This window comes from Lactuca virosa, chromosome 7 (genome assembly GCF_052849685.1).
Source record: "Lactuca virosa cultivar CGN04683 chromosome 7, Lactuca_virosa_CGN04683_v6, whole genome shotgun sequence".
Lineage (NCBI taxonomy): Eukaryota > Viridiplantae > Streptophyta > Magnoliopsida > Asterales > Asteraceae > Lactuca > Lactuca virosa.
In genome coordinates this window covers 123,108,563-123,180,651 of record NC_136432.1, presented here as the reverse complement: position 1 = coordinate 123,180,651, position 72,089 = coordinate 123,108,563, and positions in this window count along the sequence as shown.

Below are 72,089 nucleotides of genomic sequence, written 5' to 3'. Positions count from 1 at the left end.
GACCGGAGCTCTCCAGGGTGAGAAGCTTGGTCCGATGGATCCTTTGCTCAAAAAATTTTCTTAATTGACTGGATGACTTCTGAATTTTGGCGGGAGTCAACCTATAGGGTGAATTGGCAATTGATGTGGTTCCCGGTATGAGGTCGATTCGAAATTCGACCTGTCTCTCTAGGGTATTCCTGGAAGTTCTTCGGGAATTACATCCGGAAAATCGCATGCTATTGGAATACCTTGTATGCTTACTTCTTCCTTGGTCTTGTCCACAACAAGAGCGAGGAAAACGTAGTTCTTCTGGAGCAGGCACTTCTGTGCCTTGATGCACGAGATAGGACGAGGATTGGCGTTAGGTTTATCACCATGGATTATTAGAGTTTCGTGATTGGGAAGGTAAGGGCGAACGACTTTCTTGCGACACATAGTATTAGCACGGTGGGGGCTTAACCCAACCATGCCGATTATCACATCAAAACTCTTAATATTTACTGGCATTAAATTTTATTTGAAATGAATGGTTATTTAGTGTTAAGGTGTACCCTATATAAATATCGTAGGTTGATTCGGTTTTCCCATTAGTTATCTCCACCGTTAAGGTTTAGTTTAGCCTCTGGGGTTGTTGTTTTAGTAAGTGTTTGAATATGTTACTATCGAAGCTTCACTCAGCTTAACTATTAAATAAGAGGTAAGCGAAAGAGCTGTTAAGTGGGAACATACCAGTAACAACTGTCGGGTCTTGGTCTGCTTCGCCTTAACCCAAGGTTGGGACCATTCCTGATCCTTCTGTTCCTTGATTGTTAGCCTTGGAGCAATTGCGCCTGAAGTGACCGGTTCCTCCACCTCCATAGCAGGTGTGACTGGTCCCATCATTGGTGTTGTCGTTAAGGTTGTTGTGATTGTTGTTGTTTTCATTTGGCTGAGGATTCTGGCATGGATAAGTTCTACAGTATTTGGTGGTGTGATTCTTTCGGTTGCATTTCTTACAATGCAGCTCCCGGCAGGCTTCCTTATGATGGAAATTGCACTGGTTGCATTTTGGAAGGCTTCCAGCATATGGTCTCGTGGCTGTTGGTGTAGTAGGAGTCATGGTCGCATGAACAGCAACAACATGTTGCTTCTTTGAGAACCCTTGAGTGGGTTGTCCCTTTCTCTTACTTCCAGGATTTTGCTTCCTGCTCTTAAACTTGGAGTTTGGAGTGCCTTGATAAGCTGTCACTTGTTGGTTCCCATGCTCGTTCCTTCGGCTGGAGTTGTTACTGCTATTTCAACCCCCATTGGTGTTGTTTGCGTTGATTTGTGCCATAGCAGCGGTTACTGCCGCTGTTACAGCAGCTTGGAATGTAGTAGAGTCCATATGCAGGAGCGGTGTCTCGCGGGTGCGCTTGTTATTCATGCGGGATGGCATTTTCCTGCTGCATGTTGATAAGCCAGATCGTAAGTAATGATCGTCATTCCTGGTTATACTCTATAAATTTCGCGTCTCGTCGTATGATTCTCATTGTTTCCATCTACATCCCTATGATGTATTTACGGTAGTAGGTAATCACGGATTTGGCACGATCGTTACGTCTATCCTTAGAGTATATAGGTTGTTTTGGTTTCGAGATCCTTAAGTATCTAGCGGTTTTGAGGGTTCGACTGTGCATATAATTGAATTTATGTAGTAATCTGAAATAAAGATAGCACATAATTGTTCCATTGGTAAGTACCATCTTAGTACACGAAAGAGAGTCATATCGGATAGTAGGGGGGGGGGGGGGGAAGAAAAGGCTGATCCTAATTGTGGTGGAAAGTCTCTGGTGGTGGTGCTGATGAAGTGGATGCACCTTGGAGACGAGCTACTTGTTGCTCGGTATCTCGTAGTCGTACCTCCCAAACTAACTGTCTCGCTCGGGAGTCTCCGTTCACTACCTGTGTTTGTCTCTCATCTCTCTCAATAGCAAACTGCATTTGTTCCGTTCGATTTGGGGTGTCCTGAGCTTGGTTATCAATACCTCGGGTGCGTCGGACGACGACTGGGAGGGCCCGGTCAGCTGGTCCTCTATGACTAAGATCGAAGAGACCTCGGTTCCTACCGTAGTGTGGTCGTATCCCCTGCTGGTGACTCTATCTCCAAATATCGTGTGCCCAAGGGGGCATAGGGCCACCGGGGCCCACACGATAAGTTGGTACTCTGGCCCTACATGGAGGATTGATGACATCGGATTCTGCATCCGAGTCATCATCATCATTTCCCTCGGGCTCTTCCTCTTCGACGTCCACTATTGACTCGGCGGGTCCATCTGCAAGTTCTACTTCGTGTTCCTTCTCTGGTTCTTCCTCTGAGTCTCCTTCTGGGTCTGCCTCTGGGTCGAGCCACCCTGCTATTCCCTGACTAGGGAGATAGGGGTTTCCTGGCTAATAATACTCGTCTATAGTGTATTGCACGAAGGGGTATAAACACTAGAAACAAATAACATACCAATTACTCCTATAGTAGTTTAATTTTGTTTAGGTTTGGTTCTATAAGCTCTTTGGATAATTAAATGGTAAGTTTTTGATTCATTGTCCATCACGATTACTCCCGAACACATGTTGGTCGTATTTTGAATGAATGTAGTTGATCAGGCTACATTCACCCCCAATACGACTACATAACTGCCCGAGTTTAATAGCGACGTTCAAATCCTCCAAAGACTTTTACTGTTCTTGTTGTGTTATTATTCTAAAATCCACACAAAGGTATGTATTTTAAATTATTATGTTCAGAGTTGTTTAGTCCCATTGTATTTATAGTTGCATATCCTGTATGATTAGATATGCTAGTTCACTATAAACAATGCTCTGATACCAATCTGTCACACCCCCGAACTAGACGGCGGAAACGTCCGGGGGCTTGCGCGTGACTTCATCTTGAAATATCATTACAATGAATATAATTGAAACATAACATCATCATCATCACACATGTAATATAACAACATTCATTGTTTACATCGAGTATTGTATTTGAATATTACATGCCAAAATAGTAAGAGTATGATGAAACAAAATATAACACAATATCCATTAGTTTGTTTCGTTCATCCTGCTTCAACGGTTTCCTGAGAATACAAGTTATTTTGAAAAACGTCAACATATAATGTTGGTGAGTTCATAAGCATGTTTGTGAAAATGATTTGTATAACTTTGAAACCACCAGAAAAGACCGATTTCGTTTATGCTTTTTAAAATAAAATCAGAGTAATCCTTTTAAAAGGTGTTGCGGAATTTGTTCCCATAAAACATGATAATTATATTATCAAATCATTTATGAAGAAATGTATTTTATTCACTTTAAACATGTATGAAGAAATGTACTTTATCTACCCATGTTTTACCCAACATATTTGAAGATAAAATACATATACATTTTAAATCATTTTAAACATGTATAAAACATTCATTCAACATCCATCTCAAATAAACAAACAACATATAAATATATCCAAGAGACCGTATTTATATGTGTGGATTCCAAGGGTCATGGGTATAACCCAAATCCATGCCCATGGGTTTTATGATCCATGGTTCATGTGGCCCAACTCTTTATGTATCCATACATAAACTTGGTCCAACATGGATCGTAAGCCCAACACATATAAATATAACTAATTATCATAATTAGTCCCCATAGATTTAATTAGTCTCTTTTGATCACTAAATTAATTCCAAATTAATTCTTGATCAATACTAATTAAAACATATGATTTCATATTAATATATTATAACTTATAATATATTAATAAACCATAAATTACCTTCTCTCAAAAGTCCATCCTAACAAATTGTCCTGATGATATGCAACCCAAATGGACCATGCTACACTCGGGTCGAGTACATACCAATAATAGTTATGGGCTTAGACATCTAATCCAATAGTCTCCCACTTGGATAAGTCTAAAACTATTATTGCAAGCATGACTTCATAACCCGACTAGCAATCGTAGCTCTTAAAGCCGTTGTCGAACTCTGAACAAATCAATGACGCGTCCATTAGATAAGGGATCATATATTCCTTCATTCTAGATATCATATGGAATGAGACATGGATTATAATCATTCTCTTTGTCCATTTGTTGTTTCCCGATTTCTGATTTATGACGACTGACTGATTGAACAAATCAAATCAGTCCTGGCTTGGCCAAGCACTCACAAGTGTCATCATTAAATCATCGAGGGGCCCACAGATATCGCTTTTATCCCTTTAAGGGTAAAAGAAATGGATAAACTTCGACTCATATGGCTTGTTCTACTACTTGTTGAATCATACACAAAGGCACGTTTTATAACATCGAGTTACCAATGCGTTTTCGTGCAATCAATGTATAACCAACTCATAGTAACAACTCATATCTCTAGGTTTGAAGAATATAGGATATTATCGTCTCATGATCACTCGTGATAAAATCCATGAAGTGATTCAAATGAGCGTGGGTTGAATCCAATACTCAGAACTTATGAGTACTCATGAGTGTTGTAGCAACTCTTACCATGTCCAACATCTTAGACATCTACAAGCCAACTCATGACAATCTTGATTTAATACCTACTTCCAATGTATTAACGACTCTAGATGGTTTGAATAACTTAGTCATTCGGGCAGAATGACCTAGTTATTCTGGAAGTCAAAACATGAAAAGTGAAACATAAGAATAATACTAATCCTATATGGCCCCAAACTTTGAGAGTAAATAAAACACCTTTTATCTAAGTACCATATTGATTACTGATTATTCAATGTTCCTATTTTATCAACTTTATACTTGAATTTAAAAAACACTAGTTGTTCCATGCTCCCAGCATGTACACTATGTTTTTCTAAACACCAGTTATGACATACACAAAGTATGCACACTATGTTTGTTTACGATCCTTACTTTGTGAAATAGATCAATTGAACATAATTCCAATGATTCTCATTTCACACTCCCAAATCCTTATCGAAAAATGTATGAATTCCAAATTCCTGCCATTTACCGAAATCTGTTAGATTTTAAACTTATATGCACTGATCCTCTGTAATGATTATGCACAAAGTCACAAAGACTTGTCACCAGACATTACAAAGTATTCCAATGGATATCAACTCCATGGAAACGAAGTCTCATATTCAAACTACATTGCTTTGAACATCCTTCTTGCATTAAGTTTTCTAATCTTACATAGATTGAATAACTTCCACCTATGAGAATATTTCCATATTCCCATTTTGACTATCACTTCTGACCAAGAGTTGCCTCTTTTCAGAATATGTCAATATGGTCCTTCCAAAATTAACACTATACTTCCAATTGTCCATGAGCAACCAATCTTTGGTAAACCTTAGATTGTCCTCGACAATTGTTTAATCATCTTAGTCATATCCAATTCTAGACCTTTTCCCTTCTTAATGCCCCAGGCATTTGGAAAATTTAGAAAGGATAAATATTATAGCACATGTAATCGATCCTATACCCGAAGCATATGGGACACGATTCATGCTATAAAATTTTTATTTGCCATGTTCTCAAAATTTGACTATGAGGAGGGATGCCATAATCATAATCGAATTTTGAGAACGCAATATATAGAATTTTCTTATGTTGAACCATTCCAACATAAATTTCATATATATATATATATATATATATATATATATATATATATATATATATATATATATATATATATATATATATATATATATATATCATTGACTAAAGGTGATTAAAATCTCAATCTAAGCTTTTAGAATTGAAATGAAGTATATCCTCTCCCTTAATTATAGCAAAACAACTTTTCCAACCCCTACAACTTCAAGAATTGAAACTTTGTTTTCTATAATTAACATTGCTAACTTGCAATACTTATCATAATTATCATGCTCCCACTAACATGATGATTATTAGCATAACACTTATGCTCCCACTAGCTTTGACATGTATCAGAAAACAACTGGACTTCTAGAAGTCAATACTTTATTGACTTTCTTACTAAAGTTCAGATTTCTGATACGAGATTGCTTTGACAAGAAAATCATACACCTTTTCTTAGATAGCTCACATGTGTGTCTAAACAATTTCAAAACTATGAAAAGGGATGTCGTAATCATAGTCTCAATTGTTTAGACCTTTGCCATTTCTCATAAGTCCATGTTAGTGTGCCGGTTAACCACACACGCTCCACTAACGACTTTGAGAATGCAAAGATCACAATTGCTATCTACTTAAAATCTACTTAGTGAAAGCGTTTCCTCACCATCATTTTCATGAATCGGAGAGAAACCTTATGACACTTAGATTTTTTATGGTGTAAGTGTTCCTATCCATGTGAATTTGTCATAACCTTAATCACAAGAATATGGCAACACAATAGGTTACAAACCTCAAGTTGTGTGCTAGTGATTAACAATAGGTTTACTCTTGATTAGTTCTTGAAACTATTCAAGATCTTTAAGACTCCCACTGTCCTCTTGACATATAATATTCTTTTTGTCAAGAACCATTCCTTGACAAAACAAATATTCAAGAGTTAGTGCGGATACTTATCAAGTTAAACACTTCTCACAATTGGTCTTAGTTGGTCTTTGTCTTATCCAAAACATCACAACTTACCAATTTCAAATATACTAGAGTAAGAAAACATTTTACTCTACATTTTACAAGTGTTTTAAACCTTTCTTAAGATTATGTCACTCAGGTTACAATCGTAGAGTATGACTCTAAGATTTGATTTTGGAACGAAGTACGATTTATCTTTTGATTTAACCATTTCAGCAATTCATGATTCCTCTCCTTAATCAAACAAATGCACTAAGGTGTCCTTAGAGAATCAATTGTGATATGGTTTCCTAATCACTAATATAGTCATAAAACAAGATACTCAAGTACTCTCCCATCTCTTCAGATTGGAGAAACTTTTATCTTTCCGCCTTATTTGATTCTTCTCATCCGTTCTGCCATACATTGAAACTTTTCCAATGTTTCAGAATTACACTTAAACTTGTAAGCATAACCATATTTACTAAACTTTAGTAAATCATAACGAATAATCGTATTGACCTTTGTGGTGAACCTAATCAGCGCACAACCAAGTGTACCCAATCCTTTAGTCCTTCACTCGACTCACACATACATGTGAACAAGGTCTTAGTGTTAATTTCCCAAAGATGAAAATTCTCATTCATCACACAATACAACTTGCATGATTCCAAGTTTCTATCCAACTGCTACTTGGGTGATGAGAATCTTCCCTTATTTGGTAAATTATGACACTACCATAAATGAAAGAATCAAATTTTATTTTCCAATATTGCTTTCAATGGAAACATATAAACAACAATTTTTCACAAATGCCATTGTAAGGATACTTCAAATAAATAAATCAAAACTTTTTTTTATTTTAAAACTTGCGGAAAAATCTTAACCTTACAATGCAAATACATATGAAAACTATGTTGATATCTATTCCTAAGCAATCTATCGTAACTCTTAAGCATTTGCTCAAAATTCTTATCACCAAACCATTTTCGCGATCAGAATCAACATACTCTTTCTTTAAGCTTCCTTTGATTACATCAAAATGTAATTAGATTACATTATGTATTAAGAATCTCCAAAAGATACTTAATAGAGTTAGATAATGGACTTTACCCGAGGTAGAGTCAAACATTTGACTTTACCAGATCTTTCAGGTAAATCTGGCAGCTTTGCAACCAATGCCCATTCTTTTGGCAAAAGAAACATATGGACTCCTTGGAAATGGTACATGAGACTATCTCAGACTTATCATTTCTCTTTACCATTAGGTCAAATGACTTGACCATGGCCGATCCCTTTCCATTGGGAAGAGAAAGCTTTTCTGGACTTCTAATGTTACCATTGTCAATGTCCATGGAAGTTTGGGAAGTTGATATTCCAATCAAATTTTGCTTTACCAGTGCCCCAAATCATTGCTGATTTAGCAGCATCAAGCAAATAGGTAAGATCATTAAGGGGCATGTCTTGATCTGTCATCAGGGTGTGACTGAAGAACCAAGTCAACAACCAGCTACCTCGAGACTTCGACACCCGACTCTCCCGACTTGCCAATAGGGATTGAGTGACCTTGAACTTTTCAAGTATTTGAACTTGTGGGATAGGGAGAATAATTGGAGGAGGTGGAGGAAGTGAAGCATGATTTCCAGTCCCATTAATGCACAACAAAGGGATTAATCTTTCACCTTGATTGCCACGTGGGATATCATCTTCAATAGGAAAGCTTGTTCCTAAAGATTCGGGAAGACCATAGTTGTCTTAAATAGACATCTATAATGGTATAAATTCAAGTTTAGTTGATTTAAAGTCCTTAATATAACACCCAATATGAAATATTAAGGCTAGGATCCAACAACCTATTTATAACCGGAAGAGGGATGCCATAATCCAAGCTATAAAATAGTTGAAGGTAGGTAAATGACAATTTACCAATTCCCACCATGAAAAAGAAATATAATTAAGTTTTAATTGGATTTAAAACTCCTAGATCTTTTGAGATACATTGAACTTTCAATGGCATGTTTGAATCTCGATTGTGCCCTCTCAAGTTTGTGACTGGGATGCCGAGGATCACAAAGAAGGTGTGAATAACCATGCAAATTGACTTGGTACCCTCAACTTTATCACCTAATTGATGTGCCGGTTAACCACACACGCTCCACCAATCTATGATAAACTTAAGTTACCCTTCGCCACACATTGTCAGTCCCATGTTAGTGTGTCGGTTAACCACACACGCTCCACTAACGACTTAACAAAGGTACAAAGTGTAATTTCATGGGTTAGCACCATTTCACATTTTCCTAAGTAACTAAGATTGGGAATTTATAAGTGTTTAGTTACTTAGTATTTATCATTATACTTTTAATGAAGGGAGAATTATAGTCTTTATCCTACCCGTTCGGCTAACGACCCTCCACCAGTCAAGGAAGCGGTGGGTGAGAGTGGACACCCATTAAACTGTCATTTTATAGGCAGTAACCTTATACCCCCCTTATAGACCGACTTCGTGAATGAGGCCTACTAATAGTAACATTGAATTTATCTTATACATATCTATACAATTAAAATTATAATAATAGTATAAGGGTTGAATTTTAAACTTTTAAAATTCTAGGGCTTGATTTGGAATTAAAGCATTCATAAGTAGATCTTTACAAATTCCAAAACTTGAGGGCAAGTTTTGAAACTCTTCAAAACTCTTTGATTTTCATAACTTATGAGTTTAATTAAAGTTTTAGAGACTTAAAAGAAGAGACTCTTGAACATCCATAACTTGAGGACAAGTTATGGAGTTCATAAAAACTATTTATGAGAAAAAGACTCTTCATTTTGTAACCTATGACATTATTTATGCGTTTTAAGAATCATAAATGTGTCTTTTCATATAACTTGAGGACAAGTTACAAAAACACATTTTATGAACAATTTGTAGATTAATTTGGATTGAAAACAACTAACACAAAGTTTTTTCATTAATCTAAATTAACTCATAAAACAAGGTAACACAAAAAAACTTTTGATAATCCATAACTTATGGAAGTTTCAAAACTCTTAAGATCATAACTTTTAAAAAAGACTTTTGAGTTCCAAAATTTTATGACAAAATTTGTAACTCCTTAAAAAATTTAGATCAAACTTTTAAAACAAATTAAATAATCATATCATTCTATATTTTAATAAATTGACCTAATTCAACTCTTGTATTAAAATGACTCAAATTTTACAAATAATTAGTTTTCCATAAAATCAAGTAATTATCTTAAAATTTGACAAACTTCATGTTTTTTTTTCTTTTTGTTTTCAACTTTGAAAATCAAACATTTGCATTAAATATAATAGAAAACAACCCATGGATCTGATACCACTATTGGGTTTTTGGTATAATACAACATCCTATGGTGCACATACAACCATAAATACCTTGGAATTATGTTTTCACTAATTATACATGCAAATGGTTTCCAAGGCATTAAACCTATAACTAGCATACATTTGACATAAACCATATAAGACTAGTTAGGATAACATACCTTTTGATGGAGCTTGAAGTCTTGGTGTATTTGGCCTTAAAGAGCTTAGCCCCAATAGTGTGGAAGCCTCAAATGAAGTCACAACACATCATAGACAAAGGTAGAACTTGAGAGAGAATTCCATGCACCCAAAAACACCCATGAACTCCAAGAATGACTTAAGTGGCGTTTTTGAGGCTAAGAGCATGTATTTATATGTGTGGATTCCAAGGGTCATGGGTATAACCCAAATCTATACCCATGAGTTTTATGATCCATGGTTCATGTGGCCCAACTCTTTATGTATCCATACATAAACTTGGTCCAACTTGGATCATAAGCCCAACACATATAAATATAACTAATTATCATAATTAGTCCCCATAGATTTAATTAGTCTCTTTTTATCACTAAATTAATTCCAAATTAATTCTTGATCAATACTAATTAAAACATATGATTTCATATTAATATATTATAACTTATAATATATTAATAAACCATAAATTACCTTCTCTCAAAAGTCCATCCTAACAAATTGTCCTGATGATATGCAACCCAAATGGACCATGCTACACTCGGGTCGAGTACATACCAATAATAGTTATGGGCTGAGACATCTAATCCAACAATTCAAGCACTGCATTTCCCGACATACTCCGGTATGGTGGTAGTTACACCTACTACAATTGGGGAGAGTTCCAGCATATCGACTGACATATGCTGGAGTGGCAGGTGTTGTGGCGACGTGTACAATAACCATTTGTTGCTCCTGCAGGGTTTCCTGTGTTGTTCGCTCCTTCCTATTTTTCCCCGACTTTCATTTATAGTCCCCTCCCTTTGATGGCTCGGGAACGGGGACCACCACGCCATGGCGGACTCCATGGTCAATGAGTTGCTGGGCGAGGCGTTTGGCGCTATCGAAGGTTGTTGGATTAGAAGACAGTACATCCCCCTGAATCAGGGTAGATAATCCCCAGATGTACTTTTCTATCTTCTTACTCTCCGGGGTAACCATCCCGGGGCATAGTGTTGCCAGGTCGCTAAACCTATCAGTGTAGGTCACTATGTCTGAGCCGACCATGGTATGCTCCCATAGCTCTTATTCCAGCTTTTTGGACTTCGCCCCTTGGGCATTATTCTTCCAACATCACCTCTTTTAGGTTCTCCCAACCTATCGAGTTAGCCACTGATAGGCTCAGTGACTTAACATGGCTATTCCACCATGTTAGGGCTCTGTCGGAGAAGGTGCAGGCAGTAAACTTCACTTTTCTCCCTTCTGGGCACAGACATATTTCGAAGACCGAATCTGTTTTCTCGAACCATCGCATCAGAGCAATGACTCCCCCATTTCCATTAAAGGATTTGGGTTTGTAGTTCATGAAGTCCTTATACGAACACTCCCGTGGGTGTCTGTGGGTAACTCCGGGGTTAGTTAAGTGGGTACCGCTACCATATCTACTGGTACTACTTGCGCGAATGTGAGTTATAGCAGCTGTTACTGCGGCCATTATCGCTGCTTGGAGGGCAGCAGGATCGAATTGTGGTGGTGGATTCTCTGTTGTGTTATTGGCCACGCGCCTTACGGGTCTACCGCGAGGCATCTTTTGCTAAAAAGAATACAAAGATGAGACGGAAATAAGTCTATAGCAGTGGTTATAAGCCGAAAGCTGAATGACAAAGTTATCCTAGTTCTGAGTGTATTTGGTTCTGACTTTCATAGGGTTATGGAAACAATTCATAAAGGAAGTCTATATAAAATAAACTTTATGAATCAGAAGTGGCTATCCCCGAATGAATCTCTGTGAATTGAATATCCGTTACTGGCTGCACGAAAAAGAAATAATCCTAACGCATAGTGTGAGTAGTGTATTCACTATCTCACTAAGTCAATTAAGGTTATTATTTATTAGTGTGACGCATAGGACGTTTTGGTTTCTTCGGTTGATCCCTCCTTGGAAAACTCCTCTTGAATCTCTTTTGTTTCTCCTTGACTCCTCTGTTGACTGCTATGATGGAGTGGTTACATCTATCTGGGTTTGTCGTGCGAGAATGGAAGTGTCTTAAGAATCTATGAGATTAAGTGAAACCTTATGGGGTGATCCTTACCGGGTCCTCCTATAATTGCGCAATGTATACAAGTTGTATATAATTTAAGATTAAATAGACCTTCGAATAAGTGATCCTACTCTAAAACCACAACCAAACAAGGAACAGGAAGTAGAGCATAGATCACATATTCTAAGTCTATAAAATCTCAATTATATAAAACCTTGGGAGTATACACTCCAGAATTATAGACCTACCAGAAGGGTCTTTTAAATTTTCACATACGTTATTTATAGTGCCTAAAATACCCCTGTAGTATTTTAATAGTATGAACCTGGTAAGTTTTAAACTTGTTGTTGTCTTATAGTATCATAAAATACTCCTATAGTATTTTAACTTTATGTTCTGATCTAGAAATCCCTTGAATAGAGTTAGGTAAGTTTTAAGGCTGTTGCAACACAACATCACTCCCAAACACATGTTGGTCATATCTCAAATGAATATAGTTGATCAGGCTATATTGATCCCAGATATGATTACATAACTGTCCAGGTTTGACCGCAGTGTCGAACCTTTAAATACTTTTGTTCTGTTCTTCTTGTGATACTTGTTCTAGTATGTATATGTGTATAAGCATGTATGTATACTTTTATAAAATATTGTTATATTTTTAAAATATACTTTTAGTCAGAGCACTTCGGCCCCATTGCATTTATAGTTGTATATCTTTTATAGGTTGATATACTTAGTTCACTATAAACAATGCTCTGATACCAATCTGTCACACCCCCAAACCGGAACAGCGGAAACGTTCGGGGGCGAAGGACGTCATATGTAGTATCACAACACATGCATCATAGTAATCAAAGTAACAAACAACCATTGCATTAATATTAAAGTGTTTACAAGGTATGTGATTCACAAAAGATTGACTCCAAAAGCAAATAACAAAACAAGACATGAAGCTACTATACTCCATCTTCTGAATCCCAATGCGCGTACCTGTCTACTAGTCTCCTGAGAATACAAGTTATTTTGAAAAAGTAGATCAACATTTAAGCTGGTGAGTTCATAAGTATTTTAGTTATGAAAAGTAAACTGCAAGTTCTTTAGAAAAGTTCGCCTGTTCCTCCAGAAAATTCTATATTTTCTGATGTGATGAATGAAAGTAAAAATAACTCGACAATTCCTTCTATGAGTACTAAATGGATACAAGTTATATACAATCCAGAGTAAACAGACAATCAATTGTGTGAATCTGCCCTAAGCCCACAACCAAACAAGGAACAGGAAATGACGTGAAAGTCACACATCACATTGTTTGTTAGACCTTCACTGTATATAACCCTAGCGTATTCATTTGGTGCTTACGGAGTTAACTGTAATAGTTCTTTATATTTGATGAAAACATTCTTTAAGAAAATCATATATTTCCTTTAGTAAAAATGGTAACCACAATAGTTCCTTCTATAATCACTTAGTTTATACTAGCTATATATAATCTAATATCGAACGGACAGTTAAATGGGTGAATCCGCCCTAAGCCCACAACCAAACAAGGAACATGAAGTAAGGCGGAAAGCACACATCCAACTGCCTATTGGATATTAATTATATATAACCCTGATGCATAAACTAAGGTATTATAGAATTAACCACTAAAGGTCCTTTAAGTTATACTGGTTTAATAATGCGTATCAAACCCTTTTACGGATGAGTTTCTAGTTTAGCCTACTAAATGTTCTATCTGAAAAGTATGTTTTTGTACTAGAAAACGGTATATTGAATTTGTATGCTATGACCTGACTCATACCTGCTACTCCCTATGATTTCTAGGTGTATACAGGATATATATATATATATATATATATATATATATATATATATATATATATATATATATATATATATAGCTAAGATCGAATAGAGAGTAGACTGTGTGAATCTTCTCTAAGCCCACAACCAAACAAGGAACAGGAAGTAAAGCGGAAAGCACACATCCAACTGTCTGTCGGATCCGATTAATATCTATCCCTAATGTATCCACTAAGGAATCATAAGGTTAGCATTATAGGCCCCCTTCTAACTTAATGTACTAACACTCGACTGTTCTATTTGTCTTTGGTAATGATGTATGTTTTACCAAGTTTAAGACTATCTTTACTAGAAAATAGTTTGCATTACCTTTTATGTGAGAATATCACTATATGAATGTAATGGGAAAATGAAAGTATTCAGTAATATTGTATAAAGTAACTACTGAAGCACTAACTACCTTAAAACCAATTTGTTAATTTAAGGTTAAAATGTGATGTGGTTATAACCATACTGATTGACGAGTGTTTAACATGACGATCTGCTGGCGTCGAAACTGATGTGACATTTGTCATCCCTTGGCTTGTCTGCTGGACTGTAGCTAACAGTTGGGATGTGGGATTGTCAGTCCTGTATAGATCTATACACACAATGCCCGCTCTCCCTCCAGGAGACTCTGGTTACAAAACGCGACATAACAAGTATATTGCTATGCTGTGAAGTAGTGGTTTCACATTATTGTTATCTTGTTCTTGTTATAGTATGTTCCTCCCTGTTCTAGTTATAGTATGTTCTAAACCCCTAAACTATACCTATTATAGTTTACTAGTATGTTTGTTTTGAACTGTCTCTGATTTGTAGAAAAGACTCGATTATCTACTGAGTTATGCTTGTACTTTATCTATGTATGTGTGTTATAAGTCCACACTAGCAACATAATTCACTAGACAACCTATAGCAGCCAAATGTTGTCATTTACTCTAGTCGATGACCCAGACATACATGCCGGTTGTCTGATCTGGACCCATCATTTCTGGTCATCCAAGAAAGAGGAGGAATACGACACTCCGCTTTGATCTCACACTCTACCCCAGAATGAGACCTAATCAATATCCATCTTATTGGGAAGTAAACACTTTTTACAAGTCTTATTATAACCAATCCAGACTTATACTAAAGGCAAATCTATGGCCCATATAGTTCCTAATATGTGGTACTCTCATAGTTATATAAACAACACAAAATACAAATAATACAAGTAACAAATAATTTTCCTAAGTAATAAATACTTTTATTAAAATTATGTACTTGATAGTAACCACACACTCACCTGACAAAAGTAGGTGACTCAAGGTTAGAGCAGCGCTTCGCCTTAACACTTGTCAAAGACCTAAACGTATAAATCACTAAGTCTTAGTAAAGTTTCATAATCCTTGTGAATATATAATGATAGTCTAGATTCCTCAAAAATCTTAATGTCTACATCAAGATCTATCAAGTAAGGAATAACCAGGTAGGATCATATAGGAGGTAAGTTCCATTTGGTATATAGAGTATATTGTTTGAAAATCTCACTTTAAACACCTCACTAAATCCAGCCTAGACATCACTCTCATAAGTAGATCAATCAGTATAATGACTTTGGAATCACTGATAAATCTTAATTATAGGTTCATAATAACGACTATGATTATAATTATAAGTTACACTTAAAGCAGAGTAAGTGTAGCTCAATTGTGTAGCTCAACTTACAGGGTATTCTAATGAAAACTAGGAATTATATGGGTAGAACTCTAACCCAAGAGTTTCTAATCGCCATCTATCTGACACCTTAGGGCCTCGCTAAGGTAACCAAAACTAGGGAGTAAAAAGGGGATAAGGAATAGAAAAGCTCCAAAGAATTTAGAGGAAATGAGTGAAAAAAAGTGGCTGATTTTCGAACATTATATAGGGCTGAAAAGCAGTGTGCGCACAGTGTCAGAAAAGGTAACATGGCGGCTGTTGAGTGGTGATACGTGTTGAATTCTTGTGATACGTGGTGATACGCCTGTGCGTGGATTTTTATAAATCTTTAAAAATTCGTATCTACTTCATACAAGTTCCTTTTTCTACATTCTTTATATCCATGCGTAGCTATCATCGAGATCTATAACTTTCGTTTAGACTCCGTCGACTAATTCTCACTTTATTTTTTAATCAATATTTTTAACAGACTTAGACTCTTAAAGTCTGTATAAAAATCATAACTTTTTCATACGATATCCGTTCTTGCCTGTCTTTATATCGACGGATAGGTATTGAAGAGCTCTTCAACTCTTGTTTATATTGTTCTTCCTAACAATCAACTGATCTTAACTTCGGCTTCTGAGTCGTATACTGCTACACTAAAACTTCAAAAAAAATTATAACTTCTTCTCACGAAGTCAAATTTAGGCGTTCTTTATATGCACGGGTTCGCCTTTTCGATTACTACGAATTTTGTTTAGATTACTTATCCAAAATAATGTTTTATCTTTGCTTTATATTTTATCCCTATTTATTAAGTTTTGACGTAAGATTTTACATAGACATTACGTACACCTAATATTTATAAAATGCACATAAATATATATATATATATATATATATATATATATATATATATATATATATATATATATATATATATATACTTTACCTTTATTTATTCTAAAAAATTTACAATAGTTAACCGACAAAGTTACAGATTTGATAACTAAGCCTAGCAGGAAACTCGAGCATTGCAATAATAATGAATTTTATTATGTTTCATAAGCCAACGATCAAAACAATAGTAATAAAGTCTATATGGTTCCATATTTATAAATAATCATCAAACTACGTCAAGTGTACAATCATGTTATGCCATTCCCATTACTAGTACTTGCAATTTCTGAAACAATAATTTTAAAAGGGAAAGGGTAAGCACGAAGCTTAGTGAATTCTAACACCTCACATCAAGGTAATATATTCTACTCCTTTATACCATCCACTAATCCAATATGGGAAACGGGTGTTACAACTCTCCCCCACTTAAAATTAGATTTCGTCTCAAAATCAGTCCTTACCAGTATCTCCTTACACACCCTCTGAACCTATTGTGGTTCCTTCCAAGTCTACTTCCCGCCATAAGCCAGAGCCCTTCCGAGTGATAAAATCTTCAATCACAAACAAAAGGATCCCCGAAATCAAGTGCATAACCAATCCCGAGTGGAATCTTCTAGAAGATTGTATTCATGACCGTAGTAGCACCAGGACAAGGCTTAAAATATACACTTCCCTTTAATCCTGAAAACCAATTCAATACTTAGCGAGAATTAAGCGACTTGGCAAAGAGACAGTACTAACGCCTCACAACTAAATCACATAGAGAAGAACTAACTTCCTTACCATAATCTGAGGACCTCGAAACCTTGTCTGACATCCCGACATACAAAGCCACCCGAACCTCAACCATGCTGACCAAGACTCACCGATCTGATCTGATGATACGACAGCCCGGACATTGCATCTAACAAACCTTGAGAGAAGCTAGCTCTTACCCTGATCTTGAAGGCTCCAAGGTTGTGCCTAACAACCTGGTGAAGAAACCCACCCTATGTGTCAACCTTATTGACCGGGAAACTCACATATCTCCTCTGACCAAGACCCTACCAATCTTGCTCCATCTAACAGATGAACTGAAGAATGAATTCCACAACTAACTACTGAAACTGAAGCCTGCACTTACGGATACACAACGAACTCTAAACAAAATCCCAACGGACAAAGGCTAACCTAACCGATATAACAACATGACTCTAAAAGCCATCACCCCTAACAGAATGACTAAACATAAAAAAAACAAAACATAACAGTTTTGATTCAATCCATATGAACGCTATGTGTGACAACCGTCAAATTTCGGTCAAGTCAAAGTCAAACAAAGTCAACAAGTCAAACCGGTCAACTCCAATAACCCTTGTATGTTAGGGTTTACGTTATGTAATCACTGTACAATTCGCTATTTTAATGAGAAAACATCATTTCGAAAATTCATGTGTTTGATTTTCCTTAGCCTTAACAGTGCTAAACAACGAACCAAAGCGATAAAACACTATTGCACAATCATCGGGATTGTGTAGGACACTAAATCATGGCTTAACGGGGTTTACGGACCTTGCGTTTCAAAGCCAAACACTCAAAAAGGTCTCAAAAGAACTCTCTCTCAATCTCTTTCACTCAATCTCTCTCTATTAGAAATCTCTCCCAAATCTCTCTCAAAAGTTCCTTTAACTTTTTGTAATCATTCGGGTCATCACGACCCTTAACCGGGTCAAAAACCACTTGAAACGGGGTAAAAACGGGTAAAATAGCCTTAAGGACCCAAAACCGAAGCTTCAGGACCGAAGCCTCGCATCCGAAGTGCTCAGGACCGAAGCCTCGGACCGAAGCCTCAGGACCGAAGCCTCAGGTCCGAAGCCTCAGGTCCGAACCTCGGCCCAGGACCGAGCAACTTCGCAGATTCAGCTTTTTCTCCCGGTTTTCGACTACGACTTCGTTTTAACTCCGTTTTTCATTATTTTAACGTGGGATTTTCACCCAAAACTTTATTTTATAAACTAAGGCCCCAAAATATATAAATCTCCAGGGTTTTTATAAAATATATTAAAATAATTAGTGGTTGAACTAATTATTGAGGGAATATTTGCTTTTCCTTAATTTATGGCAAAAGCAAACCACCACCACCTCACTCTATGATTAGCCACTCTTTCCCACTACCCCTTGTCTCCTTAGTGGACCTTTACACCCAATTTCCAGCTCTTTCCACGTTCTAAGAGCTGGAGGATTGATCCTCTCTCCTCATTCTCCATAAAATTCTTTCATTCTACACTTAGCAACCAAGAACACTCTCCAAAATTCTCTCATCTTTTCTCTCAACTTCAAGAACTTCAAGGCTTTCTCCAGGGATTTCTTTCTTCAATTAGTAAGTATCTTCATCATTCACATAATTATTAAACTCCATTCTACTCAAAACATTGATATCTTACACAAGTTCCATCTTATTCGGTGTTAGATTCTCGAATCATCAAGACATCTTCTTAGTGTTCTTGGGTTGAACACTTCCTCTCTCTCACTTTCATCTACTGAAACCACATAAGGTGAGTTCATACCCCTACATTTACATGTTTTCTTAAGTTTTTAAGGGGGGAATACAAGCAAAATCATCAAGAACACAATTAAACTTTTTCTAACCGATTACATCAGAAAAGATAGACTTCAATCACGGACTGTTTTGGTCAACTTAAATAATTTAGTTTTCAAAACTGTTCCAGGTGCAAGTAGTTCAAACTCTTAGCTTTAAAATGGCTACTTGAACATCCCCATATGATGTTTCTACAATTTATGGTGATTTTTACAAAACTGCCTACCATTTCAGAGGCAAACCCGGACCAGTCTGTGATTATGGACATTTTCACCTCTGTTAGAGATCACTAAAAATCTTGATAAAATTTACAAACAAACTAGACTCATATTCCAAACTCTCAAAATTTGCGGATTTGGATTTGGAGTTTTGATGATTTTTCTATAAATTTTCTAAAAACAGTAACAGAAACTGTTTTCAACAAAAAGTTGCTGTCAATTTCATTTCACCTTGTAACATGTTGAGCAAGGTATATATCTTTATATGATTATATGTTATTGCAATATATGTCATTTTATCTTAATATATGGACACACATCAGTTTACAAATGGATTTGGACATATTGAATATAAAGAATAACAAGTGATTATAATCAAAGTACAACCGATATATTCAAACATTTAATAAACTATTTTAAATATAGTTTGCATACATTACTACGTACTACCCTTGGTTGATAAACTATAATAGGTATAGTTTATGATACATTACATAACACATACATTTAAAAATGGTACATTTATACAAAGGATATTTTCATTAAGCAAGGTACGGCCATACGGTACCAAGTTTTCATAACACGTATTTCCGTTAACGATACATTCAAACATTTAATAAACTATTTTAAATATAGTTTGCATACATTACTACGTACTACCCTTGGTTGATAAACTATAATAGGTATAGTTTATGATACATTACATAACACATACATTTAAAAATGGTACATTTATACAAAGGATATTTTCATTAAGCAAGGTACGGCCATACGGTACCAAGTTTTAATAACACGTATTTCCGTTAACGATACATTCAAACATTTAATAAACTATTTTAAATATAGTTTGCATACATTACTACGTACTACCCTTGGTTGATAAACTATAATAGGTATAGTTTATGATACATTACATAGCACATACATTGAAAAAGGGTACATTTATACAAAGGATATTTTCATTAAGCAAGGTACGGCCATACGGTACCAAGTTTTCATAACACGTAATTCCGTTAATTACTTTGTGAGACATTTACTTCAAATTACCATTAAGTCCTGTATTGTAACCAGAGTCTCCTTGAGGGAGAGCGTGATACTTGTGTATAGATCTATATTGGGTTTGACAAACCCACACCTAAGCTGCATGCAACAGCTAGACCGGCAGGTCTGGGGTGACAAATGTCATAACATTTCCGACGCCTGAAGAACGTCGTTTCAGGCCAACTAGGTCATAGCATGGTTATAATAACTCACATAAAGTATTAATAAACATTGGAATTTACGGGAACTTCATTAAAATTTAACGAGTTTATGTCGATTTAAACTTGCATTGTTTTACTATAAATATGACAAATTACTTGTACATTTCGGTCTTTGGGTTTTAAGACTACATTTACACATTAAGGAAAATATTGGATTTTCTAACACAAATACTACTTTCACAAACGAAAGGCTTTTAATAATACCAAACAAAAGCTTATGAACTCACCAACCTTTGTGTTGACACTTTTTCAAACAACTTGTATTCTCAGGAAATCATCAAACAGGTAATCAAGTGCTTTTGAGGATGGGACGCTAAGGCGTCTACTATTTCATATTTTGTCAATATATTGTAATTGATTCGTAAACATGTAATTCATACAATGATGTAACTTTTTTCAATTATATATATGTTGGTTGTGTTTGCTTGAATTACTATTACAATTGTTGTTATGATACTATACATGAAGTCCTCCACCCCCGGACGTTTCCGCCATCCTTGGTTTGGGGGTGTGACAGATTGGTATCAGAGCACAGTTTATAGTGAATTAAGTATATCAAACCACATAAGATATACAAACTATAAACACAATTGGGACTAATAGTCTCTGATTTGTGCATTTTTTCAAATAAATATACTTTTAGAAAATAAATGATTTTTTATTAAAAGTATAAATACATGCATACATGCTCATATAGTGTCATAACTAGAAGAACATAAAATAAAAGAAGAGGAGTTGTACATTATGGGTATGCCTTGGTATATGTAAATCAAGTCTGGGAAGGATATAGCCTGATCAACTATATCTGTCCGAGGAGTGACTTGCATATACTGGGGGATAGTCATAATGGGCAACAAATCTATCAACCTAACTACACCCTACAGAGAATACTTTAAGAATCGAATCTAAACAGCTAAAAATACTATAGGAGTATTTGGTGATACTATAACCAACTTATGTGAAAACTAAAGACCTCTATTAGTAGGCCTATGATAACTGAGTGCATACGCCAAGGTTATACATAATTAAAGATATTATAGACTCAGAATCTATGACTATTGCTCTACTTCCTGTTCCTTGTTTGGTTGTGGACTTAGAGTAGAGTCATTTATTCGAAAGTCTATTCTATCTCAAATTATGTATAACTGATATGCACTACGTAATTATAGACGTAACTAATAAGGATCACCCCTATAAGTAATTATAGGATTAGGCGTCTATTAATTATCTCTTCTACCCCTATTCTCGCAGGAGCAACATGATGTGTAAATTTTAACGCCCGTACAAAACCTACTTCTACCCACTACCATAACTCCATCTCCAAGACGTTAACAGAAACACCAAGAATAGTTCACTAAAGTGCGAAAATATACATGTGTATATAAATGGTAAGGATATTTACTAAAAGGTTTATCAATGAAATAGGCATGCATTTTATTTCATTGAATCTCACTACTTGGTATTACAAACAATTTACAACTGGTAACTCTAAGATTCTTTAGGTGTACCTCGAAGTTATGTGTAATTAAGGAATGATTGACCTAGAAATGGTGAGTCCGCCTTAGGACCTGTTCCTTGTTTGGTTGTGGACTTAGGGTAGACTCATTAGGATCAACAGTCTAATAAAATTTTAATTACACATAACTGGGGGCATGTCAAGAGAATCTTAGGAGTGGATCAGACATGGAACAAATCACAAGATTATAATCAAGTTATTCCTACTAAATTCATAAGTCTATTTATATAGACCTATGGTATAGAGTCGTCGGCGTAGTCGTGTCGGCAATCTAAAATATGGCTAAATACATAATACAAACTATAATACCCAAATTATACAAAATTTTCTACATTAAAAATCAATAGACAAATACATAAAATGAAACTAAAAAAAAAAGAGTATCAAACTATCAAGAGAAAAACACATACAATGTAGATTAAAATCCACTAATGATAACAAAATGGCTAAGGATTGTTAAGTCCTCTCTTCTTATAAATAGCTTTGAAGCAAGCTTGCCTAAGCTTCTTTGTTCTTTCTGTCAATTCCATACCTGGCAATTTCTCCATCATCTTCTTGTGCCCTTCTAACGTCTCTATCTCCTCGTTTAATCCCAACTCCTAATTTTTTTAAAGGTAGATACAATATATTTTTCATGTGAGTTCACAAAATTTACAATGAGTTAAGTTTATATAAATATAAATCAGGAGATCGTAGTAAATCAATTGATTTGATGTGGCATATGCCTAGGACCTATGTTTAGTTATAAAGAAGCTAACGATTAAAATTTTAGAAAATACCAAAACTACTTTGGTTACCAAGTGCATGAGTAATGTATAGAAGGTTATTATCATAATTTACCTTGGCATTTTCAATGAGGGATTGAAGGCTCTTAAGTTTTCTATGAGGCCATCTGTTTATGTTTAACTCTCTGCATCTTTTCTTCAACACTGTTAAACTTATCCCTAGTTCCTTTGCTGCCATGATTATCGGCATCTCAAAGTACTTCTCTATCTCTTCAAACTCCAATGGTCTCAATCTCTTTGTTACCTTCCGGCCACCGTGATCAGTGGTGACAGCACTAGCACTACATGTAGCCTCACCACCGGATTTATAGTCTTCACTGAAACTAACCAATGGTAAATTACCATCCTCCCAACAATCTCATAAGCTTATATCTTCAAGGGGATCAAGATCGTGAAACTCATTTCTAGAAATGATGTTTTGATCCTTGTTAAGTACTGTGGAAACGTTCTGATCGAGCCCTTCATGCAATTTTTCCGACAACTCGTAATCATGATGGTTGAGCATGTCACCACTGCAAAAATCCAAAAAAAAAAAAAAAAAAAAACTCAAGATAATCAAATCCAACACGATGAAATACTCTTTTTGATCACTACAAATCTAAACCATGTTTTGATAAATGTCGACAAAATCACTTTTCTGTGCGTAAGATGGTGTAATGAGTGACGTTTATATATACCTGAAAAGATCTTGATGATCAAAGTACTGAAACCAATCGAGGTCATCTATGGGGTTTTGATGATCTGCAGGTGGATCCATTTGTGAGGGAGAAGTTAAAAGTCGCGGTAAGAATGTGATGATTTATATAAGTAAAGTGGGAGAAGTAATTAATAAGCAAATTGTTGGGAATGCAACAAAACAAGTTAAGCACTTCTGAAAAATTGATAAATGATTTCGGTAACACTCGCAGAATATAAACTAGTGAAAATTACAAATGAAATGGAATATATATAGTCTATGATGTTATGGTTATTGTGTATCTAACAAATGAAGAGAAAATGAATATATATATATATATATATATATATATATATATTCTTTGAGCCGTAACCTTCTTCTTCAATTCACACACATATACGGATATGTTGCTGCAAATTATGACTTGTGTGCCTCATGCATTTAATGCATCACATGCCTACTGCATATTCTTGACTTTGAAGCTACGTTCCAGTTTCCAATTTCCCCAGTAGCACAGTTTTCATTAGAAAGTACTCCAAGTCTTCACACATGAACCAGTTAGAAAGTACTCCAAGTCTTCACACATGAACCAGTTAGAAAGTACTCCAAGTCTTCACACATGCAAATTATGACTTGTGTGTCGCTATAGGTATGTCGTTGGCTATTGTTAAAAACTTATAGCGACAACAAGTCATCGTAATAGATTAAACCTGTGGTGACGACAAGTCGTCGCTATAGGTAACTAATAAAACTTTATTTTTTTTTTACCCAAAAAAATATGATTGACAAAATCTATCCGACGAGACCCTCGTAATACCACTCGACGAAATCGAAGTTAACAAAAATCTCCACTTTGTGGAGGAACCAATCAAAATCATGGATCGGGAAATCAAACGAACGAAACAAAGTCGTATTCCCATCGTGAAGGTCCGTTGGAACGCTAAACGAGGGCCTGAGTTCACCTGGGAACGCGAAGATCAAATGAAACAAAAATACCCACATCTTTTCCCAAACTCTTGATGTCGCAGTCAAATGCAAATTTCGGGACGAAATTCCTTCTAACGGGGGGATGATGTGACAACCGTCAAATTTCGGTCAAGTCAAAGTCAAACAAAGTCAACAAGTCAAACCGGTCAACTCCAATAACCCTTGTATGTTAGGGTTTACGTTATGTAATCACTGTACAATTCGCTATTTTAATGAGAAAACATCATTTCGAAAATTCATGTGTTTGATTTTCCTTAGCCTTAACAGTGCTAAACAACGAACCAAAGCGATAAAACACTATTGCACAATCATCGGGATTGTGTAGGACACTAAATCATGGCTTAACGGGGTTTACGGACCTTGCGTTTCAAAGCCAAACACTCAAAAAGGTCTCAAAAGAACTCTCTCTCAATCTCTCTCTATTAGAAATCTCTCCCAAATCTCTCTCAAAAGTTCCTTTAACTTTTTGTAATCATTCGGGTCATCACGACCCTTAACCGGGTCAAAAACCACTTGAAACGGGGTAAAAACGGGTAAAATAGCCTTAAGGACCCAAAACCGAAGCTTCAGGACCGAAGCCTCGCATCCGAAGTGCTCAGGACCGAAGCCTCGGACCGAAGCCTCAGGACCGAAGCCTCAGGTCCGAACCTCGGCCCAGGACCGAGCAACTTCGCAGATTCAGCTTTTTCTCCCGGTTTTCGACTACGACTTCGTTTTAACTCCGTTTTTCATTATTTTAACGTGGGATTTTCACCCAAAACTTTATTTTATAAACTAAGGCCCCAAAATATATAAATCTCCAGGGTTTTTATAAAATATATTAAAATAATTAGTGGTTGAACTAATTATTGAGGGAATATTTGCTTTTCCTTAATTTATGGCAAAAGCAAACCACCACCACCTCACTCTATGATTAGCCACTCTTTCCCACTACCCCTTGTCTCCTTAGTGGACCTTTACACCCAATTTCCAGCTCTTCCCACGTTCTAAGAGCTGGAGGATTGATCCTCTCTCCTCATTCTCCATAAAATTCTTTCATTCTACACTTAGCAACCAAGAACACTCTCCAAAATTCTCTCATCTTTTCTCTCAACTTCAAGAACTTCAAGGCTTTCTCCAGGGATTTCTTTCTTCAATTAGTAAGTATCTTCATCATTCACATAATTATTAAACTCCATTCTACTCAAAACATTGATATCTTACACAAGTTCCATCTTATTCGGTGTTAGATTCTCGAATCATCAAGACATCTTCTTAGTGTTCTTGGGTTGAACACTTCCTCTCTCTCACTTTCATCTACTGAAACCACATAAGGTGAGTTCATACCCCTACATTTACATGTTTTCTTAAGTTTTTAAGGGGGGAATACAAGCAAAATCATCAAGAACACAATTAAACTTTTTCTAACAGATTACATCAGAAAAGATAGACTTCAATCACGGACTATTTTGGTCAACTTAAATAATTTAGTTTTCAAAACTGTTCCAGGTTCAATTAGTTCAAACTCTTAGCTTTAAAATGGCTACTTGAACATCCCCATATGATGTTTCTACAATTTATGGTGATTTTTACAAAACTGCCTACCATTTCAGAGGCAAACCCGGACCAGTCTGTGATTATGGACATTTTCACCTCTGTTAGAGATCACTAAAAATCTTGATAAAATTTACAAACAAACTAGACTCATATTCCAAACTCTCAAAATTTGCGGATTTGGATTTGGAGCTTTGATGATTTTTCTATAAATTTTCTAAAAACAGTAACAGAAACTGTTTTCAACAAAAAGTTGCTGTCAATTTCATTTCACCTTGTAACATGTTGAGCAAGGTATATATCTTTATATGATTATATGTTATTGCAATATATGTCATTTTATCTTAATATATGGACACAAATCAGTTTACAAATGGATTTGGACATATTGAATATAAAGAATAACAAGTGATTATAATCAAAGTACAACCGATATATTCAAACATTTAATAAACTATTTTAAATATAGTTTGCATACATTACTACGTACTACCCTTGGTTGATAAACTATAATAGGTATAGTTTATGATACATTACATAACACATACATTTAAAAATGGTACATTTATACAAAGGATATTTTCATTAAGCAAGGTACGGCCATACGGTACCAAGTTTTCATAACACGTATTTCCGTTAACGATACATTCAAACATTTAATAAACTATTTTAAATATAGTTTGCATACATTACTACGTACTACCCTTGGTTGATAAACTATAATATGTATAGTTTATGATACATTACATAACACATACATTTAAAAATGGTACATTTATACAAAGGATATTTTCATTAAGCAAGGTACGGCCATACGGTACCAAGTTTTAATAACACGTATTTCCGTTAACGATACATTCAAACATTTAATAAACTATTTTAAATATAGTTTGCATACATTACTACGTACTACCCTTGGTTGATAAACTATAATAGGTATAGTTTATGATACATTACATAACACATACATTGAAAAAGGGTACATTTATACAAAGGATATTTTCATTAAGCAAGGTACGGCCATACGGTACCAAGTTTTCATAACACGTAATTCCGTTAATTACTTTGTGAGACATTTACTTCAAATTACCATTAAGTCCTGTATTGTAACCAGAGTCTCCTTGAGGGAGAGCGTGATACTTGTGTATAGATCTATATTGGGTTTGACAAACCCACACCTAAGCTGCATGCAACAGCTAGACCGGCAGGTCTGGGGTGACAAATGTCATAACATTTCCGACGCCTGAAGAACGTCGTTTCAGGCCAACTAGGTCATAGCATGGTTATAATAACTCACATAAAGTATTAATAAACATTGGAATTTACGGGAACTTCATTAAAATTTAACGAGTTTATGTCGATTTAAACTTGCATTGTTTTACTATAAATATGACAAATTACTTGTACATTTCGGTCTTTGGGTTTTAAGACTACATTTACACATTAAGGAAAATATTGGATTTTCTAACACAAATACTACTTTCACAAACGAAAGGCTTTTAATAATACCAAACAAAAGCTTATGAACTCACCAACCTTTGTGTTGACACTTTTTCAAACAACTTGTATTCTCAGGAAATCATCAAACAGGTAATCAAGTGCTTTTGAGGATGGGACGCTAAGGCGTCTACTATTTCATATTTTGTCAATATATTGTAATTGATTCGTAAACATGTAATTCATACAATGATGTAACTTTTTTCAATTATATATATGTTGGTTGTGTTTGCTTGAATTACTATTACAATTGTTGTTATGATACTATACATGAAGTCCTCCACCCCCGGACGTTTCCGCCATCCTTGGTTTAGGGGTGTGACACTATGATCCAACCATAGTCCTATAGTCACTTCCATTTATACAACCCAACTGTAGCCTTTCCTGCCATGATCCAACCATGGTCTTCCATATGTGAATGTTATGATCCAACCATAGTCTTACAAACACCTCCATTGCTACAACCCAACTGCAGTCTTTCCTTCCATGATCTAACCATGGTCTTCTATATATGAATGCTATGATCTAACCATTGTCTTACAATCACTTCCATTGCTACAACCTAGTTGCAGTCTTTCCTTCCATGATCCAACCATGGTCTTCCATATGTGAATGTTACGATCCAACCATAGTATTAAAACCAATTACATTGTTATATCCCAACTACAGTCTTTCTTTCCATGATCCAAGCATGATCTTTTAAACAACATACAAGCAAAGATGACATGAGACGAACCCCTAGTCTATTAGACCCCTTCAGGTGTTTTTGTCCGTGATTCGAACCCCACATCCTTCATCAGACAAGAATAGGAGGAGAGGCCCTCACACAACCCTCAATCTGATCCTAATCATTAAATCAACCTAGTGCCACAACTAATGCTTCTAGCCTTCTAAACGACATAACCTTGGATCTTCAACATCCACTTCCTTGTTCCACAACCGACTAATGAACAACACTTCTCACACAACTTCATCTATGACAACCATATGAAACTGCTACCCTCTAACCTTTAATGTGAGCTTCAAGATGAAAAGCCAGCTAAATTCTTCCGACTGATAAGGTGATTCTCCCCCACTTAGAATCAACTAGACTCTGATGCCTTCAAATCTATAGAAAATTTCGAGTCAAACCAGAGGCTTCACTACTGGGTCCATGCCACTTTATTAACAAACAAGCAAGCAGATTCTAAATCATTCTAACAAAACCCAAGAGCTCCAACATATATGCGCAACCCCGCGATTAAACAAACAATCCAAACATAAATAATCAACCAGAACAGAACCAAATTTGACTAAGACAATATCATTCAATAGATTATCCAAAAATTACAACTGAAACAATGAAAACGTAAATAACAAGATACAAAAGGACATCATTCGATGTTGTATCCGGCATACTAACGAATAATGATAGCCCAAACCCCGACCATTGGGACTCCAACTGTCCTATACAGTTCATCTAGTAACTGCCAAACCAAAGGTTTCACATCCAAAACCACACCGTCTGCTCCCAGTGGACAATCGGCCTTAACATCGCCTTGTTGAATGCAAAAGAAACATACTTTTGATTCCTTTTCACTACAATATCGGTTGTAGTAACCCTCCTGACCATACATGAAACATCCCGAAACAAGCGCGCAACAAATACCACAATGAGTTTGACCACACCTTTCGTAAAGTATACGAGACTCTCGATCTCCTGACTGAATTCCCGCCAACTGATCCTTCTTGGTTATTATTGTAGATGCATGAACTCGATCATGCCTCCTCATTTGCTGCTAGGTCTTCAACTCAAGCTCTCTCTCCTTTACCGCCTCCACCAAATTAGAGAGAGACTTATGACTCAAGATACTCACATGCTCCCGTATCTCCGTCCTCAACATTGATGGGTTTTGATCATTCTAACACTCCTATGGTGTACATGCGACCCTAGAAACCTTAGATCTATGTTTTCTCTAATATACATGCAAATTTGATTTTTCCAAGGTTCTCATCCTAACTAGCATGTTATGGGGTACTTGTAATATAAAACTAAGTAGGATGACATACCTTTTCTTGTGGTTGATTGCTTGGAGCTTCAAGAGCCTAGCACCAATAATGTGGATGCCTCAAGTGGAATCACAAATCACCACACAACTTGGAAAACTTGAGATAATAGTAATGCACACTAGCAATCGGCCCACCTTCTCTATCACACACTCTAGTGCCATTTCATGTGCCAAAGACCACTTTATATAGTATGGTGGATTAGGGTTACATCCATGTAAACCCTAATACCCATGACCTTTCATTTCCATAGGATCATGGGTTTAAAACTCCATGGAATATCCATGCAAGCTTAGCCCATCCTAAATGAACTTTGGCCCATTATATATATATATATATATATATATATATATATATATATATATATATATATATATATATATATATATATATATATAACAGTCCATATTTAATTAGTTCCTTTTTATCACTAAATTAATTCCAAATTAATTCTTGATCAATACTAATTAAATAATATGATTTCATATTAATATATTATAACTTATAATATATTAATAAATCATAAATATACTATTCTCAAAAGATTATCCATAGAAATTGTTTCGGTGAAGTGCAACCCAAATGAACCATGCCGAGTCGGGTCAAGTACATACCAAATATAGTTACGGACTTAGACACCTTATCCAACAGTCTCCCACTTGGATAAGTATGATAACTATAGTTGCAAGTATGAGTTCAGGAACCGACCAGTAATCGTAGCTCTTAAAACTCTGTTGAACTATGAAGTGCCATTTTAGATAAGTGATCATATAATCCTCTGTTCTAGATAGCAGCCGGAAAAATACATGGAACAACGTCATACTTATTGTCCAACAGTTTGTTTCTCGATTTCCGATTTGTTTGACATAGAACTAAACTGAACACATCAATTTGGTTCTGACCGGGCCCGACACATAGGTCAAAACAAAATCATCGAGGGGCCCAGATATCGTTTTTAATCCTCCAAGGACTAAAAGAAACATATAAACTTCGACTCATATTCTTGTGCTTACTACTTGTTGAATCATACACAATGGCACGTTTTATAACATCAAGTTACTGATGCGTTTTCATACAATCAATATACAACCAACTCACAGTCAACAACTCATATCTCTAGGTTTGAAGACTTATATGATATTACCGTCTTACAATCACTCGAGATAAATTCTATGAAGTGATACAAGTGAGCGTGGGTTTAATCCAATACTCAGAATTTATGAGCACTCATGAATGTTGTAGCAACTTTTGCTATGTCCAACACCTTAGACATCTACAAGCCCAATTCATGACAGTCTTGATTCATACCTACTTCCAAAGTATGATTGACTGTGGAGAGTTTGAATAAAGTAATTATTCTGGAAGTCAAAACATGCAAAGTTGAAACAATAGTAAATGATTGACACAAGATAGCAACACCTTACTTATAAATAAACAACAACTTTTATTTAATCATCAAATGTCAATTACATTTTACAAGTTTCAGAAATTGCTATCTAATCTGTAAAACTAATATCGTCCTTCAGCCCGATGTGTCTCGCATGCTGCAAATGCCTAACCCTAGTCAGTCCCTTCGTGAGGGGATCTGTTGGGTTCTCTTTTAATGGTACCCTCTTTGCCACGAGGAGTCCTTCTTCTATCTTATGTCTTATGAAGTGATATTTTCTGTCAATGTGTCTGGATCTGCCATGATCTCTCGGTTCCTTGGCTAAGGCAACCGCACTATTGCTGTCACAGAAAATCTCCATAGGCTCCTTTATAGCTGGTACAACTCCAAGGTCTCCGATGAAGTTTCTCAGCCATATCACCTCCTTCGCCGCTTCACTCGCTGCTATGTACTCTGATTCACATGTCGAATCAGCTAATGTCTCCTGCTTGGAACTTTTCCAAGTAATCGCTCCTCCATTCATTGTAAACACCCAGCCCGACTGAGAGCGGAAATTATCCCTATCAGTCTTCAAGCTAGCGTCACTATACCCCACTACTCTCAATTCATCACTCCCACCAAGGGTAAAGACCCAGTCCTTAGTCCTCCGCAGGTACTTGAGAATGTTCTTCACCGCAGTCCAGTGAGCCTTGCCAGGATTCCCCTAATATCTGTTGACCATGCTCAAAGCAAAGGCCACATCAGGGCGGGTACAAGTCATAGCATACATGATCGAGCCAACAGCGGAAGCATATGGTAATCAACTCATCTCAGCTATCTCAGCCTATGTACTCGGACTTTGAGCCTTGCTCAGTTTGGCATTGCTTTGGATTGGTAAATCACCTTTCTTGGAATTCTGCATGTTGAACCTTTTCAACACCTTTACCAAGTAGGTAACCTGACTAAGTCCAATTAGTCTTTTACTCCTATCTCTCAATATCCTTATCCCTAGGATATAGGAAGCTTCTCCAATGTCCTTCATAGCGAAACACTTCCCAAGCCAGGAATTAATCTCCTGCAAAGTTGGGATGTCATTTCCCATGAGTAGTATGTCATCCACATACAGTACCAAAAAGCTAACTATACTCCCACTAGCTCTAACATATACACAGGACCCATCTTCGCTTCTCAAAAAACCAAACTCTTTGACTTTCTCATCAAAACAAAGATTCCAGCTGCGAGATGCTTGTTTCAATCCATAAATGGATTTCTCAAGCTTACACACTTTATCAGGGTATTTTGTATTGATAAAACCCTCTGGCTGACTCATGTAAACATCCTCAGCCAACTTTCCATTAAGGAAAACGGTATTGACATCCATTTGCCATATTTCATAATCATGAAATGCAGCAATGGCTAGCATAACCCTAATAGACTTAATTTTCGCTACTGGTGAGAAGGTTTCATCATAGTCAACTCCCTGAGTTTGGGTGAAGCCCTTTGCAACCAGTCGCGCCTTATAAGTGTGCACTTTCCCATCCATGTCGGTCTTCTTCTTGAAGATCCATTTGCACCCGACTGTCTTACGACCCAGTACATTGTCAACCAAGTTCCAAACTTGATTGTCATACATGGACTCAATCTCGCTGTCCATAGCCTCTTTCCATTTAGCAGACTCAGGGCCTGCCATGGCTTCCTTAAAGTTGTTAGGTTCATCCATATTTACAAGTGTACTATCACTGATAAATGTATCACGTATCGCAGAAATATGGAAGCCATAATAATGCTCAGGCGGATTTCTAACTCTAGTCGAATGCCTCAGAGGTACAGACTCGTCAGTTGGTTCAACAGGAGTTTCCTCCTCAGGTTGATTGCTAGTGTTTGAGGTTCCTTCACCGCTCGACTCTTTAAGCTCTTCAAGGTCAATTTTCCTCCCACTGTTTCCTTGAATTATGAATTCTATCTCACGAAAGACACCTCTCCTTGCTAGAAAGACCACATTTTCACTAGGTTTGTAGAAGAGGTAACCAAAGGATTTCTGTGGGTAGCCAATGAAAATACACCGCTCACTACGAGGTTCGAGCTTGTCGTGAGTCTCATGCCTCACGAAATCCTCGCAACCCCAAATCTTGATGTGTCTAAATTGGGAACTTTCCCAGTCCACATCTCGTGAGGTGTTTTGGCAACCTTCTTGGTAGGGACTAGATAAAGAAATAATATTCCTCGCCATTTCAGACGAGTAACAACACTTATTCAAATCTAAGATTAACCCACTACTCAAGAATAAAGAATAAACTCCAATCTTGGTGACAGGTGATGCTTTCATATTCCCCATGATCAAGTTTATCTTCCCGTGCTCCACATCCTCACTTCTTCTTAGGCCCTGCAAATCAGAACATATGTGAATACCACAACCTGTATCAAGGACCCAATAATTAGTATGCGGCGAGTTATTAGAAAATATAGTGTAAATACCTGCATGGGTAGGTTGAAATTTCCCATCCTTAACATCTTGCAGGTACTTGGGGCAATTTCGTTTCTAGTGCCCCTTATCATGACAATAGAAGCATTCAACTTCTTTTGGGTTGGAAGAGGGAGTGACAGAACCACCTTTGGTTCCACTCGAAGAGGAGCCATCAAGAGACTTTCCCTTGGTACCCTTCGAAGGGGTCTTCCTCTTTTTCCCTTTACCTTGCCCGATTGCCAGAACAGGGGCAGTGTTAGGAGTAGGAGTGGTAACAACCGATTTAACTTTGAGACCACTTTTGGCGGTCTTCAAAAGTCCTTGAAGCTTGTTGAGTGTGACCTCCTCCTTGTTCATATGATAGGTCATTCGGAACTGATCATAACATGGAGGTAAGAAGTGCAGTATGATGTCAATAGCCAACACCTCAGGGAAGTTCACATTCAACTTCAGCAAACGGTCCACAAACCTTTACATTTTCTGCATGTGGGCCGTGATGGGTTCACCATCCTTCATTCGGGTTGTTATCATGGAGGAGATGATTCCATACCTCTCTTGACGAGCACTCTGATGGTATCTGTCCATCAGGTCCATGTGCATCTCAAAAGGGTAAAAGTCCTCATAGGACTTTTGGAGTTCAGCTGTCATTGTGACCAACATGATACATGCCACCTTGGTGGCATCTCTCCCATGAGTCCTAAAGTCAGCGATCTCCTGTGGAGTAGCAAAAGACTCATCAATTTCTTTCAGCTCCTCGTCAAGGACATATTCATTGTCCTCGTAACGTGTGACCATCCTGATGTTCCTGATCCAATCATTAAAGTTTGAACCATCAAAGATGACTCTCCCATAAAGATTCATGAGAGAGAAGGAGCCGGTAGGGTTTGAGCCAAAAGCATTGTTGGAAGACATCTGAAAAGAAGAAAGACAAGTTCTGATTAGATAAAGAGTCCTTAATAAGACACCCATATGTAATATTAAGGCTAGGACCCAACACAATACTTTATAATTTGGAAGAGGGATGCCGTAATCCAAGCTATAAAATATTTGAAGGTAGGCGAATGACGATTCACCAATTTCCACCATGAAAAACGAAATAAGTATTAGGTTTTAATTGGATTGAAACTCCTAGATCTTTTGAGATTCATTGAACTTTTCAATCGCATGTTTAAATCTCGATTGTTCCCTCTCAAGTTTGTGACTGGGATGCCGAGGATCACAAATAAGGTGTGAATAACCATGCAAATTAACTTGGTACCCTTAACTTTATCACCTAATCGATGTGCCGGTTAACCACACGCGCTCCACCGATCTATGATAAACATTAAGTTACCCTTTGCCACACTTACTAGTCCATGTTAGTGTGCCGGTTAACCACACAAGCTCCACTAACGACTTGGTAAGGTACAAAGTGTAATTTCATGGGTTAGCACCAAATTCACATTTTCCTAAAGTAACTAAGATTGGGAATTTATAAAAGATTTAGTTACTTTATCATCATCATTATACTTTTAATGAGAATTATAGTCCTTATCCTACCCGTTCGGCTAACGACCCTCCACCAGTCAAGGAAGCGGTGGGTGAGAGTGGACACCCATTAAGCTGCCATTTTTTAGGCAACAACCTTATACCCCCCTTACAGACCAACTTCGTGAATGAGGCCTACTAACGGTAGGACTGACTTGATCTTATACATATATATATATATATATATATATATATATATATATATATATTATTAACTTATAATACTATAAAGTATAAGGGTTGAATTTTAAACTTTTTAAAACTCTAGGGATTGGAATTAAAGTGTGTGTGAGACTTTACAAATTCCAAAACTTGAGGGCAAGTTTTGAAAATATTCAAGACTTTTCATTTCTATAACTTATGAGTCTTAATGGTTTTAAAGAAGAGAATTTAGGAATTCCATAACTTGAGGACAAGTTATGGAGTCCATTAATTGGCATTTAGACCAAGAATTACACTAACAAACAATTTGCAAATAATTCCTATGATCTACCAAAACTCATAAGCATGAACATTCATATCAACAATTTTCAAGAATCATATAAACATATATAAAACTTGAAACTTTGATAATAACCTTTGAAAATGGATAAGCATAATCATTACCACATCAAAAACAGATTTTATAAGTCCAAAACAGTTTAGGGTAATGATTCTAGTCCAATTCCAACATTAAAACTCGAAATTCTGCACTCTATGCCTCCTACTCGCCGAGTGCAAGCACCTACTCGATGAGTAGGATGAAGTTTCACTTGGACTAGTCGAGCCCCCCCATGGACTCGGCGACTCCATTGAACAGTGAGCACAATTTCGATTTTTTTCCAGCAATTTGCATCAAGTATAATGAAAACAAGCCTAGGCTCTGATACCACTGATGGGTTTTGAGCATTCTAACACTCGTATGGTGTACATGCAACCCTAGAAACCTTGGATCTATGTTTTCTCTAATATACATGCAAATTTGATTTTTCCAAGGTTCTCATCCTAACTAGCATGTTATGGGGTACTTGTAATATAAAACTTAGTAGGATGACGTACCTTTTCTTGTGGTTGATTGCTTGGAGCTTCAAGAGCCTAGCACCAATAATGTGGATGCCTCAAGTGGAATCACAAATCACCACACAACTTGGAAAACTTGAGAGAATAGTAATGCCCACTAGAAATCGGCCCACCTTCTCTATCACACACTCTAGTGCCATTTCATGTGCCAAAGACCGCTTTATATAGTATGGTGGATTAGGGTTACATCCATGTAAACCCTAATACCCATGACCTTTCATTTCCATAGGATCCATGGGTTAAAAACTCCATGGATTATCCATGCAAGCTTAGCCCATGCTAAATGAACTTTGGCCCATTCTATATATATATAAGAGTCCATATTTAATTAGTTCCTTTTTATCACTAAATTAATTCCAAATTAATTCTTGATCAATACTAATTAAATAATATGATTTCATATTAATATATTATAACTTATAATATATTAATAAATCATAAATATACTATTCTCAAAAGATTATCCATACAAATTGTTTCGGTGAAGTTCAACCCAAATGGACCATGTCGGTCGGGTCAAGTACATACCAAATATAGTTACGGACTTAGACACCTTATCCAACAAACATATCATGGTAGCAGGTCATCCTCACCTCCTCCGAAGCAAAATACTGAGGACAAAACATCACTCTTTATCTAAAATTGGCGGTGATCTCCGCCATCAATTTTTTAGTCTACTCAAGTGTCGAAAACTATTGTGCCAACTATTGAACCTCAAATGCCGACACAAAATTCATCTTGAATCTGGTGACAAAATCATCCCATGACATGGACTCGACCGCATATGGTTTGAGGCCCTAGACAACCTCACACCTCAAATCCCTAGCTCTGTCGCGCATAATACACGTCACAAATCTAGCCCTGGCCTCCGCCGGACAGAAGCTGGCGTGAAAGGCACTCTCCACATCAGCGATCCAATGTATACTGATGATCAGCTCCATATTCTTAAAGAAATGAGGAGCTCTGCAAGCATCAAGCTCTTTAAAGGTGACCACACGACCCCACATCAAACCACCCTCTAACTCGGCCAGCAAAATCCTAAGATGCTCACCTATTACTGCGACCAACTCCTCCATAATAGTGCTGATCAATCCAGGAAATTTTATCTCATGTCATGAACCTCAAAACCTTTACATCTAGGATGTTGCGAACAACCTCCTCATTTAACTCTGGATCACCAACACGGAAGGTCGTCATCCTGAATCTAAAAGATAATGGAAACAAATCAAAACAATGCAGAGTGCAAACCCACACAATGCATACTCACCTACAAGTTCCTTAGTACTCATGGAACACCCTCTAAACCAAGTATGGATCCTGTGCTTTCAGTAGTACCGGCCCAATACTACCTTCCAAACCTATCCATACCTGTTCCAAAGATTGTTCCAAGACTCTCAAGTCACTACGTGACACTCCACTATACTCCTCACACACATGCATACGGCTAACCAAATGCATAATACAACACTTCCTAGACTCTCTCTCACTAGGATCCTTCCCTTCCATATACCCGAATTGCTAGAAATCTCTATCAACACCGCTGGTTTCCCCGTGCATGCAACTTATACATAATACAAGACCAAATAGGCTATCAAATGAGTGACTCAACCCTAAGATGGAAAGGAGCAAGAATAGAGCTAAATCAACCATTCTAAGGCTATGCAGTCATAATCGTATAAAACTCTAAAACATACACCTAGCAATAAACATTATCAATAAAGACTTCAAGCAGCACATGACAAACAATTTTCTTGGCTACAAGGCATCACAAAGGTCAGACAATTCTATCATGAAATTCCTAAGAGGATATACAACCTATATTCTAGCATGCATAATAATTCATAACACAATTACGAGATTATATGGGTATATTATGAATTACTTACTTCCTAAGCTTCGGCCAACTATACGCATCACATACTCCACTTAGTCCAAAATCTTTAAGTAAATCATTTTCTTGAACAAAATATTTTCTTTTTAAAATCTCATTTAGAAAATCTCCTAGTTCTCATTTTGAGTTCATACATACCACAAAGCGTGCCCGAATCCCTCAAACCAAGGCTCTAATATCAACTTGTAACGTCCCAAAAATTACATGGAGATTTTTCAATTCTAAATTATAATAACCAATTAAAACCTTTGTTCCAAAAACCATCAAGTGTCATTCGTTTGATTAAAACCATACAATATCAAAGTTAAGTGTACAAAACTATGGGACCGAACATCTTGATGTATGTGTACAGTCCCACCAAGCTGTAACACTAGTTAAAATAGGTCAATAAACAATCACATGTGATTATGCCAATCATGTAATGTGATTTTGTTAAACTAGTAATGAGATAAACGTACTATGTAGTTCATGATAAATTCTAAATCAAATATGAACTTTCTTTATGATACAACTCAAAGTATACGTCCATATGATTCCAAAAATATAGAGAACGTCTGAATCTGACTTCGCATGAAGAAGTTATGATAAACCAAACACTATAAATCTCTATAATAAGAAGAATTTAAAATAGACTTAGAATTAACTATTGGAGTCTAAAAGAGAGTTGTAGTACTCATAAATACCTACGCGTGGATATAAAGAACGTCAAAAACGGAGTTCGTATGCGAAAGTTACAACCTTCCGAAGATACAGCTGTCAGAAACCCTAATCTGACTGAACTAACGACGTGAGTATAGAAACTCACGACGTGAGGAGTCAAATTGCCACATTTCGGACCTAGAAGGTGCATGGCAAGGCTACTAAGGGATAAGTTCTAAGCTCACGACGTGAGCAAGGATATCTCACGACTTGAGGAGTCATATGGCCACCTTCCGAAGCTAGGGACGCAAATGGCAAGTCTACGAGATGATGCAGCTCAGATTCACGACGTGAACCTTAAAGTTCACGACGTGAACTTGGCTTGGATAGCCTATAAATAGCAAGTCCGGCCTCCTCTCTCCTTACACCATTTCTTTTCTATCCTCTGTCCTTTGCTGAAGCCATCTTGCATCCCGAGCCCGGTGATCGCAAACCGCTGAAAGTTTCTAGTTAGATTACATAAAATCACGCTACTAGGGTGAGTTTCATGGCCCCACTTTTTAATGTTTTCGGGGGAAAACGCATGCTAAATATTGAATACAAGTTAATACTATATTTATATGATAGTATGTTCGTTAATCGGGATATAATTATTTTGTATCTATACAACTATCGTAAACTTGTTAGCATGTTATTGTTATAGTAGTATACTAATGTAGTGTGACAACCCGAAATTTCTATCTTGTACAGTTATTCAAATCAATCAAAGTCAGACTCGTTTCCGCTATCTTTTAGCATTGTTTAGGGTCTTTTTGAGTGTGCTAAGCATAGTACATTCAAGAATCGGGTGTTAGGAAGTATCTGCTTGAGTCCATTGTGCACCAAGCAAGCCATAAACTTCATCTTGTGGAGTTTATGGCCACATCACATGAGTTTACGGCCATAAACTCAAGGTGGCCGTAAACTCATGCCATAAACATGATATTCTATCACTTCTTCCTCATTAATCACCATTCAACCTCAAGAACTTGATTTCTCTCTCAAGTATCATAAGGATCTTCATTTTTATCTTCAAAATGTAAGTGTTTCATCCTTTTATTAGTTGATACATCTCATTAACTAGCATCACCCTTTGATTTCATCCATCAATTCATCTTTTGGGTTAGATCTTCAAGATCACCAAGAACACCAAGAACACACACTAGTGTTTTGGGCCGAAATCAACCCTTTTAGCTTCTATATCGTAAGTATCACTTCCCTAAACTTGTTATCTAGTTAAAACACTTGATTAGCACCTTGAAAACATCCATTTCACTAGATCAATGAGAGTTTGCGGCCAAGAGCATCTCCCTTGGCCGTAAACCCTTGTTAAGGGTGCATTTGTTGGCCATAAACTTCCTAAAGCTTGGGATTGAGTCTAGAACACTTCCTTGTTGATTGTAAGATCTTAAAACACCTTTTGGCACATAACATTATAAGTTTACGTCCGTAAACTCATGTGGCTGTGAACACCTTGGCCGTAAACATCAAAGGCCGCGAACACTTGGTCGCAAACACCAAGTGTGGCCGTAAACTCCCCTTATACAAAATCATTTGTGATTTATACCCTTCCATTCAAGTGTATCCTAGTCCCTAAGGTGTTTCCCTTACATGATTAGTTGTATAAACACTAATTATATACATATATGTATCATTATATGCTTATTAGGATCCGTTGTGCTCAAGTCTTCAATTGACACTTAGCATCCTACAAACCGATCTTTCATTCGTATCACTCACTGCAGGTGAGTTCATACCCCTTAACTTACCTTTTAAATGATTTTAAATGCTTTGATGGGGGGGGGGATACAAGTTGAAACATTATAGTTATTATATCAATCACATGTGATTAATAACTATCAAACAGACAAATTTACTATACTTTAAACTGTGTTATCAAACAAACCGTTTCAAATCGTTTTACAAACTCTTTTATATGTAAAACTCCTTATTAAACTCTTTCAAACTTATATATTGTCAAAATCATGTCTATATAGATATATTTATATAAGTAGAATTGAAAGGACTTAGGACTGATAACTCGCCTTATTTCCTGTTCCTTGTTTGGTTGTGGACTTAGGGTATAGGTTGTTTGTCCGAAGGTCGTTTGAATCTTAGTTATATATTATGTGTATGTATATAGATATTAAAGTTCTACATTCAATTCAATACCTTTGGGTAGCAAAGGTGTACAAACATGTTCCTTCATACAAACAACATTACTAGTAAACTATAATAGGTATAGTTTAGGAAGTCACTACTCACTATTTCTAGTACAATGAAACATACAAGAGTCAGTTCATTCATGAGTCAATACAAACTTACTATGATGAGAAACTAAGAGAACATACAATACACTACACTATACAAGAAAACATACTATGATGAGAAACAAAGAGAACATATACTACACTAGTACAGAGAGAACATACACTACACTAGAACATACTATACAAACACTAGAACACTATAACATTAATGCGAGCCACTACTTCATGGCATGGCAATCAATTGATGTGTCACGTTTTGCAACCAGGGTCTCCTGGAGGGAGAGCGTGAGTTGGTGTATAGATATATACGGGATTAACTATCCTACACCTTGCTGCTAGCTACAGTGGGACCTGCAGGTCTACGGGTGACTAATCTCATACCATTTCGATGCCTTAGAACGTCGTGTTTTACCTAATCGATCAAACATGGTTACAACTATATCACATTTTACCTTAATTAAAAAAATTGTTTTAAGATAGTTAGTACAACGGTAGTAGCTATATACTAATACTACAAGTACATCATTATTATTTTCCCATTACATTCAAATTGTGATCTTCTCACATAAACGGTAATGTAAACTATGTTTTTGGTAAATGATAGTCTATCTTAGGGAAAATTACACACTTTTACAAACAAACATCATACAGAACATTCGGGCCTTGGTAGAAGGCTACTTTTAGTAGAAAATATAGGATTTTCTAGGAGATACAAACAATTACAAACATTTACAAACAATTACAAACATTTACAAACATTTACAAACATTTACTACAAACACTTTCATACAAGCAATGACACTAAAATACTTATGAACTCACCAGCTTTAATGCTGATCTACGCTTTCAAAATAACTTGTATTCTCAGGTCATCAGTAGACAGGTACCGATGCCAGGTTTTGAGAAGATGGAGCACGTTCAAGACTCATCTCTTATTTTGATTCATATTTTTGGTGTCTTATAACTATACAGAACACACTTGTATTAAATTATACTATTAATGCAATGGATGATGTTGTTGCTTGTTTTACTATTATGCATTGTTGTGATACTGTACATGACGTCCTCCGCCCCCGAACGTTTCCGCCGTTCAGGTTTTGGGGTGTGACATGTAGATCTTGAGTTATACTTAGGATTCTATATATATTTCGTGTGCGATATAGTTCCAGAGTTATACTCGGAAGTTCTATATGTTAATTGATATGTACGTTGTTATTGTTGGTTTTATGTCAATATATAATAAGATGTAGGAGTGATATAGCCTGATCAACTATATCTTTCCGAGAAGTGATTAGCATGTGTAACGCCCGTGTTTCTAGACTAGGCATTAATATTGACGTTATAGTCTAGGTTAACCTTTGTAACTCATTTTGAAGAAATGAAAAGGAATTATATCAATATTATGTGTTTTATGCTTAATTATTACGGTTTAATTAATTAAGAATAAAAATGAGCGTCAAAAATAAATATTGATAAAACCGATATCTATTAAGAAAGTTGTAGTGGTCGTGACAAGGATTACAGATATATAAAGAATACCAAAATCCGAGTTATAACGAAGAAGTTATGACCTGTCGAAGTTTCGCGACAAAACCGGCACGGTGCCGAATGTCGTAAAAAGTGAGTTTTTGATAAACTACTTTTTAGCCTTAGTGATCTAAATGAAAGTCGTAGTGTTCGTTAAACCGAGAGTAGGTATAAAAAGAACGCCCAAATCTTACTTCGTATGAGGAAGTTATGATTTTTCGAAGTTTCAGCTTAGCAGTAGACAGCTAAAACCTTGAATTTTAGATCGAGTGATTTTTAGCCGACACGACCTAAACGAGAATCGAAGGTCTCGTTAATAGTAGCACAACGGTAAAAAGACAAACGAAAACGGACGACAGATGAAGAAGTTATGAATATTTAATGGATTTCCTGTCCCGGTCTGTTAAAAATAACAATATAAAAATTAAATTCAAAATTATCCGACGAAGTGTAAACAAAAGTTGTAGAGCGTAATTTTACCTACGCGTGCATATAAAGAACGTCAAAAACGGAGCTCGTATGCGAAAGTTATGGATTTTAGAAGTTTTGGCGCGAAAATCGAGAAATATTGTCAAAACCGGGAAATTTCGCATACGTGGACTTCGGCCACGTCACCCTCGCTTAAAACATGCCATGTGTCCGAAATTCTGCTGAGTCATCCGAACCGGAGAGCCATCCGAAGTAGTCCACTAGGAGTCCGACGCGTGTCCCTTATGACGTGTTCGAGTCTCGCATATGGTGCCACGTCCGAAGTCTCGGACTAGACCTCGGTCCAATCAGAGGCTGTCACCGAGCCCCTCGCATGCGCAGCCCACATGCGAGCCACCTATGCACCCTCGCCGTGCTGCCGCCGCGTGTCCTCGCTGCTGACTCTCCTCTTCCTTAGCCGACTTCGGACCCCCTATAAATAGAAGGCTTGCGAGCCTTCTCGGATACATTTGGAAATTTGCCATCTTTTACCCATTTCTTCATATTTCTTTCATATTAACATCCCCCAAAGCCCCGATATCGATTATAACCCCCGGAATACGCCATGAAGTGCCCGAGAAGCCCGAGAAATTTATCTTTTCGGTTTCGAAGCCCGACCCTCGCAGAGCCCGGTTTTTGAATAAAACTCCCGGTTTTATTAGAAACGAACGTTTTAGGAAACGAATTGCTGCCCGATTTTCATCAAATCAAGTGAGTGTATAGTCACCTTCATCTTACACTTAGATATGAAGTATTTTCTATAAAATGCGTGCTATGTGTAATTATATTAATTGTTTAATTGAGGTGACTGTGGAATAGATGTTTTATACAAGTTTTAAATTGTATATGTACTTTTATGTACGAATATGTTAGGTAAAAAATGGGTAGATAGTTAATGTGTGATGAAATAAAATGATGAGAGGCCTCGATGTGATTGTGATCCAGTCATCTAGCGGAGTTTGGATGACGACCACAGACTTTTATAGACAGTCCAGTGGAACGCTGGCAGGCCCACAACCTGTAGGTGTTAATGAACTTGGGTGTTCATTCGCTGTACTCCATCCCCCCCCCCCATGGTTGCCTTTAGGACATGTATGGCTAACCCCTTAGCAGTAGTGTCCATCCCGATGATATTCTTTAGGCTAGGTCCCTTGTGATAAGTGTTTGGGGACGTAAAGTGAGGATAACGGGAAATGGGTAATCAGGGTTATTGTTGATTGGTGAACTTAATAAGTTTATTATTATTGTGGGTTGAAAACCCTATATGCTCACCAGGCTCCCAAGCCTGACCCACTCAACTTTTTATGTTACAGGTAGTGGACCCCGAGCATAGTCGGAGGACGATGAGAGATTTTTGGATTATAGGCCAGTAGTTGTAAATAACTGTTGAAAGGCTTATAATGTCTTGTTTATGCTTTTGATCTGTATCGGAACATGACATCCCGAGGTTTTGATATGAAATGAAATTATATATTTCTTAAAGAAAGGTTTTGATAAACTTTTATCATATTTTGTTTTGGGGACCAATTCCGCAACATCTTTTAAAAAGATTTCTCTGATTTAATTTTAAAAAGCAAAAATTAAATCGGTCTTTTTTGGCCGAGAAATTAGGGGATGTCACAGTTGGTATCAGAGCATCAGTTTAAGCGAACTAAGAAATTGTAGGATTTCTAGACTTAAACTTTGAATGCTAAGTGATGATTATGAGATGAGTGTCTACCATATTTTAGACACGAGCACTAGTTTATTTTAGGAAAGATGCCTAAAATGCTTTTATGTGCTAAATGTTATATGTTTGACATATATGCCATTATTTGTTCGGATCTATGGTCTGTTGCCGACTGGATCTGGAAACCTTATGTGTGTAGGATTCTAAGCGTATGATTACGAGATTAGAACTAACATGTAAACGTTTCGGAGTGATAAGGGAATTTAAATACCCTTCGAGGATAAAGACCTAAATTCGCCTTATTCGGTATATAGATTGTAATGGCAAGAACTCGCAGTGGAGTTGCAAATGCAAACGGAAATAGGGATCAACAACCTCAACCTTAAGTAGTTGAGCAAGTACCTGTTATAGGAGTTGCACCTGAGCCAATGACGATGGCTGGGTACAAGCAATGATGCAGATGATGTTAGATCGCCAGATGGAGGAGACAAGGCGATTACTACAACATAATAGGGAAGAAACTACGATACCTGTTGAACAGCCCGAGTTGAATGAAGGGCAATCAGTAGGAGGGAACTATAGTAGGACTCTTGGTCAAGCCAACCCACCGATAGTTAAACAAAACAACTAGGATGGAGGAGTTGATGGACGCGGATGAAAATACAAAGATTTCATGGCATCTAAACCACCGTGTCTATCTGGAAGTCCGACACCGGTGGAAGTCATGAATTAGATCTCCGAAATGGAGACGATGTTTGAAAGTTGTGACTGCAGCAACAAACAAAAGACCGCACTTGCAATTCCTCTGTTAAAATCTGGTGTGTTGAGCTGGTGGAAGTTACTAGCTGATTCGATGCCCAAGGGAGAAGCTAGCAAGATGTCTTGGGAAGACTTTGTGGTACAACTGAAATTGCAATACTGCTCTGAGCAGGATCTTATGGAAATTAATAATGAGTTCCAGAATTTAAAGAAGGGAAAGATGAGCGTTACTGAATACGCTGCTAGTTTTACGGAAAAGATGAAGCTTGTTCCTCATCTAGTTCCAACTGAACTTTCCAAGGTCAACGAGTTTGCCCTCGGATTACCAGCGGACTTTGGTCCGATGGTTAAACAAGCAACCACTTTGAAAGCCGCCATCTGGGCTGCTAAGAATGTTGAGATTCAGATTAGAGAGAAGGGTCTGGAGAGGGCAGAAGTTGGCGAAAAGAGAAAATTTGAAGGAACTTCAGGTTCCAATAAGAAAAGCAAATTTTCAAAGTCTAAGAAGTTTGGAGGAGGAGGAGGAGGCAAAGTGAAATGGTGTGAGAAGTGCAAGAAAAAGCACTCTGGGAAATGTAGTGAGGGGGTGACTTGCTACAAATGTGGAAAGAGTAGGCATTATGCCAATGTGTGTCCGTCCGACAAGAGGGTATGTTTTGAGTGCCATGAAGAAGGGCATGTTTTTAAAGACTGTCCGAAGAGGAAGGATGCAACAAAGCCCAATCTACCACCAAAGCCGAAGGCGAGAGCCTTTCAGGTGACACTTGAAGCTGCAAAAGAAAAAGTCGATGTCGCTTCAGGTACCTTTCTCGTAAACGAATTGCCTGCCCAAATTTTGTTTGATTCTGGAGCCAATTACTCCTTTATTTCGCATGAATTTGGTAGAAAACTAGCTTTGCCTGTAGATAGACAAGTTAATGCTATAATAGTCGAGATTGCTAGTGGTAAGTTTGTACCTGTTAGCCATCGTATGAAAAACATCCTCATTGACTTGGATGGGAATAAGTTCCATGAGGAATTATTGCCTATCGAGTTAAATGGATTCAACATAGTTTTAGGAATGGATTGGCTTAGCGCCAACGATGCCGAAATATTGTGTAGGAAGAAGATAGTAAAAGTAAACCCGCCAGGGAGAGAGTCGTTTATGGTGTATGGAAACAAACGCAGAGTAAACTCTGGAACCATTTCCCTAATGAAATCCAAAAAGTGTTTGGCCAAGGGATGTACATCATATCTAGCATTCGTGATCGATGCTAAGAAGGAAAAGAAGGAGGTGCAGAATATTTCGGTGGTGTGTGATTATTCGGAAGTCTTTCCCGAAGATCTTCCCAGATTGCCCCCTGATCGACAAGTAGAATTTCGTATCGACTTGTTACCAGGAACGACGCCGATAGCAAAAGCACCGTATCGATTAGCACCAACAGAGATGAAAGAACTTATGACACAACTTCAGGAGTTATTGGACAAAGGTTTCATTCGACCTAGTTCATCACCCTGGGGAGCCCCTGTGTAGTTTGTAAAGAAGAAAGACGGGAGCATGAGAATGTGCATCGATTACAGAGAGCTGAATAAAGCGACGATAAAGAACAAGTACCCGTTGCCAAGGATCGATGACCTGTTCGACCAGTTGCAAGGTTCGAGCTATTTTTCGAAAATCGATCTTAGGTCGGGATACCATCAACTAAAGGTGAGAGAGCAGGATATCGAGAAGACTGCGTTCAGAACAAGATATGGACACTATGAGTTTTTGGTTATGTCGTTCGGACTAACCAATGCCCCAGCAGCTTTCATGGATTTGATGAACAAGGTTTGTAAACCATACCTTGATAAATCCGTGATAGTATTCATAGACGATATCTTGATCTATTCGAAAAGCAAGCAGGAACATGAAAAGAATCTGCGTGAGGTGCTAGAAGTTCTGAAAAAGGAGAAGCTGTATGCAAAGTTCTCCAAATGTGAATTTTGGATTCAAGAAGTCCAATTTTTAGGTCATGTGGTTAACCAAGAAGGAATAATGGTTGACCCAGCAAAGATTGAAGCTGTGATGAAGTGGGAACAACCAAAAAGTCCTACGGAGATTCGAAGCTTTTTAGGATTAGCCGGATATTATCGCCGATTTATCCAAGGCTTTTCATCGATTGCTACTCCATTAATAGTTTTGACCCACAAAGGAGCTACTTATGGTTGGAATGAGATGCATAAGGAAGCCTTTGAAAAGTTAAAGAAGAGATTGTGTGAAGCACCGATTCTTTCGTTACCTGAAGGAGTTGATGACTGCGCAGTCTATAGTGATGCCTCTGGAGTTGGGTTAGGTTGTGTTCTGACCCAAAGGGATAAAGTGATAGCGTATGCATCGAGACAATTAAAGGAGCATGAAAAGAACTACCCCACTCATGATCTGGAGTTGGCAGCGGTAGTATTCGCCTTAAAGATATGTAGGCACTATCTTTATGGTACTAAATGCAAACTTTTCACTGATCATAAGAGTCTTCAATATCTCTTTAATCAGAAGGAATTGAACATGAGGCAACGGCGCTGGCTAGAGTTACTCAAGGACTACGACTGTGAGATACTTTACCACCCTGGTAAAGCAAATGTTGTTGCTGATGCTCTCAGTCGGAAGGTAAATCTTGAAAAGAAAAGGACAAGAGCGTTGAGAATTGAAGTTGTCTCGACAATTGTGGAAAGTATAAAGAAAGCTCAGGAGAAAGCTTTAGAGAAAAATGACCGGAAGGAGGAACGTTTGGGTAAAACATTGGTGTTTGATACAAACGGTCAAGGACTGAAGGTATTCAAATATAGGATTTGGGTACCTAAGACGGGAGGAGTAAGAGATGTTCTGATGGAAGAAGCTCACAAGACCATGTACTCGATTCATCCTGGCAGTACGAAAATGTATAGGGATCCAAAACCCTATTACTGGTGGTCGACGATGAAGCTCGATGTTGCTAAGTATGTGGCCGAGTGTGTAACATGTGCTAGGGTTAAGGCACAACATCAGAAACCGTATGGGAGTTTAGAACCTTTACCTGTACCCGTGGGTAAATAGGAGGACATTACCATGGATTTTGTGACTAAACTACCCAGAACAAGGAACGGTCACGACATGATTTGGGTGGTCGTTGATCGCTTCACTAAGAGTGCGCATTTCATAGCCGCTAACGAGAAATGGTCTATGGATAAACTTGCGAATTCTTACGTGGAGGAAATTGTGAGGCTTAACGGTGTTCCATTAACGATTGTATCCAATCGTGACAACCGTTTTACCTCAAGGTTTTGGAGAGGTCTACAAGAGGAATTGGGTACCAAGTTGTGTTTGAGTACAGCTTACCATCCGCAAACTGATGGTCAAAGCGAACGAACAATTCAAACATTGGAGGATATGCTGAGAGCATGTACCATAGAATTACAAGGTAACTGGGATGAACACTTACCTCTAGTAGAATTTTCCTATAATAATAGTTTCCACTCAAGCATAAAGATGGCACTTTATCACGCTTTGTATGGAGAAAAGTGTCGAACGTCGTCATGTTGGCTGGAAGCTGGGGAAAAGCAGTTTATGGGACCTGAAATAGTCCATCAGACTGCTGAAAAGTTGAAAGTGATTAGGGAAACGATGTTAGCAGCTCAAGATCGACAAAAGAGTTATCCTGACAAGAAAAGACAACCGATATCCTTCGAAGTTGTAGATTCGCTTTTACTTAAAGTCTCGCCGTGGAAGGGACTTATAAGATTTGGTAAAAGGGGAAAGTTGAGTCCAAGGTTTATTGGACCATTTAAGGTTCTTCAGAGGATCGGGAATCAAGCTTACAAGCTAGAATTACCGAAAGAACTGGAGGATATTCATAACACGTTTCATGTGTGTTATTTGAGAAAGTTCACGGGAGATGTGCCCGACATAATTCCCATTTCTGAATTAAGATTGGATGAAAACAAGAGGTTGATTGAAGAACCTGAGGCAATCGTTGACCGTAAGACTAAGAAGTTGCGACGCAAGATGGTCGATTTAGTGCTTGTGCGTTAGAAACATACGAATGGGCCAAATCTCACCTGGGAAATGGAGAGTGACATGATGAGTTGCTACCAGCATTTGTTTGTTGATGTGTGATTCCGGGGACAGAATCATCCTAAGGGGGAGAGAATTGTAACGCCCGTGTTTCTAGACTAGGCATTAATATTGACGTTATAGTCTAGGTTAACCTTTGTAACTCATTTTGAAGAAATGAAAAGGAATTATGTGAATATTATGTGTTTTATGCTTAATTATTAGGGTTTAATTAATTAAGAATAAAAATGAGCGTAAAAAATAAATATTAGATAAAGCCGATATCTATTAAGAAAGTTGTAGTGGTCGTGACAAGGATTACAGATATATAAAGAATACCAAAATCCGAGTTATAACGAAGAAGTTATGACCTTTCAAAGTTTCGCAACAAAACCGGCACGGTGCTGAATGTCGTAAGAAGTTATGACCTGTCGTAGTGTTCGTTAAACCGAGAGTAGGTATAAAAAGAACGCCCAAATCTGACTTCGTATGAGGAAGTTATGATTTTTCGAAGTTTCAGCTTAGTAGTAGACAACTAAAAACTCGAATTTTAGACCGATTGATTTTTAGCCGACACGACCTAAACGAGAATCGAAGGTCTTGGCAATAGTAGTACAACGGTAAAAAGACAGACGAAAACGGATGTCGGATGAAGAAGTTATGAATTTTTAACGGATTTCCTGTCCCGGTCTGTTAAAAATAATAATATAAAAATTAAAGTCAAATTTAGCCTACGAAGTCTAAACGAAAGTTGTAGAGCATAATTTTACCTACGTGTGCATATAAATAACGTCAAAAACGGAGCTCGTATGCGAAAGTTATGGATTTTAGAAGATTTGGCGCGAAAATCGAGAAATATTGTCAAAACCGGGAAATTTCGCATACGTGGACTTCGGCCACGTCACCCTCGCTTAAAACATGCAACGTGTCCGAAATTCTGCCGAGTCATCCGAACCGGAGAGCCATCCGAAGTGGTCCACTAAGAGTCCGACGCGTGTCCCTTATGGCGTGTCCGAGTCTCGCATGTGGTGCCACGTCCGAAGTCTCGGACTAGACCTCGGTCCAATCAGAGGCTGCCACCGAGCCCCTCGCATGCGCAGCCCACATGCGAGCCACCTGTGCACCCTCGCCCTGCTGCTGCCGCATGTCGTCGCTGCTGACTCCCCTCTTCCTTAGCCGACTTCGGACCCCCTATAAATAGAAGGCTTGCGAGCCTTCTCGGATACATTTGGAAATTTGCCATCTTTTACCCCTTTCTTCATATTTCTTTAATATTAACATCCCCCAAAGCCCCGGTATCGATTATAACCCCCGGAATACGCCACGAAGTGCCCGACAAGCCCTAGAAATTTATCTTTTCGGTTTCGAAGCTCGACCCTCGCAGAGCCCGGTTTCTGAATAAAACTCCCGGTTTTATTAGAAACGAACGTTTTAGGAAACGAATTGCTGCCCGATTTTCATCAAATCAAGTGAGTGTATAGTCACCTTCATCTAGCGAATTGCTGCCCGGTTTTATTAGAAACGAATTGAGGTGACTGTGGAATAGATGTTTTATACAAGTTTTAAACTGTATATGTATTTTTATCTACAAATATGTTGGGTAAAACATGGGTAGATAGTTGATGTGTGATGAAATAAAATGATGAGAGGCCTCGATGTGATTGTGATCCATTCATCTAGCGGAGTTTGGATGACGACCACGGACTTTTCTAGACAGTCCAGTGGAACGCTGGCAGGCCCGCAACCTGTATGTGTTAATGAACTTGGGTGTTCATTCGCTGTACTCCATCCCCCCCATGGTTGCCTTTAGGACATGTATGGCTGAGGAAACCCCTTAGCAGTAGTGTCCATCCCGATGATATTCTTTAGGCTAGGTCCCTTGTGATAAGTGTTTGGGGACGTAAAGTGAGGATAACGGGAAATGGGTAATCAGGGTTATTGTTGATTGGTGAACTTAATAAGTTTATTATTATTGTGGGTTGAAAACCCTATATGCTCACCAGGCTCCCAAGCCTGACCTACTTAGCTTTTTATGTTACAGGTAGTGGACCCCGAGCATAGTCGGAGGACGATGAGAGATTTTTGGATTATAGGCCAGTAGTTGTAAATAACTGTTGAAAGGATTATAATGTCTTGTTTATGCTTTTGATCTCTATCGGAACATGACATCCCGAGGTTTTGATATGAAATGAAATTATATATTTCTTAAAGAAAGGTTTTGATAAACTTTTATCATATTTTGTTTTGGGGTCCAATTCCGCAACATCTTTTAAAAAGATTTCTCTGATTTTATTTTAAAAATCATAAATTAAATCGGTCTTTTCTGGCCGAGAAATTAGGGGATGTCACAGAATGTCCCTGGGAATGGTTGTGGTGTTGCAGCAAGTCTAAAAACTTACCAACACTACTACAATGAAATCATTAGAACAGAACATAAACTTAAAATACTATAGGAGTATTTTGTGTTACTATAATTACTATGTGCAAACTAAACAGGTCTTTATTAGTATGTCAATAGTTGCTGAGTGGATACGCTACGGTTATATGTGACTTGGGTGTCATAGACTTAGAATCTGTGATCTTTGCTTTACTTCCTGTTCCTTGTTTGGTTGTGGACTTAGAGTTAGGATCACTTATTCGAAGGTCTATCCTGTTTTGGTTACATATGACTGGTATGCACTACGCAAATGTTGGAGTAACTGATAAGGATCATCTTATAATTATCTTAATTAGTACGTCTATTAATTATTTCTTTTATCCCCATTCTTGCGTAGATAACATGGTTGGATTCCATATCCCCGGAGATCCGTACTTTCCCAACCAAGGTAACGGAGGATGGCTCGATGCAGAGCCAGAAGAGAATCATCCAATCCCTTTGGATGACGACTTCGCAGAAAACTTCTCGGAGGATTCTGACTCCGAACCCGAAGTCAATAACCTACCCCCAGTGGCTCAAATCCCAAACCCTAACCCTCGTCCAGCATTTCAAGGTTCTACACCTCTGTGGGCAACAAACTTGAACAGATGGAGTCACGAACAAGGTCAACCCTTACCTTACACCGGAGATCGAATTTTCTATAACTTGAGCCAGGGAGGCTCAGCGGACAGGATCCTGCCTATCCTAGTCCGCAGGGTTGCTCGTACTGATGAGCAGGGTAGAGCGGCCATCAACCAAATCATGGAGGTTGATGCTAATGCGGGAGTCAATACCGTACGCATTCGTCATCTGGAGTTTGCTCATGCAAGGACTCAGAATCAGAATGCGACTCTGCAGAGAGAACTTACTGAAACCCAAGCTGAATTCAGGGAACTTCGAGCTCGGCAGGCAATGTCTGAAAGGCGCATAAGGGACATGGAGTGCCGTCTGACAGAATCAAGGACTCACTCTAGTGGTTCTCGTCACAGATAGAGCCTACTCAACTTTCTCTTTTGGATATAGCTTAAGTCTATATAAAAACTCTAGTTTTAGTTTTCCTATCTATGATAAGACTTTGAACTTGTTAAGTCTTGTTAGGTCTTAGTTCTGTCAAAATTTTCCTATCTTGGTTTGATGTAAGACCTACTCCTAAGTCATTTTTCCTGAACTTGTTACATCTGTAATACCAGTACTATTAACAGATATCTAATCTCATGGAAATTATTATCCAAGTGCTTTCACCTCCTAGTACTAGATCTATATTCAATCATACTCTCATTTGTGTTGTTGGACTATGGAAAGTTAGTCCATGAGTCACTCTCATCATTCTCTCTATCAAATTCTTACCAATATCTTCATCTTTGTGATCTTATAGCTACAAGATGCCTCCACGTCGATCAACGAGGCGTACTACTCAATTAACTCCGAATCAAACTCCTCCTCCTCCTCAATACAAGCCAGCAGCTATTCAAGCTGCTGTGAATGCGGCTGTTACGGCAGCTCTAGCACAATTCACCAACACCGGTACTAGTGGGAGTGGAACTAATGTGCCTCCCACTATTGTCGAAGCTCCAGTACGCTCTAGGGAGTGCTCGTACAAGGACTTCACCAGCTGCAAACCCAGGGCCTTCAATGAAACTGGTGGAATCATTGCCCTCTCGTAATGGTTCGAGAAAACGGAGTCGATCTTTGAGATCTGCTCCTGTCCGGAAGGGAGCAAAGTAAAATTTGCCGCCTGCACCTTCGCGGACCGAGTACTGACGTGGTGGAATAGCCATGTCAAGTCACTATATCTGATAGTGGCAAATGCTATCGGCTGGGAAGCTCTGAAAGAGCTCATGATCGAAGAATACTGCCCAAGGGGCGAAGTTCAGAAGTTGGAGCAAGAGCTCTGGAGCCTAACCATGAAGGGCTCCGACATAGTCTCCTACACTGCCAGATTCAGCGATCTAGTAGCACTATGTATGGGAATGGTGCCTTCTGAAGCAAAAAAGGTGGAGAGGTATATCTGGGGGCTGGTGCCTCCATTCCAGGGGAATGTACTAGCTTCAAACCCCGCTACATTCGATAGTGCCAAGCGATTGGCACAAAGGCTCATTGACCATGGGGTCCGTACCCCGTCAACAACAACAACCCTAGCCATCGCAGAACCCTCCAAAGCCGCTGATAACAAGCGGAAGTTCTAGGATGACAAGAAGAAGAACGCTACACAGAAAGCTGCCAAAAAGCAGCGGGTCGTAGCGGTTCATGCTACGATAGCACCTGCCGCTGCTGCACCGATAAAGCAGTACACTGGAAACTTGCCGAAGTGCAACAAATGCAACTTCCACCACACTGGACCCTGCCGGGAAATGCAGTGCTCTAACTGCAACAGGAAGGGGCATACTGCCCGTTTCTGCAGCAAAGCTCTGGCAAGGCCAATCAACCAAGTCCCCGACGTTAGTGTGGGCCAGACTTGCTACGGATGTGGCGAGGTGGGCCACTACAAGAGGAACTGCCCGAAGGCAGGGAATGCTGGTGGAGTAGGAATAGTTTTGGCTATAGGCCACGAGGAAGCAGTCGCTAACCCTATAGTGATCACTGGTACGTTTCTCCTCGATAACTCTTATGCATGCATACTGTTTGATAGTGGAGCCGAGAGGATCTTCGTAAATCAAAAATTTGCTCGCTTACTTAAACAACAATCATGTGCACTTAAAGAACCATTCACTGTAGAAATGGCTAACGGGAAGACAGAGAGCACTAGCTGCATATACATAGGATGTACACTAACACTAGATAGCCATTCATTTCCAATCGACCTCATACCGGTCTTAATTAAAAGTTTTGACGTCATAATCGGCATGGATTGGTTGAGTTCTCATCGTGCCGACATCATGTGTTACGAAAATGTTGTTCGCCTTAATCTGCCGTCTAGCGAAACTCTAGTTATCTATGGCGACAAACCTGGCACGAACCTTTGTATCATCTCGAGCATTCAAGCCCAGAAGTACTTGCGAAAGGAATGTTGCGCGTTTCTTGCTCATGTTGTCAATGTGAGCCAAGAGACGAAGGACATAAAGAACATTCCAGTAGTACGCGATTTTCCCGACATCTTTCCAGAAGAACTACCAGGATTACCTCTGCAACGTCAAGTCGAGTTCAGAATCGACTTAGTTCCAGGGGCTACCCCAGTATCCAAATCGCCCTATCGTCTAGCACCAGCTAAGATGCAGGAGCTATCCAGTCAACTTAACGAATTGCTCAGCAAGGGCTTTATTAGACCAAGTTTCTCACCATGGGGAGCACCGGTCTTGTTCATCAAGAAGAAATACGGATCGTTCTGTATGTGCATCAACTATAGAAAATCGAACAAGCTAACCATCAAAAATCGTTACCCGCTGCCTCGCATAGACGATTTGTTCGACCAGCTTCAAGGGGCGAACTACTTTTCGAAGATAGATCTGAGATCCGGGTATCACCAATTATGAGTGCTAGGAGAGGATGTTCCGAAGACAGCCTTCCGAACTCGTTATAGACACTACAAGTTTGTAGTGATGCCGTTCGGACTGACCAATGCGTCCGCAATATTAATAGATTTAATGAATCGGGTTTGCCATCCTTACTTGGATCAGTTCGTCATCGTCTTCATCGATGACATACTTATCTACTCTAGTAGTAAGGAGGAGCATGGTCAACATCTACGTCAGGTCTTAGGAACACTACGATCAGAGAAGCTTTATGCGAAGTTCTCGAAATGTGAATTTTGGATCAGAAGAGTCGAATTCTTGGGTCACGTGGTTAGCGAAGAGGGAATACACGTGGACCCTTCCAAAATCAGAGCCATTGAGAACTGGTCAGCACCGAAGACGCCTACAGAAATTCGTCAATTTCTAGGTCTCGCTGGCTACTATCGTAGGTTCATTCAGAACTTCTAGCGGATTGCGAAACCTCTTACAACATTGACCCAGAAAGGCATGGCCTTTGACTGGGAAGAGAAACAAGAGAAAGAGTTCCAAACGCTCAAACGAGCCTTGTGCACCGCACCGATACTATCCCTCCCAGAAGGGATATAAGACTTTGTGATTTATTGCGATGCATCCAATCAAGGGCTCGACTGTGTTCTGATGCAACGAGGTAAGGTCATCGCCTATGCCTCAAGACAGCTGAAGAAACACGAGGTCAACTACACCACACATGATCTTGAGTTAGGAGCAGTAGTGTTTGCTCTGAAGATCTGGAGACACTACCTGTACGGTACGAAAAGCACTATATTTACAGACCACAAAACCCTACAACACATATTCGACCAGAAGGAGCTCAACATGAGACAACGACGGTGGGTCGAGCTACTCAGTGATTACGGATGTGAAATTCGTTATCATCCCGGCAAGGCCAACGTAGTAGCTGACGCCCTGAGTCGAAAGGAATACTCTGGTCGTAGAGTCAAATCATTGACGATGACTATCCATTCACACTTGTCCACACAAATTAAGGGGGCTCAACTTGAAACTTTGAAACCTGAAAATGTGGCGGGTGAATCCCTGAGAGAGATGGATAAGAACTTGGTGGTCAAGGGTAGCGGAGCTTTATATCTCATGGATCGGATCTGGACACCGAAACATGGTGGTTTCAGAGACTTGGTCATGACAGAAGCGCACAACACTTGATATTCCGTTCACCCAGGTTCAGATAAGATGTATCTGGATCTTAAAAAGTTATACTGGTGGCCTAACATGAAAGCAGAGATTGCTACCTTCGTGAGTAAATGTCTTACTTGCGCCAAGGTTAAGGTCGAATACCAGAAACCCTCAGGTTTACTACAGCAACCGGAGATACCGAAATGGAAGTGGGAGCGGATCACGATGGACTTCATAACCAAGTTGCCCAAGACAACGGGTGGTCTCGATACCATTTGGGTGATCGTAGACAGGTTAACAAAGTTCGCACACTTCCTGCCTATCAAAGAGACTGACAAGATAGAGAAACTAATAAGAACATACATTAGGGAGATAGTACGACGGCATGGTGTCCCCATATCCATTATCTCAGATAGAGATAGTAGATTCACTTCGAGGTTCTGGCAGTCGCTACAAAGCTCCCTAGGAACTAGGTTGGACATGAGTACAGCCTACCATCCGCAAACCGACGGACAAAGTGAGAGGACTATTCAAACTTTGGAAGATATGTTGCGATCCTATGTGATCGACTTTGGGAAGGAATGGGATACTCACTTACCCCTTGTCGAGTTTTCCTATAACAATAGTTATCACACGGGCATAAAGGCTGCTCCATTTGAAGCCCTCTATGGTCGTAAGTGCAGATCTCCTCTTTGCTGGGCTGAGGTGGGTGACACGCAGTTAGCTAAAGGACGAGTTCCTGACAGCACTCTCACAGGTCCGGAGATCATTCGGGAAACGACAGAGAAGATCGTTCACATCCGTGAACGATTGAAAGCCTCTAGAGACCGACAGAAAAGCTACGCAGACAAGAGAAGGAAACCTTTGGAATTCCAGGTTGGCGACCGCGTTCTATTGAAGGTCTCACCCTGGAAGGGATTGATACGCTTCGGAAAGCGTGGAAAGCTAAATCCAAGATATGTAGGGCCTTTCGAGATTCTCACAAGAATCGGCCCTGTAGCTTACAAACTCAATCTACCTCGCGAACTCAGTAACGTACATTCTACTTTCCACGTCTCGAACTTGAAAAAGTGTCTGTCCGACGAGACTCTTGTAATCCCACTCAACGAGATCGAGATCAATGAGAGCCTCAACTTCGTGGAAGAACCAGTAGAGATCATGTACAGAGAGGTCAAGCAAACGAAGCAAAGTCGTATCCTGATAGTGAAGGTTCGCTGGAATGCAAAGCGAGGACCTGAATTCACTTGGGAGCGCGAGGATCAAATGAAACTGAAATATCCTCACCTTTTCGCTTAGTTATTTGTAACTACTTATTTGCTTAAACTCTAATTTCGGGATGAAATTCTCTCTAACGGGAGGATGATGTGACAACCCGAAATTTCTATCTTGTACAGTTATTCAAATCAATCAAAGTCATACTCGTTTCTACTATCTTTTAGCATTGTTTAGGGTCTTTTTGTGTGTGCTAAGCATAGTACATTCAAGAATCAGGTGTTAGGAAGTATCTGCTTGAGTCCATTGTGCACCAAGCAAGCCATAAACTTCATCATGTGGAGTTTACGGCCACATCACATGAGTTTACGGCCACATCACCAAGAACACACACTAGTGTTTTGGGCCGAAATCAACCCTTTTAGCTTCTATATCGTAAGCATCACTTCCCTATACTTGTCATCTAGTTAAAACACTTGATTAGCACCTTGAAAACAACCGTTTCACTATATCAATGAGAGTTTGTGGCCAAGAGCATCTCCCTTGGCCGTAAACCCTTGTTAAGGGTGCATTTGTTGGCCATAAACTTCCTAAAGCTTGGGATTGAGTCTAGAACACTTCCTTGTTGATTGTAAGACCTTAAAACACATTTTGGCACATAACATTATGAGTTTACGGTCGTAAACTCATGTGGCCATGAACACCTTGGCCGAAAACATCAAAGGCCGTGAACACTTGGCCGTAAACACCAAGTGTGGCCGTAAACTCCCCTTATACACAATCATTTGTGATTTATACCCTTCCATTCAAGTGTATCCTATTCCCTAAGATATTTCCCTTACATTATTAGTTGTATAAACACTAATTATATACATATATGTATCATTATATGCTTATTAGGATCCGTTGTGCTTAAGTCTTCACTTGACACTTAGCATCCTACAAACCGATCTTTCATTCGTATCACTCACTGCAAGTGAGTTTATACCCCTTAACTTACCTTTTAAATGCTTTTATGAGGGGGGGATACAAGTTGAAACATTATAGTTATTATATCAATCATATGTGATTAATAACTATCAAACAGACGGATTTACTATACTTTAAACTGTGTTATCAAATAAACTGCTTCAAATCGTTTTACAAACTCTTTTATATGTAAAACTCCTTATTAAACTATTTCAAACTTATATATTGTCAAAATCATGTCTATATAGATATAGTTATATAAGTAGGATTGAAAGGACTTAGGACTGTTAACTCGCCTTATTTCCTGTTCCTTGTTTGGTTGTGGACTTCGGTTATAGGTTGTTTGTCCGAAGGTCGTTTGAATCTTAGTTATATATTATGTGTATGTATATAGATATTAAAAATCTACATTCAATTCAATACCTTTGGGTAACAAAGGTGTACAAACATGTTCATTCATACAAACAACATTACTAGTAAACTATAATAGGTATAGTTTAGGAAGTCACTACTCACTATTTCTAGTACAATGAAACATACAAGAGTCAGTTCATTCATGAGTCAATACAAACTTACTATGATGAGAAACTAAGAGAACATACAATACACTACACTATACAAGAAAACATACTATGATGAGAAACAAAGAGAACATACACTACACTAGTACAGAGAGAACATACACTACACTAGAACATACTATACAAACACTAGAACACTATAACATTAATGTGAGCCACTACTTCATGGCATGGCAATCAATTTCTATGTCACGTTTTGCAACCAGGGTCTCCTGGAGGGAGAGCGTGAGTTGGTGTATAGATCTATACGGGATTGACTATCCTACACCTTGTTTTTAGCTACAGTGGGACCTGCAGGTCTACGGGTGACTAATGTCATACCATTTCGATGCCTTAGAACGTCGTGTTTTAACTAGTCGATCAAGCATGGTTACAACTATATCACATTTTACCTTAATTAAAACAATTATTTTAAGGTAGTTAGTACAACGGTAGTAGCTATATACTAATACTACAAGTACATCATTATTATTTTCCCATTACATTCAAATTGTGATCTTCTCACATAAACGGTAATGTAAACTATATTTCTGGTAAATGATAGTCTATCTTTGGGAAAATTACACACTTTTACAAACAAACATCATACAGAACATCCGGGCCTTGGTAGAAGGCTACTTTTAGTAGAAAATATAGGATTTTCTAAGAGATACAAACAATTACAAACATTTACAAACAATTACAAACATTTACAAACAATTACAAACATTTACTACAAACACTTTCATACAAGCAATGATACTAAAATACTTATGAACTCACCAGCTTTAATGCTGATCTACGCTTTCAAAATAACTTGTATTCTCAGGTCATCAGTAGACAGGTACCGATGCCAGGTTTTGAGAAGATGGAGCACGTTCAAGACTCATCTCTTATTTTGATTCATATTTTTGGTGTCTTATAACTATACAGAACACACTTGTATTAAATTATACTATTAATGCAATGGATGATGTTGTTGCTTGTTTTACTATTATGCATTGTTGTGATACTGTACATGACGTCCTCCGCCCCTGAACGTTTCCGCCGTTCAGGTTTTGGGGTGTGACATGTAGATCTTGAGTTATACTTAGGATTCTATATATATTTCGTGTGCGATATAGTTCCAGAGTTATACTTGGAAGTTCTATATGTTAATTGATATGTACGTTGTTATTGTTGGTTTTATGTCAAGATAAAACTATGAATGTTATATGTTGTTATTATTGGTTTTATGTCAAGATAAAATTAGGAACGTTATATGTTGTTATTATTGGTTTTATGTCAAGATAAAACTAGGAACGTTATATGTTGTTATTATTGGTTTTATGTTAAGATAAAACCTAGTTTTAATTCTAATTATAGTTGTTGTACTGCCTAAGTATTATAAATATTAGGATTAATGCTTAAATCATAGTCTAATAACTTAGGGTTTTACACACAAATATGTTTTTACTACTAGAACTAACGGAACTCGACAAGTCTACATGAGTTATTGTATTCATCAACTAAGATTGGAAATCTTATGGAAAATCCTCTGACCTAGTAACCGCTAATCATGTGCGAGCGAGGAAGTCGTGTATGAATAAGATACGGGTTGACAACCCCACTCGTGGTTGCTAGCTACAACCAAAATTAAGCGAGTGACGAACTGTCCTTTTATTTGTTTATTGTTCCAACGTTGATGAAGCGTGTGGAACTTATCTTAAGATGCGAAACTTGTAGCATCAAGCAGAGGTTTGAAACTAGTCATACAGTCGCGGTTACAGACTCGTGGTAGCACAACTTTAGAAGCATTATACTTTGTCGATATATAAGTATGAATGTTAAGTATAAGTTTCCCAAACACTTATACTCTAAGTACAATAAACTGGTAGGTATACTACTTGTATATTAAGTAGATAATTATACCTAGCACACATACTCGTATAGAATTGCAATAGATTTATACGTAGTGGTTTTACTCGTATAGATTTGAAATAGATTTATACGTAGCGGTTTTACTCGTATAGAATTGAAATAGATTTATACGTAGTGGTTTTTACTCGTATAGAATTGAAATAAGATTTATACGTAGTAACCTTTGTTTGTATGGAATTACAAAAACCTATATGCATAGTATATGAAACTTATACGTATACTACTAAGTAAACCATTATACCTAGAATTTATATATACTATATAGAAACAAGTATGAGTCAGAATAATATTTTTGAACTATGTTCTATACTTTTTGAACTCGGAAAGAGTACTATTTTTACTCAGAGTCAAAACCTGTGAACTCACCAACTTTATGTTGACGTATTTTCAAAACGCATGTGTTTTCAGGAACTTGATAAGCTGGAATAATATAACTTTCTATTATTAATAAAGGTACGTAGTTTACAATAATTCTTTTGTACTGTTCAATATATATTTGATAACTATGATACAAGGAATGACGTTACATCGCCCGGTGTTTCCGCCGATGGCTAGGGGTTGTGACACAAGCTCTTCTCACGAACGACCTGAAAATGTTTAATCTACAATTGTAAACATAAATATTAGTGAGTTCCCCAGTATAACACATATTCCATCATACATACAATGCATCCACACAAAATCTCAGCTCCAGCACCAAGCAATCAAATCTCCGATCCACATACATATATCATGTTTAATACTCCCAACCCTAAGGAGTATACAGTCCCAACCCCGACTTCATTGCCAGGGGCGGAACCCCGACCTTTCATACAGTTACTGTGATTAAAACACAGTCTTTTCTACCAGTGTTGTGATCCAACCACAATCTTTCCTATCAGTGTTGTGATCCAACCATGATTTTTCCTATCAGTGTTGTGATCCAACCACAATCTTTCCTATCAGTGTTGTGATCCAACCATTTTTCCTATCAGTGTTGTGATCTAACCACAGTCTTTCCTTTCAATGATGTGATCCAGTGATATCCTTTAAATATAATTCATAAAGTTATATGTAGTTAGGGATCAGATAGACAGACAAATAGATGACCCGCCCGAGAGCAAACAATTAGACAAGAACATCACAATCATGTTTTAGGCCACGAGGTCTCATGCTCTCCAACTTAAACTATATAGAGCCCAAGCTATCACTATCACATAATCATGTAACATAAAAACATAGAAATAAACCATTATGTCTATACCCTTAGAACCTGGCCTTCCCTAGTTTCCCTTCCGTTAACCACTTCTCAGTTAAGTCCTTTGCTGGCCAATCATATATAATCAATGATAAATGGTTTACCCCATTTACCCTAACCAATCATAACTCCTAACATTACCATACGATCAACATGAAAGACCCTACCAGTCTAGCATACACTGACACCAAGCGTCCCATACTGCACATATATACAAAGGAGTTATCCTAGCCACTACCATACTTATACTCTAACAATACTTTATCCTACCATGCAAAGGATATATAATTGAATACGTTTCATAGTGAGAAACTCACCTGATTTGCAGAATTGAAGAAGCACAACAATACTCTAACTCCTTGCATTGACCAATACCTCAAACCGACTAACACCCAAACAGATAAATCCTCATTTAACATCCAAATCCTACAAGTTTGACCCAAAGTCAAACTGGTCAAAAGTTAACGTTCAAATGTCCACAATGTCAATAGTCAACCCAGTCAAAATCAACACCACGTCATAACCATTCCTTGGTGACATCATAGGAGACAAAAAAATCACGATGATGGGTTTTGTCACGTCGTGACGACTGCCAGAAGCTACAATTTTACATAAAGGACTTAATACATTAAGTACTTTTCTCCAACTTTACATAAGGATTCTTTTCCTTCTAAAAAACCATAAAAATCCTTAGTTTATGGACATGTATGTCCAATGCATGTCCTTCCCCAAAACTAGGTAAAAAGGGGTAAGAAATGGAGTCAAAACTCCATGCATTGCACCAAAAAACATTAAAATCTAGACTAGATCATATGATAGCTAAAGGACCTCAAGGAGAGATAAATTTTCCAACTTTATCCAAACCAACTAATCATAACCACAAAATCATGAAGGAAGAGGCTCAAAACTTAGATTCACAAGAGATGAACCAAAAGGATGGGAACTTGGAGACTTGCCCTAGTCCAGAAGGTGCACCAATAAATGTAGACAAGCTTACTAGATGATCCTTTACTCATGAAAGTCCTCCTTCAACCTTCAAGAGGCCAAAATGGGAAGAGGGGAGGCAAGGGTTTTGTTGAGAGAGGTTGGATGCTGAAAAGGATGTCGTAGGTCATGAGTTAATGACATTAAATATGGAAGAAACCCAAAAAGTCATGGGCTTGGGCTGTAGCTGCTGTCACGTCATGACAACCATCCCGAACATGTGATCTTTAATTCCCATGCCACGTTGTGACACCCTTCATGTCACTTAGTGGCATATGGGTTTCCTTAAAAACCATGCCTTTGACTCCTTTATACCATCCAATGATCCAATATGGAAAACAGGTGTTACAGGAGAAGATAATGGTGGTAATTGTGATATCTTATGGTGATGGTGGCTTATGTTTAATTTGATATGAAGAATATGAGTTTAAGAGATCGACATTTAGAATACTTAGCAATTATGCATAGGTTTTATTTATCCATATTTTGTACTGATTGTCGCAACCTCGCACTTAACAAACTTGTTAAAAAAATTATTTGGCACCTATTTATTGAAAGGCCTAGTATGCTCAAGAGTCATATTAAAGTGATATTACTAATAACATATGATACTAATGGGTCACACTAACAACAACTTGATACAATTGATTATTTATTAGAAATTGATTTTAATAAATATTCAATAAAACTCTTATAATTAAATTGAAAATTATTTATTTCATTGAAATAATAAATTCCATTAGCAAGTAACTTAATATACATCATATGGTATGATTTATAAGTCATGTACAAACTTTTGGACTAGTTGAATCCTTTTGTATTTTTCCTAAAATACAAGGTTTATATTTTATAAAAGAGTTTATAAAAGTTTGACTTTCTTTCTTCTTATTTATGCAATTTTCGAGATATGCATAAAAGAAGAAGTGTATGACTTGTCTAATCATGCTTTAAAGGCATGGGAGACATACTTATGACATGGAGACAAGTTTGTCTAAATTTGAAGGAACCAATGGTTAATAACTTCACTTTTAGGCACTATAAATATGAGGCTTCCACTCTTGAGGTTCTAGCCCCATTCTCTCTTGCTATGGCCGAGAGTTTCTCCCTCCCTCTCCATATCTTCTCTAGTCTTGCACTTTGAAGATTTGATTCTTACATTTTGCTCTCTTTGAACCATACTTGGGTTTTGGTTCAAAGCTTAAGAGTTTTATACAAAGAACTAGCATTCTACATCAAGTTGAGTCATTGTTGGTGTCTCAAAGGTTCCACATTCTTCATCAACTTCCAAGCCTCCCAAAAGGACCCAAAGAACTATAAAGGTTGTTATTTCTTCACCTCTTCTTTGGTTGGTGTTTTAATCTTTCTGAAACTTGCAAGAAGATCCTTGGTGGGTATAAAATGTTTATGTTATTTCAAAAATCAAAGTCTTCCGTTGCCATATTTTTCTTGTTTATGAAACTATTTTTTAACTAAAACCCAATATTTATGTCAAGCAAACTCTATCAAACTTGATAATGTGGTTTTAGAAAAGGCTATTTAAGATGGCATATGACTGATGGATTTTACATGTAATAATGCGGAAAAATCCTTATACTCTTAAGGGTACATGCAACCTAATAGATCTATGTCATAACACTATTGAAGCAGCATACTATTGAACAACAAAAATCATAAACCCTAGATGAAATACAAATTCAGATTAAATGGAGGGTTACATACCTTTTGTAGATCCTAATAAAGCTAATCAAATTCTTCTTGTAGCCTCCTTGGAAAACCTAGCTCCAATAGTGTGCAAGCCTCTAATGGTTCACACTCAAAACGCAAGAAACCCTAGGATTTAAGGAGAAAGAGAAAAGAGGAGGAGAATTTTATGAGAGAGCCATGAAATTTAGATGCCCAAGGGTTCTATTTATAGTACAAGGTAACTTTGGGACAAAGCAAGATCTAAAGGATTAAATAATAGATTTAATCACAATCTAAATCATTTCCTTATTTACCATTAGGAGGCTTCTAGAAACCCTAAAAGGCTCCATAAAACCGTCCACCTCATAAATCAATCTAGAGTTGCCTTTTCTTACTCAACTATGAATAATTATAATTCACCCCTTAGCATCTTTAATTAATTCCAATTAATCCTGAATTAATACCAGATTAATTCTGATTAATAATTAATCAAATATTACCCATTTCTAATTAATTTATTATTCATATAATAAATGAACAAATCATTAATTAACAATTTCTAATTAATATATTAATCACATAATATATTAACAAGACATTTTATCTCTTTCTCCTTTAATCAATCCTAGCCATTTCCTGGTTATGAGGGCAACCCAAAAAGAACTTTACTTTTATTCATTAACATTATATCAATTTATTTAGGACCGTAGGCACTTAATTTGACAGTCTCCCACTTTGATAATTCGTTAACTACAATTGCAGGTATAACTCTGAATAACCAGTAAAGAGTATTTTCCAAAGACATTACCAAACTCTAATTAGACGTTGGTCCTAACATAAGTGATCAACTATTCCTTCGTTCTACAAGATATCGTATGGATACGAGACACGGATTAGAATCAATCTCATTGTCCAATATTTTGTTTCTCTATTTCCCAATGTATGATGACTGAGTTCAGATTATTAATTGAACACATCAATTTAGTCCAGGCTCGACCAAGCACTTCAGATGTTGGCAACAAATCATTGAGGGGCAGGCCCGACCCAATACATGGGCGAGTTGGGCTAAGGCCCAGGGCAGCAAAACTAAAGGGGCATAAATTAAGTCCACTAAGTAATACTATGTATATTAGTTTGTCCCAATTATATAATCTAAGAAGGTAGTCAACATCTGGAGTCAAGAGAGCGTGACTCGTGAGCACCAAATAATTAAAGGCGAAGCACTTTGAGAATTGTAATCGCCAAATCACGAATCGCCCCTAGAAAAACATTAGAGTTGTGGAGATCGAGGAGACCTCTAAGGCACTAATGTCTAAATCGAGTTGTAGATATCAAGAAGGTGTTTACCATTCTTTTACATTTGATTTTAGATTTCTGTGCAAGTTAGAGTTCAATTTCTGATTGTTAGTTCGGTTTTATTAACTTGAAGCAAACCTATGATTATGTGTTGGATTTCTCGATCTGATTTCTCTTGAACTGACTTTGGTGAGTTTGTTTGTCTTAATCTAATTCGACTGTGGTTGTGGTTTGTTTTGGGAGCTGATTTTTACTTGTTTGAGTTCAATTATAGTAGAAAATACCTACTCGATATCTTGATTTATGATTTCTCTTCAACTGATTTGGGAGAGTTTGATTTATATTAATGTGATTTTAATTTCATTATATACCTACTGACAGAGGTCCGATTTTTCCTCTTAATCAAACTTTTGTGGTATGTTTCAGGAGTTGGATTTATACCTGTTGGAGTTTCATTACGGCAAAAAGGACCTGTTGGAGTTCGATCAAATCCAAAGGTCTGATTTCTTCCTCTGTTTGAGTTCAAAATCTGTTGTTTTATGTCTGATTTTTTAGGTTTGCTTTGGGTAAAACTTCTCTCTGTGGTTTGCTTCAGATACAACTTCTAGAGATCTTTTCTAAAATTTTATGTTTTTTTGTGTGATTTCGAAGTCATAGTTTTGTATTTATACTGAATATTTGGAGGAAGCCAAAGTATATAATTATTCCACTGTTTCTATTATTTAATAATTTTGAAAAATGGATTCATATGCCTGATTCTATGAATTATTCTACAGATTCCTTGTCATTTAGATGGTGGAAACAAAAACATAAATTTTGGTCAAGTTTTATCTTTTTCCAATCTATTTAACTTTATTTGTTGAGTTTTAAATTTACTTTCCCAAAAACAACTATTGGGTTTTCAAAATAGAAAAGGAAAAAAAAGAAACAAGAAACGGCTAATCATTTACGAGGGTCTAAGAAACATTTGAACTAATGCAACATTTTGAATTTATATTTATTTTTTGCTTGTTGGTTCAAAGTCAGTTACTTTAGTTGATATTAATTAAAAATATGTTGTTTAAATCTTGAGTCCAATTTGACAAATTGTGAAGAATGTGATATTGATGCAATAAATTTATATATTTAGTTACAAATTTTCAGATTATGTTTCTTAATGAAGTATACAAAGGTGAAAGTTTTTGGACATATATTCAAATAATGGAATATGCAAGAAGAATGAATATGCTACCTAATGTGTTGGTAGCATATAAGATTATGATGACGATACCGATTACAGTTGTTTCCACGAAAAAAAAACGATTTTTAAACTTGAAGCTCTTAAAATCGTATATTCAAAGTACCATGACTCAAGAAAGAACGAATAGATTAGCAATTTTAAGTATCAAAGTTATTTTATACAAAATAATGATAATTGTAAAATAAAATATGTATTTGCTTCATAAAATGCATGAAGACATCATTTTAGGTTGTTTTTGTAGGTTTTTGTTTGTATTATAAAATTTACAGTATATTTGTTATATATATATATATATATATATATATATATATATATATATATATATATATATATATATATATATATATATATATAGATAGAGCTAGGTTCAAATGTTTCTAGCAACTATTGTGTGCATGTATGCACCAATGAGAATTTAGCAAATAATTAAATAATTTATTAAATAGATAAGGGTATAATAGTAATGTTAGCTAATTTTAATTATAGTAAATATTCAAATCATTTAATATCCCTTTAAACTAAGAAAACAGCTTTAAAACCCTACAAAATATCGACCTCTCATCTATTTCATCATCATCAACCGTATCATCACGCACAAACATCTCGCCACCGGTTCTCATCGTCACCCACCTTCTTCAACTAGTCGTCTTCTTCATCTTTTTACATAGAACCTGTTACACTCCTTAATCCTTCGACCAAACCCAATCCCATTACTGATGTTCTTGCTAATTTTGGAGACGTCCAGTGGCCAGAAACGTTTATCATCTTATTTCTCAATTGCAATAGTTAGAAGTTTGATTCAGGCTCCAAATATGACAATTGTTAGGTAACTCTTATCATCTGTTTTCTTGAATTGTTATTTTGGTTCAAGCAAGTTTTGTACTTTTTTCTCCATTAGATTTTGATTCAGTATACCTGGAGATGGAGGTTGAAGCTAAAGATTCTGAAGATGAAGCAGGAGGCATTTTAACTATAGTTGTATATTCTTGATAATACAAATTCTTTAAGAATATTCAAAACCATTCTGCAAGAATAGTTTATTCTGTAAGAATATTATTGTTGTATTCTGATAGAATTGTAGTTATTTATTTGTATGTTTAATGTGCAGCTGTTACAAGTGTATCAATATAAATTACTTGGCAATGAATTTCTGATAGAAATGGCTTCAAGAATAGCTTGAAGACCTGATGGGAAAGGCTTGAAGAATGAATTAAAGAATGATCATACTCATTGTTTAAGAATGTTGTTATTTTTTAAGAATTATACTTGTTATTCTTTCAGAATGTTTGTTATTATTCAATGAATCACAATCATACAATGTAATTATTTGGTATATTATTAGTTCAAGAATCGATTTTGTGTATTCTTTCAGAATGTATTTACTAGTTTATGGTTGACATTCTGTCATTCTGACAGAATAAAATCAAAAAATATATTTACTAGTTTATGGTTAAAATTCTATCATTCTGACAGAATAAAATCGGATTTTTAATTTTAAATTAATTTAAAATATTCAGATTTTTAAAAATAAAGGAATTAATTATCCCTAAAAATCTGAAAATTTCCTTTTTTTAATATAGGTTAATTGACTAAAATGACCTTATGCTCAAGTTTGTGTGATTATATGGTACATGTTATCCTATTCTACTATCATAGACCCTCAGATCATGACCTTTGATTATATTTCATCCAATGGTCCAGATCTGTGCATTCTAGCACACAATAGTTACTAGAAACAAAACAACCTAACCCTATATATATATATATATATATATATATATATATATATATATATATATATATATATATATATATATATATATATATATATATATATATATGTGTGTGTGTGTGTGTGTGGGGCACACAATAGTTACTATTGATGGTTTATATGCATAAGAACAATCATATGTGCTCATACAAACCCTAATGCTTGGATCTAGGTTTCTCTATTGTACATGCAATGAATCCAAGACTTACAAACCCTAATCTAGCATACATAATTTCGAAATTAACATATAACATTAGATCTAGATGTTTACCTCTTCAATGGAAGCTTGAATCTTCTTTCTTGGAGCTTAGAGTCACAATTGTAACTCCTCTAATGGCTTACAAACACCACAAGCAAGAAGGCAACTATGAGAGAGGAGGGAGGATGCTTAATTTCGGCCTAGGGTTTCTCTTGGGAAGCAAGTGGCCGAAAATTGAAGGCTAGGGGTCTTATTTATACTGTAGGCTGCTACGGTTTCAGTCTAAACCCTAATGGACAACTTAATGACCAAGCAGCCCAAGGAACCTTCTGGAATAGGGCCTTGGACGAAAATATGATGATCCTTCATCATAATTTCGTTCTCCTTTAGTCCATTAGGTTTCCCAGCCCAAAACTCAACTATCACACACTTGACAGTTTAAGCCCCTTTATTTAATTAATATCTTTTAGTCACCAAATTAATTCCTAATTAATTTATGACTAATACTAATTAAATAAATATGATTTCTCCTTTAATATATTATTCTTATAATATATTAATAAACCATAATATCCTCTCTCTTTCCTTAAATTACCTTGTCAAGTTGCTTTGGTGAAGGCAACCCAAAAGGACCATGCATAACCAAGTCAAGTACATACCAAATATAGTTACGGGCTTAGACACTAATCTAACAGTCTCCCACTTGGATAAGTCTAGTAACTATATCTCACATATGACTTCAGGATCCGGTTAGCAATCGTAGCTCTTATACGCTTCTATAACTCTGATAAAAAAAACTTGTCCTTCAGATAAGGGATTGTATAATCCTCTGTTCTAGATAACATGCCGACAATACTTATTGTCCAGCATTTTGTTTCTCGATCTCTGATTTGTTCGACATAGAATTTAGTTTAACACATCAACTTCATCATGACCGGGCCCGGCACATAAGTCAAACTAAATCATCGAGTGGCCAAGATATCGCTTTTATTCTCTTAAAATAAAAGGAACATAAAAACTTTGACTTACATGCTTTTATCATTTACTAGCTAAGTCGCACACAATAATGCGTTTTATAACATCAAGTTACTGATGCATTTTCGCATTATCAATGTATAATCAACTAGCAAACAACAACCATATCTCTAGGTTTAAAGATTATATGATATTATCATCTTGCAATCACTTGTGATAACTTTCATGAAGTGATACTAGCAAGTGCGGGTTTATTCCAATGCTCAAAACATATTTCATAAGCACTCATAAACTTTGTAGCAAACCTTTGCTATGTCTAAAACCTTTTAGACAATCTACAAACAAATTCATGACAATCTTCTTTCACATCTACTTCCAACATATGAGCGATTGTGGATCGTTCGAATAATCTTATTATTCAGGAAGTCAAAACATGCAAAATCGAAACAATAGATAAATAATCAACACAAGATAGTAACTTTCTTATAAATAACACACCTTTATTTAATCATCAAATTTTGAATACAAAAATTATCCATTACAAGTTTCCTACCTATCTAATCTAAACTAATATCGTCCTTTAGCCCAACGCTCCTAGCATGCTGCAAATGCTTGACCGTACTCAGTCCCTTCGTAAGGGGATCTGCTGGGTTATCTTCCGACGATACCCTCTTCACAACAGGGAGTCCCTCTTCTACCCGATGTCTAATAAAATGGTATTTCCTGTCGATATGTCGAGATCTGCCATGATCCCTTGGTTCCTTGGTTAAGGCAACCGCTCCTTCATTATCACAGAAAATTTCCATGGGTTCCTTTATGGATGGCACAACTCCAAGGTCTCCAATGAAGTTCTTCAACCATATAGCCTCCTTTGACGTCTCACTTGCCGCAATGTACTCTGATTCGCACGTTGAATCAGCTACGGTCTCTTGCTTGGAACTTTTCCAAGTCACTGCTCCTCCGTTCAGGGTAAAGACCCAGCCCGACTGTGATCGGTAATTATCCCGATCCGTCTGGAAACTAGCGTCACTATAGCCTCGTACCCTTAAGTCATCACTCCCACCGAGGACTAGAAACCATTCCTTGGTCCTTCGCAGGTACTTAAGAATATTCTTGACAGCAATCCAATGTGCGCTACCAGGGTTCCCTTGATATCTGATGACCATGCTCAAAGCGAAGGCCACATCAGGGCGAGTACAGGTCATAGCATACATAATCGAGCCAACTGCGGAAGCGTAAGGTACTCGGCTCATATCATCTATCTCTGCCTCTGTACTCGGGCTCTGAGTCTTACTCAGTTTGGTATTGCATTGAATTGGCAACTCCCCTTTCTTGAAATTTTCCATACTAAAACGCTTTAGTACCTTTTCCAAGTATGTATCCTGACTGAGTCCTATCAGTCTCTTACTTCTGTTTCTCACTATCCTTATTCCCAGAATATATGCAGCTTCTCCGAGGTCCTTCATAGCGAAACACTTCCCAAGCCAGGACTTGACCTCCTGCAAGGTTGGGATGTCGTTTCCTATTAGTAGTATGTCATCGACATACAATACGAGGAAGCTCATTATACTCCCACTGTCCTTGACATACACACATGACTCATCTTCGTTTCGCAGAAAACCAAACTCTTTGACCTTCTCGTCAAAACAAAGATTC